The sequence below is a fragment of the Halichoerus grypus genome, chromosome 5 (genome assembly GCF_964656455.1).
Source record: "Halichoerus grypus chromosome 5, mHalGry1.hap1.1, whole genome shotgun sequence".
NCBI classification, from domain to species: Eukaryota; Metazoa; Chordata; class Mammalia; order Carnivora; family Phocidae; genus Halichoerus; species Halichoerus grypus.
The window spans coordinates 54,851,214-54,923,302 of record NC_135716.1 but is presented as its reverse complement, the minus strand read 5'-3'; positions in this window follow the sequence as shown (position 1 = coordinate 54,923,302).

Genomic DNA, 72,089 nt, shown 5'->3' with positions numbered 1-72,089 from the left:
AAAGAAAGAAAGAAAGAAAGAAAGGAAGGAAGGAAGGAAGGAAGGAAGGAAGGAAGGAAGGAAGGAAGGAAGAAGAAAAAGAAAGAAAAAGAAAGAAAGAAAGAAAGAAAGAAAGAAAGAAAGAAAGAAAGAAAAAGAACAACAAGATGTTCAAGGACAGTGCAACAACTTCAAAAAGTGGAACATATGTATAATGGGAATACCAGAAAGAGAAGAAAAAGAGAAGTATTTGAAAAAAAATAACTTCTGGGATTTTCCTAAAATTGATGTCAGACTTCAAACCAAAGATCCAGGAAGCTCAGAAAACATCAAGCAGAATAATTAACAAAACAAAACAAAAACAAATAAAAGCACTCCACTAGGCATATCATTTTCTAACTACAGAAAATCAAGATAAAGACAAAATTTTGAAAGAAGCCAGAGGAGAAAAACACCTTACCTATGGGAGGAACAAAGATACGAATTACATCTATCTTCTCAGAAACTGTGTAACAAGAACAGAGTGGAATGAAATATTTAAAGTGTTAAGAAAAAACAAAACAAAACCTAGAATTCTTTACCCTGGGAAATTATCCTTCAAAAGTGGATGAGAATTTGAGAAAATGTGTTGCCAGTAGACTGGCCATATAAGAAATGTTAACAAGAATTCTTTAGAAAGAAGGACAATGAGTCAGAAGTTTGGATTTCTCTAAAGAAAAGAAGAACATCAAAGGTAAAATAAGTGAAGTTAAAATAATTGTTTTTAATATTTCTTATTCTTGATTGATCTAACAGATAAAAGTTTGTTCAAAATGGTAATAGCAAAAATGTTGAATACAAAAACCACATTTTAAATATAAAGATATGTACAGATTAAAATAAATGGATAGAGAAAAATATTCCATGTTAACACTAATCAACACTATAAACGCTATATTCAGAAGAGATTTATATCCAAAGATGATTTCATTATAAAGATAAACAAATAAAGATCAAAAAGATTTGAATTTATCTTAAGAAATTAAACCAAAAAGGAAGTAGGAAGTGGAAGTTTACCAATATTTAAGCTGAAATTAATATAGAGATATTAGAAAAATATAAAGACATTTAAAATGTTTAATCATCACATGAGCATGATTATGAAAAAAATTAAAATACATAATATTTGAAATAAAATTGAAGACAAAAGCACCCATAAAATGTGATCAAAATAATTATAAGGAGACATACACAACTCTATGGAAATAAGTATGAAGCGTAGAGGAAATACAGAATTTCCTGCTCAATATAAATATCAAAATTAACTATATGTGAAGTGAAAAACATAAATATACCAATTACTATAGGAGAGAAATATGCTTACATAGCTACCAATGAAAAAATAACCAGGACACTGTCATATCACAGTTGGATTCTACTCATTTTCAAATAATCCATTTGAGATTATTAAAAGATAAAGAGTTCTGAAATTCATTTTTTGAATCCAACATAACTTTAAAATCAAACTCAAACGTCATACTCAATGATGGGAGATTGAAAGCTTTTTTCTATGATCAAGAATAAGACAAGGATGCTCAGTTTCGCCACTTCTATTTAACATAGTACTGGAAGTCCTAGCCAGGGCAATTAGGCAAGAATAAAATAATGGCATCTAAATTGGGAAGAAAGAAGTAAAATTATAAAAAAGCCAGATAATGACCAGATAACTCAATGCAAAGTAGCCAAAGGATGAGAACAAGGAATTCATGACCTGCAAATTTAACAAATATACAAAGATACATTCAAACTCACTAGATATATAGGGTAATAAAAAATCAAAATAACAAGGAAGTATCACTTCATTAACATTAGCTTGGCAAATGAAAAATGTGATAACATCTTATGCTGGCTGGAATTTAGGAAACATGATACTCTCATACTTTGATGACAGAAATGTAAATTGTTACAGACACTGAATCTATTAAAACAAAATATAGCATTGACTTGGGAATTACACTCCCATGGAAATCTGCTCCATAAAAATAAACGATTAAAAAAACCCATTCATTAAATAAGTATATACATTGTAGAATTGTGCGTGGTGGTCCAAAATGGAAATAGACTGAATGCCCATTAATAGGAGAATAGTTGAATAATTCATAGTATTTAGTCGATAATTGTACAGCCATTAAAAAGAATTACACTTTCAAAGTTCTTAGAGTCATATATTTTTATGTGAGAATATTATGATGCAAAAACAGTATAACATGTTCTCATTTTTAAAACAAAGGCAAGAAAATCCTGTGTGTGTATATAACTGTATTTTAATATGAATTATACTAGTGGTGAAAAGTATGGAAGGATACACAGTAGGTTTTGACCAGGTTTGGCATGACAGTATGTGTGAGGAAGGGAATGTGGCAGAAAGCAAAGCAGAGAAGGGAAGAAAAGAAATAAGCAATAAATAAATATAAAAATGCCAAGAAGAGATGAACTAACTAAAACAACCTTGAAGTGTTAATAGATCTTTACAGTAGCCCAAGCACGAAATGATGGCGGTGCAAATAAGAGCATTAGTGATGAGAATGGAAAGGCAGTGATTGAGGGCTTCTGTGGCAACCAGATGCTCTCAAGTCATATTATTGCTTGAGTCTTTGAGGGAATTCAACAAATAACAGTACTTTTCTCCTCCATTTAGTTTCTGAACTAATTGAGGAGAAAGAAAGCAGAAAGTCAAGGACTGAACCTCTATTTACTATTTATTAGGAGCAACATGGCAGCAAAAGCAACTGATAGTATCAAAAGCCAAGGAACAACAGTTACAAAAAGAAAAGTATGTGTATGTTTGCGTGTATGTGTATTATAGATAGCGTATGTATGAGTGATAGAAAAAAACAGAGAGAGAGAGAGAGATGCTACAAAGAAACCAAGGAGAATGATAACAGATTTTAAAAATCTAAAAGCTAGGTTTGGTACAAAACTGGTTATTAGACACCTCTATGAATATGGTTTTAGCAGAGTGGTGGGAGGTGTAGAAGAGCTCATTGGGCATAGTTTCAGTGAAAGTGACTGCACATCTTCAGTAAGTGTGTCAACAATATAAGAGAAAAATGGCAGTGGAAAAGACCGCAGTTGGATCTTGACTATGGGTATCAGGAAAGAACATATACAAAGACAAGTCAAAAAGCTAGTATTTGGAATAGATATTTGAAAAATAAGTTAGTTAATTGTTAGTGGAAACCATAGAATTTATTCTGCATACTTGGCTAAAGAAATTTAACTAAGACCTTAACTTTCACCATGAGAAGCCATAATAGCCTTCATGATTGTTACTTTTTGGGTACTTTTGGGAGGATAAAGCAAACATGGAGAAGATAAATGAGAAATTAAATTAGGAGTTTGGGTTGAGTATACATGCACGGGCACGCGCACGCGCGCGCTCACACACACACACACACACACACACACAGATACGCATATCCTGAAACAAGAAGATTGAGAGACAAAGACTTCTAGCTGTAAATATCCTGAAGAAATTAGCCTGAAGCCATAGATTTTAGGATGACTCAGTTGAAAGGTCTCAAAAGAAATCATCTGATACAGTTTTCTTCTCATAGGTAGGGAATGATATGATTGCCATTAGAAAGATAAACAGCTGAAACACATCAAGTTTAATCAAACGGCCCAAGTTCATGCAGCTGTAGACAGCAGATGTTAGGTCCACAGTCATCTTTGTACCTCTGCTACCACACCATGCTGAACTCAATAAAATTTGCATCTTAAACTAGACATTGTCTTCTTTATGTAATCACCTATCTCAGCACTTGTATGATCTCACAACATTTACCAGGAGGATCGCAAAACAGGGACTACCGTCCTCAAGAAACCTCTCTATAGATGGAACACCACTAGCGGAGCTATTTCCCTGAGGTATTGAAAATACAGAAGACCTCTGAATGTTGTAAGGCCGGGACTTTCTGATGAGATGAACTTCCCGAAATTAGCCTTAACTTTGAGGACCCTAGCTTTAAGACTCTCCAACAATCAATTGGATTGCAGACATGTGGATTCATTAATTGGGATACCTCCTTCCTTGGCAGCTCTTTCTGATACATAAAAACTGAATGATCACCATGAAAAGTAGTATAATTTGGAACTCCAAATTCATGGTTTTCATTGCTTCATTTCTATATGTAGCTTATCTGCTCATATTTGCACAGTAGTGTTAATTACTGCTCTGGCGAATTACAATAGGACTCCTGTGGAATTACATTTTTACATCCACATGACTACCAAAACAATTCAGTATGATTCATATTCTAACAATGAGTACCACAGGAATTAATAGCAATTGTGTCACTCACTATAGCATGTTGCCAAACAATTATTACAGGCAGTTGATGAACATTTTAATAAATGCCATCTTACTCTGTACTCAATTAAAACAATAGCACTAATAATTAATATTACCATTATTCATATCAAGTTATGGCAGTGGGTATTATAAGTTCTAGGAAATGACTGGAGAAATAAATGTTCATTTCAATACCATTTACATTTTCTCTGAAGTATTAACATGTAATTTGCATGAAACACATGCATTATTTTCAATGTAGTTGTAACTTAAGAGAGCAGCTTTCTCATCTGCTAAAATGACTGAGAAAAGGAATGATTTTTTTAAAGAAAAACTAAAACTGCACAGATGAAGACAAATGCCTCCTTTTTTACAGCTTGTTTGTTAAGAAAGCATTTAGTATTTGTTTATTCAGTGATATATGCAATTTGTAGTCGGAATGAGCAGTTAATCCACAAAAAACAGATATTAGATAAAATAGATCTATCCACTGTCTGAAATAATTTTTTTATTAAATTACTTAGGTTAAGTGATCTAAGATCCTAGAAATTGTCATCTGGGAGATGTAAACATTAAACTCTTCAGTCATTAGCATATTAACAAAACAAATTACTTTTTATGGGAACTTCTGACTTTAAGGACGGAAGACACAAAACAAGCATGTTTTGATGGTGGGGTAGAAAGAAACAGTATATTTCTATAAACAAATTTGGCATATATTCTACAATCCAAGATATGCTTAGTTTTGTCTAGTCTTACTACTGAAAAGATGCCACAGAATTGAAAGCTTCAAAGATGGACAGACACCTAACTCTGTTGCCTGTAGTGTCTATGAGAAATCTAGATATATTGCATCAGTTTACCCCCTTCAAACTTGGAAGGGAGCCAAGTACTTGCTCTTTCCGAAATATCTCAATTTCCAGGGCGCCTGGATGGCTCAGTTGGTTAAGCGACTGCCTTCGGCTCAGGTCATGATCCTGGAGTCCCGGGATCGAGTCCTGCATTGGGCTACCTGCTCGGCGGGGAGTCTGCTTCTCCCTCTCCCACTCCCCCCTCTTGTGCTCTCTCTCTCTCTCAAATAAATAAATAAAATCTTTAAAAAGAAAAAAAAAAGAAATATCTCAATTTCCTTGCAATAGTCTATCTATAGTAGAGTTTTAAGTAGTTTGAAAATATAATAGTATGCAACATACCACAATATGTAACAGGTTTAGTGTCACAATAAAGTTGGAAAATGTTAATAATATATCCATTACTCCATTATTAAAGCCAAAAATGAATTCACTGGAATTTTAGCCTACCGGAGAAGAAGAAATTAAAACTAGGTATCCTACAAAATATTCCCCTTTTGATTACTGGGTAGGTGCTTCTGTGGAAAGAAAGAAGGCAGGTAACTGGATTCCTTGTAAACATGCTGATAGCTCACCTCCTGGTGCGTAGACTAATAGTATTTGCTAGGATAATCCTGATACAGGAAGCGTTTTTTTTGTTTTTTGTTTTGTTCTGTTTTGTTTTGCAGTGCAACTCTGGTTTAGGATTGTATACAATAAATAAAATATATGATCTATAGATTTATGAGGCATGGCTCTCTAAAGAATATCATGCAAGCTGTACAAATCTCTGGGGTATGAAATGGAGAGGTCTCATAACCTAACTTCCTCCTAATCTCTTTGTGAACTAACCTGAAAACTTCTTTATTTTTCTGTGTAACCTGAAAACTTCCTTAGCAACGCAATCTACATAGAGTCAGAGTCTGAGATCCTTACAGGAACGAGGTACCCAAAGAGCTGCCCAGGATGCTCCACACATCTTCCTGCTTTATCTTGCTTGTGTGCATCCTTACTGAAGTGTAATACTGTGTAAAACACGTGCTTTATGTGAATCCTAACTTTTGTGTTACCTCACCTACATCTAAATGTCTTTTACCAGAGGTCAAAAATTGGGTGCGGGGCAAGGATGAACTGACATGTTTTTTCAAACTGCCCACTAAGTTTCTTGTAACCACTTAGTCTTCAAGGACAACACTGTAAGCCCAAATCCCCCTAAGATTTTTTCTCAATGTTTAGTGTCAATATCACTAACCATTGGTAGTTATTTATAAATTCCTTAAGGTTTTTTTTTTCAAGGTTATATATCTTTTTCTTTTTTCTTCTGGAGAGATTTCTACACTGGTTACTGCTGGGCCACAGAAAATCAAATACCAAAGAATTTAAACAGAATTTTTTTTTTCTTTAACTTTAAAATTTATGGGTTTTTTCCGTGTGTTTTATCAAAGAATGATAACCAATCCTTACTTTTTCTCCACACAAAGCAAATTAATCACTCTCCACTCAAAAGTTTAGCCATCAGTTTATGCTCCATTCAGAAAATATCTTTTCACTTTACAGATTCTCTTTAGTGGTAGAAATTATATGAAAGTATACTCAATGCTTGGATTTTATGTCTATGATTCTCCCCTACCAGTTGTTTGCAACTCTGGCTTGTAAGAATTCCTACAGGAAGCTCTCAACCTACAGTAACCATCCTCATCTCATATTCCTTGTCCAAGGAGACCCTAAAATGCACATTTCCACAGGTGATTGTGATAAGCATACTGCTCTATACACACTTATACATATGCGAACACACATACTCATTAGGAATATTTGTTCTGATAAATATTCTTAACAGATAACAGAATATTTATTCTAAGACAATTCATCTTCACTTTGTAGTATTTGTGATATGGCCAGCTAAGACCAGGAATCCATTTCATAGCCAAAAAAAATCTAATGAGAAAAGCTGTGATCCATAATCCAGGTCTCATTATCACTTTGCTTTAATCAGTTGAGCTGATTGACTCTTAAAAGGAGAAGGGGAGCTATTAGGATATAATAAAATGGCAAAATGTGTAAATCCATTTATAGCCATGTTTTATTTCGCGGACAGAGATCCTGAATTTAGTACATTTATTAGTGGGATAAAAAATATGTCTTGCACTGGATATACAATGAAATGTGACTCTTAAAATCAAGAAAATGTACTTATATCCTCCATTTATTCTTTAACAATATATCTGGCACACCATTATCTTTGGGGGAGTCTTTAGTTATTCAGTATGAAGGCTCATTTTCTGAGCTAAAGGTTGGAGTAATAGTATTTATTTGAAATGTAAATGAAGACTTCCACCAAGGAATGTATGTTTCATTTTGCATTTGTCTCTAATCAGAATGTCCTATGAATAATGTAGTTTGGCACCAATATTCTCATTAAGCAAGTTTCCCATTATTGCATTTTCTGATTATAATCTCCTCGTTAAACTTCCTTTACTATTCCTGCTGATAATCATTTATATGCTTAGGTCTTCAGTATTAATCTGAACACACACACACACACACACACACACACACACACACACATACACACAGAGATAACCTCCTGTAGATGAGAATCAAATTATATTGATGACCAGATGTCCTTTAAATAAAGGGTTGTTATCCATTGTATATCCAAGAAATGGCATGGAGTTGAATTGTCAGACTGGGCTAAAAGAGAAAATGAGTTGCAAACTAGTCTCAATTTATATCCATCTATGAGGCAATTTCACAATTATACTTGATTGACAGAACTGGCCCAGAAAGAAACAGAATGGTAGAAGAAATGGGACTAACTAGAATCATTTTGTGTTGTTGTTACTGTTTCCTTTTTTTTTTCTTTTGCTTTTAGTTTAAGAACCATAGAATTATACAACATTAGAATTTGCAAAAAACTTTGAGAGACCCATATTTTAACTATATAAGATCTCAAAAGATGTGCTTTCCATAACCAGAATACAGATTTTGACTGTACAACTTTTAAAAAAAAATAGGTCTTCAGACTTTTTAGAAGGGAAATTCATATTTTATCTCCTTGAAACCGTGAAAGAAGAGGTGGTTGGGTTAAAGAGTGATGATAATGAAGTGCCGAAAGTAAGCTAGAAAGGCAGTTCTCATTCCTACACACATACTTTCCTTCCTGAGGTTCCTACAAACCGTATCTGAACCATATTTGAGGTCCTAGGAAAGAATTTTTTAATCAGGGAACATTTTCTATTCCTCAACAGAAACAAAGATGCTCACCATGCCCTGTATAAAAATGAATCATACACATGTAGCATGGATATGTTAAAGGCATAGAAAAGATCTAAAATATAGAACAAACTCTAAACAGTGGTTACCTTCAGAGAAGGGATTGAAAAAATGATTTTCATAATGTGGTATAAATATTTCTGTATTATTTAACTACTTTATAATGACTTTATATTTGTGATTATAAAAGCAATACATTATTTTCTTCAAGCTTTTATATGCTTAAAACTCCTATAACTGGACTTTCATCTAAATTAGCACAGATTTCCAAAATTTCCTAACAGATACAATTTTCCACATAAATCATATTAAATCTTTTGTATGCTCTTCTTGAAAATTTTCCAAGTTTTTTATGTTGTGTTTTATTAACATTGTCCAGAATTAGATACGGTCCTTTTGTAAGCATTGCATGAATATTGAATTAATAAGAAGATTATGTATCTCTATGTGAACTTTTATTTTTTATAAGGAAAATGATATATATTTGGGGCAGATTTTCAAAGGAAGGAAGTTGAGAAGATAGTTTTTCCACAGAACTTTTTTGGCTTAACATAAGTTTAAAAAATCACCTGCCAACATTAAGCAGGGGTACGTTTGGGTAATATAAGTGCTATTCCATGATTAGACTATGAAGAGCCTTATGTTTCCAGATTTTTCATTTCTAAAGCAGTTGCTATTGAAAAGCAGTTGCTATTGGTCATACCAAATGTTTGCCTTACTGTTATCCTTCTCTGAAAAGGTTTAAAATCCAATACCATTATAGAAACTAACTATTAATATCCTGTTTCTTTATGAAAAATATTGGAGAATATTCATTGTAAGTCATGTCAAAAACATGCAATGAGCACCTATCATATTCAAGAATCAGGCTTAGGGATATAAAGAGATAAAAAGACATCCCTTCATTAATAAAAATATTCACTACTTACTGAACTCATGTGCTAGGAACTTTGCTAAGCTCTTTCAGTAAATTATTTAATCTTTTTTTAAAGATTTATTTTTTTATTTTAGAGAGAGGGAGAGAGAGAGCCCTGAAGCAGACTCCCCAGTGAGCACAGAGCCCAACACAGGCCTAGATACCAGGACCCTGAGATCATGACCTGAACCAAAATCAAGAGTCAAACACTGAACTGACTGAGCCACCCAGGTGCCCCTGAATTATTTAATCTTTATAATGCTGCTCTAAAATAATGTGTTATGTTGGGGCGTCTGGGTGGCTCAGTTGGTTAAGCGACTGCCTTCGGCTCAGGTCATGATCCTGGAGTCCCGGGATCGAGTCCCGCATCGGGCTCCCTGCTCGGCAGGGAGTCTGCTTCTCCCTCTGACCCTCCCCCCTCTCATGTGCTCTCTCTCATTCTCTCTCAAATAAATAAATAAAATCTTTAAAAAAAAATAAATGAAATAAAATAAAATAATGTGTTATGTTTACAGATGAGGGAGAAAATTTGGGCTTGGTGAGGTTAAATAATTTGCTCACTTAAAATGGGAGAGTTGATATTTGCAATTAGATTTTGCTGACTCCAAAACCCATTTTTAACTTACATTCCACACATAACTTACATATTCTCAGAGGTCTGTTCATTTGGATATAGGAAATGGCATTTTAAGAATATTCACCCAAGTTCTTAAACCACACAGCATGCTCCCATACCCAACACACAGACAAAACAAATAATACAAAATAGAGTATGTTGACGGTCATAGTCATGATACAAGTGTCTTTAAGAGCATAGAGAGGGAGCATTGCTTGGAAAATGAAAGTGGTCTTTACAGAGAGTTAAGACTAAAATAACTGAACCAAATCAGTACCTGGAGAAGCAGGAGAGAGAGAGAAAGAGTTTTCAGGGAAATGAAATGCTATGAACAATTATGTGAAGGCAGGAAATAGATGAGAGCTCTCATCTCTTTAGTAGACATTTCTGAGCAGTGCTGGGTCATGTTTTGGAATTGGCTGCCCATGACTTTTTGATGGTAGGTGGGAAATTTGCCAAGGGTGTAGGAACAAGTAAAATATTAGTGAAGCCAGAAGTTGATTTTGACAGAAAGAGATTTTTATCTTAGTCCCTGTAGGTTGCTATAATAAAACACTACAGACTGGGTAGCTGATAAACATCAAACATTTCTTTCTCACAGTTCTGGAGGCTAGGAAATCCAAAATCACGGTGCCAGAGGATTCGATGTGGTGGCTCATGAGGGCCCACTTCCTGGTTTGTACACAGATGCTTTTCTCTATGTCCTCACAGGTCAGAAGGGGTGATGGATCTCTCAGGAGCTGCCAATACAAAAGCACTAATTCCTTTCATGAGGGCTCCACCTTCATGGTCGAATTTCTTCCCAAAACTCTACCTCCTATACCATTACATTGTGCATGAGGATTTCAACATATGAATTCTGGGGGCATATAAGCATTTGCACCATATCAGATATCAAGATTGAGATTTGCATACAGGAATTTTATTAGGAAGGGTGTACTTAGGAACCACACTGATGTGGAGAACAAACGCAAAAGAAAAATAAATTTCCTTACAATTTTATAGCCCATTGACAAGTACTTAAGACAGGTAGAATGACCCTCCTCAAGGAGCTTAGCTGCTTCAATGTTAATACTTTGCTAGAGGTAAAATGCAACCTTAACTTGACATTAACCGGACCTCCAGGATCCTGAAAAACCCCTCTGGAAACTTTCTCTATCTCTACCCTCCCAAGATACCATGTTAGCAGTCATCCTCCAAGCATATGGCTCACTGATATACATCTGAAAGGTCTCATAACTAACGTTTTACTAGACAGTAGTAAATGAACTTTTCCTATCAACAGCTAGTCCCTTGAAGTCCTGGAAACCTTGCTTCCAAATTCCTTAGAGAATTACACTATCCTGAATCCCCTCCCAACTTGAAAGTATATAATCAGTCACTCCACACAATCCCAGTGCAGTTCTTTCTGCCCATGGGTCCTGTCCCCATGCTTTAATAAAACCATCCTTTTTGCACCAAAGACACCTCAAGAATTCTTTCTTGACTATTCGCTTCTGAACCCCAACATTTTCAAATCACACTGAAGCACTGAGGAAAAAAGGAGAGAAATTGAACTGTGATAGAGTTGCAACTAATACCTCAACCAGTAATATGTTGCACTGAGGTTGGGATGGCCATTTAAAATTGTCCCAAATTGACACAGGATACTGAGGCTGTGAACACCGGCATTGACGAGTCATTTGAGGCAAACTGCCTCTGAGGAAGAGGAAGAAACTTTATGAGACAGCACTTTAAGCTGAGGGTAATGCCAAGAGAGGAACCTAGCTGCGAGCTATCAGCAGTCAACACTCTTGTCATCGGAAGAATGAGTGCCTTGCTCCTGAAGGAGAATCCCAGTGGTGTACCATAGCATTGACTGTAGTTTACCCATGTGCCACGTAGATCCATGTGCTTTGTGTAGTAAGTTTGTCCCATCTGGGAAAGCTCCTCCTGTATTGTGGCTAGTCTTTTCCTGGGGCAAATTATTAAGAAGATGTTTAATCGAAAAGTCTTAGCCCTAATCACTATGCTCTTTGCAAGCTGTAACTAATGAACTTGTCCATTTGTCATTATGCAGAGCAGGGAAATGCCAAGTGATATGTACCAGTAGACCACCTGGGTACCAAACATATTCTTCCTTGACATAGCCAAGATATTCACCTATGCCCATGAATCCATATATATTACTACTTCAGGCCACTTTTCTTTCCATGCAATATTTAAGGTTGGACCCATGCAATGTGGATTGGCCATCAGGAGGATATGTCCCCACCATTGTCTTTCAAAGCACTCTTGAGTTTAGTTGCATTGCAGCAGCAATCCATTTTCAGCTTCAACCCCAGAACCAAGCCAATGCACCCATGTACCAAGATTGTTTTGTTTTCTTTTCTGTCAGCTGGTCATAGGGGACATAATCCCATGATGACATAGGAGTGGTCTGAGAGAGAGGTACCAGTGTAATGATCTTGGTGGATTACATGGGGGTCTAGACAACCTGCTCATAAAGCTTACTTGTACCTATTGACCCTGCTTTTCCCCAGTCCAAAAGGCACCACTTCTATCATATAATGGATTTCTGCTAGATAGCCTGACCTTATGACTTGGTGGGTATGATAACAATCAGCTAACAATGGGCAGCTCTGTCCACATGGTCCTGCTCACGTTATCTATCTCTGGCAAGGTTCAGTAGCACTTTAGAAACCATTTCTCAAATGGAATAAAACTCTCTGATACAGATGGAATGGCCTTGTTCCAGAATTCTAGATCTATAGTATATGTTGAAATTTTTCTACCGGGGCATGCCCTAATGCCACATGGTATTTCTCCCACCCAAAACATCAAATTCTGTGGGTTCTGTTGAGTTATACAGCCAAAGCAGCAGTGCCTGCTAAGAGTTCTTCCCAGCACTGGCCCTCCTCACAGCTGGCAGTCTTCATTATTGTTCAGTAAAACATCAGAGATGTATTCCCACATGTGGAATATGTTGCCTTCAGTACCTGAAGAAAACTTCTAGATACTGAGCTCCTTTGTTAGTGGTGGGGCGTGAAAGATGCAATAATTTTCAGAGAGAAAATCCTGCCATGCATCAGATTTCTGAACCTATGACAAAACTGCATTGATGTGGCAAGACCTGAATCTTCATAGAGTTTTTCTTCCATTGTCTAGAACATATGTGCTTTATCAAATGTAGTTGTTACGTCTTGTCATCTAGCAGGATTAAAATAGTATCTTTGGTATAGTGGACCAAAATGATATTTTGCAGAATATCCAGATGGCCCAAATCTTTTCAAACTATGTTATGACAGAAGGCCAGAAGGTTAATCTAGCTTTGGGACAAAACCATAAAAGTATTTTGTGGTCTATTCCACATGAATATGAGCTACTTCTTGCTCTCCTGCCTGATAGGGATGAAAAACTAAGCTTTTATTAGCTCAATAACTGCATACCATGTGCTTAAAGTCATGTTAATTTTCCCTGGCAGAGATATTTCATTTGGCACAATAGCTAAAAATGAGATTTCTCTTTGTTTGAATTTGTGGTCGCCCACTGACACCTTCTAGGATTCATACAGATCTTGTTTCTCCACAGGCTAAGTGACTAATAGAAGCTCTTCTAATATTACATTCATACTGTAAATAATAACTGGTGTGTCGGTGACCCCACTGTACTCATTGTGAGCTAGACTTGGGCCAGACCTCACTTATTATAAGGTTCATCTATGTATTTCTCTAACAAGAGATCCATTTGGGGTCGATTTGGGGTGCCTAGGTATCAATGTAAACTTTTCCCCATGTATAGCTATTCAAGTAAATAGCCTTTGAGTGAGTGAGGACTGGGGGGAGTATTGCTGTATATACTTACTGTGGTACTGCACGGGCTTTCCTTTAGGCAATCCAGTCTTTCCTGCAGTTAATGGGTTCTAGATTCGAAAGAAACTCAGATTCTGAAACTGGGCAAGGGTTCATGACTTTTATTGAAGTCATTTCTATCCTTGATTTCTTTGATTGAATATATTTTGCAATACCCTCAAGTGGCTTCCCCTCGATTTTGCCTTGATAAATTACATGTTCTAATAACCAACTCATAGCTCTATAAAAGTAAGATCTCTTTGCTAAAGACTAAAAATCTGTGTCCTCCCAAAAATCCGTATGTTGAAACCTAATCCCCAATGTAATGACATTTGGAGGTGTGCCCTTCAGGTTGTCATGAGGGTGGAGCCCTCTGGAATAGGATTCGTGCACTTATCAAAGAAACCTCAGAGAGCTCTCCTGTCCTTTCTGCTACGTGAGGACACAGCAAAAAAGTAGGATCTGCGGACCAGAAACTGGGTCCTCACCAGACACTGAATCTACTGATGCCTTTATCTTGGACTTCCCAGCCTCCAGAACTATAAAAAATTATTTCTATTGTTTATAAGTATCTAGTCTATCTGTAACAAGCCTTGCCTTGGTATAAAGGAGTTGACCTTGTTAAAACAAAATTGCTGTGCTAAGAAGTCAAACATTTTTGAAAATGTGCTACTCTTAAAACTAAGTCTGCTTTTGACCCTTTGTTTTATCTGCCTTCAGACTGAAGGAGTTGAAAAGCTCTTTATATGCTACAAGGAAGCCCACTAACTTTTACATTCTGCCTTAAATTGATGATTAATTATCCCAAGACTTTCTTCAACTTTGCTCCATACTCTCATAACTCCCAACAATAACATCTGATTCCATTGTCCTTATAATTTCTACATTTTTGAAACTTTCAAAGGCCAAAGATCCGCATCAGTCAGTGTACTCTCTTCCACTGGTTTCCAATCCAGTTTACCACCGAATCCTTAAAAAGTTTAATAGCTACACTGCTATAATATCCCAGGGGTTATCAATCTTCTGCTCCAAATTCTACTTAGGGGCCTATTGTTTAGGACCTCTCCTGGCACCAAATGTCATAATTTAGGTTCCCCAGAAGTAGACTCTGAGAGAGATATACAGGGAGGGTGTAAACAAGATTAGGCAAAGTGAGAAGTTGAACTGCAATGCAGTTGCAACAGAGGCTTCAGCCAATCCCAAATGGAGCTTTGAAGTTGGGATAGCCCTTTCCAGATTCCGAGTTGAAGCAAGGAGGCTGATCTTTTACCTTCCTGTCAATCAGCTATTAGGTGTCTCCTGTCCCAGGGAAGGGGCATTACTTTGGCTTGAAGCAGTCTTCTTTAGTCCGTGGGATTTCTGGAGAGGAGCTAAGCTGTCAGCTGTCAGTAATCAAAGTATCTCTGTCTGGAAGGGGATCTGGCTGGCACAGCAGAGCATTTAAAACATAAGCTAACTTACCATTAGAGAACCAAGGACAGAGATGGAGCATGTTTGCTATTTTGACATGAACAGGAAAGAGAAGCCATTTTAAACTGCACAATTTCAGTTAAGGGCAAGGACACAAAGGAATGTATTTCCTTCAGATAACTGCCATGATTTCATCATGGAAAAGAGTGGAGTAATTATATTCCCACCCTCTCTTGCATTGCAGACCGTGGTAGAGGTGGTATGGTTAACAGTGAGACTTAGGAAGTGACCACAGGGAAACGTATTTTACAATTCAGTTGAGCTTTTTCCATGTAGCAGTAAGTCGGGAAGTTATCTTTTTTCTATCAAAAGCTAGAATAATCTTTATAATTTGTAATTTAAGTTTCCAAGTTGTAAGTATCAATAATGTTTCAATTTAGAGAATCATATATTAGTGCTATAACAACAAAATTCATTCATCATTTAAAAAGTATTGAAAAAAAAAGTATTGAAACATCTTTAAGTGCCAGGTAATTTTTAAGGCATTGAAGGAATGGAAATGAATAAAAATCACACCCGCCTTTGGGGAGCTGATAGGTAGAAGAGTCTAGGATTTGATTTTACAAGCTAATAAGTTAGTCTGTTACTCTTTTATGAAGTCTGGCAGAAGATGGAGACAAAGGGACTCTATTATTCACAATACAGCAAATGACATGGGACTCATGCTGGTGTCAGTTCTACCCCCACAAAACCCACAGGGGTGATGTGCAAGTGCCCAGATAGATGGTGAGCACACAGAGAGTTCATACCACAGCAGCAGAACACAACCTGAGGAAACCACTCTTTTACAACAGGCAACATGCAAACCTGCCCTTTGTTCCAGAGGGAAACATTAACTCATCCCTCTAGCTTTCTCTCTGCAAATACAATCCTAAGAAGTGGTCAAATAAAGATCAATCAGGGCCTGGCATTATTGGCAAACCCAGCCAGCCACGAAGGAGCACAAGAGACCCCTGGAGGGGCGCTGCCCACAATAATATAATGGGAAAGCAAAGATGTTAACAAATAATTGCAATCAGCACAATACATCTTATAACACAGCAACTTAAACAGCAAAATGAATAAAACCTTCTACTTATAGCCTAAATTTTTAAACAAATACATAAGAAGACTGAGGAATCCCTGCATTTATTGTATCAGACTTAATTCAAAGAAATGCTCAGATCATTAGGGAATGATATGGCTCCCCAGAAACCTCACCTTTGTGGAACAGTGGATGACACAAAAGGAGGCAAAAAACACCCAGGCTGTTCTTAACAATGTTTGGCTTAGTGTTCCACCAATTCTTTTAGGAAATAAAAATTTAAAAATTAACAGCAAAACCCCACTGCAGTTGTATTTTTATAGGTCTTTAGTATATAAAAATATACATAAATTTTTATAATATACATAATACACTGAGATGTTCAATTTTTTTTTCAAATTATGCCTTCTGTTGTCATCATTAAGATACAAAATTAACATAGTTCCTTTAGAATTATTGGGTCATTACCCAATTGATAATTGTAGTATTAAAATTCAGTTGTGCAGGGAGGGCAGAAGAAGTAAAAATTCACCCTTAAAGAGAGGTATCCATATCAAGGTACGTGGTCAAAGGTACATAGTTATTGCAAAATTTACTAAAAACAGATGAAGGAAATTTGATATAAGGCCATAAGGGAAATAGGACTGACATTTTTGTATATATCCCCAGCCTCTTCTTACTGCTAACCTCTTCCTTACAGCTGAGGACCAACTGCTATCCTCTCTTCTGTCTTCTTTCTCAAAACAGGAAAACATCTGTTATTGATTTCACACTACTTACCTCTCATAGAAGTACTTGCATTTTAAACTTGCATCTGAAATGGTAAAAAGAAAGCCTTGTGCTCTGCTTTAGGAATTTCATGCATCAGCAAAGTATGTGTGATATGACTGGGCAGGAGTAATTGATACAATTCTGCAGAAATCCCATGGAAACCCAGAAATTAAACTTAACTCAGTGGTTGTAAAGCACCTAGAAGTCAGGTTAGCTCAGAGGGGAGAGCATTCATGGTTGCACCGTCTCTAGACACAATATGATCATAATCAGCTACTGTTTTTAATGCTACTTCCTACTTCAAGATATGTCCTAAGAGCTTCTGATCACCTTGGACTATGTTTCAGCGTCACTGCCTCCTTGGCACTTTCAACACAAAGCCTGGAGTGTATCTAGTCTTAGCACGGCTTGTCCCCTATAGGTCATTTTAACATATGCTCTTTTGCTTACTCTTTCTTCCATAAAATGTATCTTATGGTCTAAAGCCTACTCTTTCTTTTTAAGAAAAGGAAAAGGCAAAATAGCTCGGTGTAATTTCATTGGCTTTGGGATAAAGCCGAGACCTGAATTTGCATCCTGATGGAACAATGTGAATTATAGCCAGGTAAACTTGAACAGTAACCTGTTTCTAAAGCTTGATATACCGATCTATTAATTAAAAAAAAAAAATCAGTATTTTGAAAAATAGTAGCAAAGATTATAAATAAGAAAAAGTGACTGTGGCACACAGTAGGTTTTCACTAAATGATAGCTATCTAGAGCCAACTCACTTCTAGGTATATATTGGAAAGAAATAAAAACAGATGTCCATGTAAGACCTTGTACATGGAAGTTTATGGTAGCATTACTCATAATAGTCAAAAATCGGCAATGACCCAAGTGTCTGTCAACCTCTGAAAGGCTAAATAAAATGTGATCTATTCATACACTGGAATATTATTCTGCAATAAAAAGGAATGGAGTAGTGATGCATACTACAATATGGATAAGCCTTCAAGAGGCATGTTTAAAAAAGAAGCCAGTCAAAAACACCACATGTTACATCATTTGATATATATTATTTCCAGAGTAAGCCAATCTATGGAGAATGTTCTAAATGAAAATGTTCTAAAATTGTGATGATGTTAGCACAACTGTGAAGATACTAAAAACCGGGGCGCTTGGGTGGCTCAGTCGTTAAGCGTCTGCCTTCAGCTCAGGTCGTGATCCCAGCGTCCTGGGATCGAGCCCCGCATCGGGCTCCCTGCTCCGCGGGAAGCCTGCTTCTCCTTCTCCCACTCTCCCTGCTTGTGTTCCCTTTCTCACTGTGTCTCTCTCTGTCAAATAAATAAATAAAATCTTTAAAAAAAAAAAAAAGATACTAAAAACCACTGAACTGTACCCTCTAAATGGATGAATTATCTGGAATGTGACTAATATCTCAATAAAGCTGTTAAAAATCCAAAATTGTCTCTTTATACATCAAAAGCCAAGTTTCACATTCAACATACAGATTGTAACTTTGAGCTTGGATATGTGAACATACATTTCGTATAAAGACATTAAGACTTCAGGAGGAAGTCAAGATATTCACATCCTACTCGTGCACGTCTCCTAAGCTAGCTCAGCAGCACAAATCCCTAGTATCTGTTAGTGTATTGTTTTTCTTCTTAATTTGGTTTGGTTTGATTTTGTTTCTGTGCACATTTTGGTATCACCCAATATATTATATCACTAGAAACAATGGATCTAGGCCCTGAGGAAATTTACATATTGCCAAATATTTTTCCTATGCATATATTTTTAGTTATAAATGTATTTACAGAGCAGAAAATCTTTGTTATTCCACGTCTTGATACAAAATTCCAATTTTGCTGTCAACCTGGCTGATCCTATTACCAAGTTTTTTTACTCTGATTTTGTTTCATATTTTTAATTTTCTACCCCCCATTTCAGGTGGCTAGAAATACCAAAGCTAAAGGAATTATTTTAAAGTACCCATTCGCGTGGTTCGATTTACTCTGAGCATACTTACATTTCTCTCGGGCCAGACATATAAAGTCAATGGACGATTTAAAATACAATTACATGTGGAGTGCCTGGGTGGCTCAGTTGGTTAAACATCCAACTTTTGATTTCGCCTCAGGTCATGATCTCAAGGTTGTGAGACTGAGACCCAATTCTGGCTCTGTCCTGGGCATGGAGCCCTCTTAAGAGTCTCTCTTTCCCTCTCCCTCTGCTCCTCCCCCTGCTTCTTGTTATAAAAATATATATATAGTTACATGTATTTCCTTTAAAATTTCCCACCTGTGGAAGAGATGAAAAACATGTCGCATCATATATAATTTCCACAGTTTATACTCAAGAGCTTACATTTACATATATTTATGTGATCCGAGTCTATGAAACTATATTTATCATATACATATATATATTTACATACTTACCCAAAGAAGCAAGAACTACAGCTCATGTTTGCCTCTTGGTTTGTGTTTTTGCTCTAGTATGGTGAGTCTACAAATGGAACCTAATTAAAAGGTGAGCGCCAGGAATTCACAAATTATAGAGAAGAATTACACATTAACTATGATAGGTCTTGAATAAAACTGACTTTTCTTATTATTTCACAATTTTTTGATATTCCTTTTAAAACATTACTTCGATGAAAACATATGTGATTATTAAACCGCCATCTCCAGAGGATTATTCAGTGGGCCCCCTCCTATTTATCTCTGTCTCTTAGTGACGCCAATGTGTTGTTCCACCCTTCTATCTCTTGCCTTTTTTCCTCTATTGCCTACCATACTCTTCTCTCTTATTGCTATTCCTTGAGGAAATTCTTTTGTTGGGAAATTGGCTTAAAAGAATTAATTAAATAATTAGTTACACAATCCACAATAGAGAACTATTATGTTTTTAAATTTCCAGTTAAGCCTTTAGACAAGTTACAACAATACATTCAATGCTGTCTTTGAAAATATATTGACGCCTAGCTGAAGAATTTCTCCTTTTACTACTAACCTCTAACAACTATCAAATCCTCTTGCTCTGAAACACTAACCAGATGTTTGCAGTTTGCCCTCAAGCCAAGACTAGAAGACACATATACTAAAACACAGCAAAGGGGTATTAAGTTTAAACATGTCAGACGAGAGCGTGGTTGATCAAGTCCCTCTTAGCAAGTTCTTTTTTAGCATAAGTAACCTGGGGAAATTTTTGCTAGGTGTATATTCTCAAAGGAGGAGTACTTCATTGCTGTTCCAGCACTTTCAATCCCATTCCTGAATGGCAGGAGCTATTTGAGGGTGGAAGTGACTCTGAAAACTGCAGGGGAAACAATAGGTCAGGGCAGGTCTTGCCTGCAGTTATGTGTGTCTGTAGAAGGCAAAGAAAGGACTGTGTCCTACTTAGTTTTAAAGGCCAGCTAAGACTGGTTGAGGCCTGTGTGTGTGTGTGCACACATAAGTTTTAGAGAAAGTTGGAAAATTAATAGAGCTGAAGAATGAACCAGATTAATGTGCACGAATTCCAATATGGAATTCTGAAACCCCTAACAGAAAAGGGTCATCTCATTCTCTACTTTCTACCACGCTCCCCTCAGAAGGGCAGATTCATACATCATTATTAAAAGCCAAGAAGAACGTTTCACAGAGGCAAATCACCCAATCCTTTTGGAGCAGATGGAAGAATAATTCTATGAATAGAATGAGTAGAGTTAGAAAATAAGGCAATTTCACTAGTTAACTTCAGCCACAGGTCCAAATGAAGGAGGGATAAGGACATCTGTGCCCAAGTCCTGGAAATTCATAGGGCACCCTTCCACCAAACCTTAGGCACCCTCTTTGATCTTGTCATGAACGCTTTTCTCCTTTGAGGCTCCAAAGTTTTACCTGTTTACTTCCTTGCTTAAAGCCGTAACTAGTTACACAAATGTTCTCACTGATTTCTTTCTGCAAGAATGACTCTATTATTGGATATAATTTCCTCACTTAAAAAAAATTGGTTTGTTTTGACTTTTTAAAATGTCTTTAAATGCTCATATATAAAAGAGTTTATTGCTAAATAGTGTGAAAGCAAAGAAAGATTCACAAAAATAACAAACACTAGAAGTCAAAAAAGGATCCAAGGGTACTGGAAAAGAGACTAAAAAAAGGTCTTTGATTTTCTAGTTTGGGGTTCTTTCCCAGGATTGTTGGTTAATTGGCTATTATAAACATCCACATAGGGAAAAAAAAGTGAGGCTTTGGTGCAATTTACGGCAAAGAGAAAAAAGGAAATTCATGAGAAAGATATTACAAAGTACATTAATGAAAATGCTGTCTTCTCATAAAAAGTTTGCCAACCATATATTAATTCTCAGATAAATAGAAATTGGCTAACAAAAATTAAATATATTTGATTTATACATGTAACAAAGTGTGATATTTTTTACTTACAACAAACGCGTATTTGTTATTCATCCCTGTTTCTAAACCTGAGTTCCTAAACCCTTAGAATTTCCTAAATGCTCTTGAGAGCTAAAAAGGTGTCTTTTGTTATGTTAAAAGTTACTTGGGGTCCCCACCTAAGAATGAAGGCTCATTGCCTTGAGAACCAACCAAGTGATTAGAGGGTTGGAATTTTCAATCCCATCCCCCTGACTTCTAGGGAGGAGAGAGGAGCTGGAGATTGAATGAATCACCAGTGGCCTCGGATTTAGTCAATCTTGCCTGTTTAGTGAAGCTCCATAAAAACCCAGTAGGACTGGGACTGGGAGAGCTCCTGGGATTGATTAACACATGGAGATTTGAGGAGTGGCATGCTCCAAGAGGGTATGGAAGCTCCATGCCCTTTCCATAAACCTTGCTCTGTGCATCTCTTCCATATGGCTAATGTAAACTGCCAACTTTGGGTGATAATGATGTATCAGTGTAGGTTAATAAGTAGTAATAAAAGTACCACTGTGGTGCAGGATGTCCATAGTGGGGGAAATTGTACCTTGTGAGGATAGGAGGTGTATGGGAACTCTCTGTACTCATTTTTTGCTATGAACCTAAAACTGCTCTAAAAAAAGTCTATTAAAAAACAGAGAAATGGAGTTGAACATTGTTCAAGCATGTTAAGGTATTTGCATTTTTTTTCAAAGAAGGTAGAGAAACTGATAAATTTCAGATTTTGTAAAGTCAAGTAGGCAAGCTAAAGAAATGCAGTACATGATTTCTAAACTAATGTTAAAAGGAGAAAATGAAGAAATATAGATTAATGCAATTTTAAATGATGGAGATAACCAGGTATATCTTTTTTTAATCAAAGTAGTTAAAGTATTTTACATATATGCCCCATTCTTGTAAGTACACAAAAATGTTAAAAATAAAAGGAGGAAGAAAGCTGTACTAGAAAAATAAAGAAAACCATTGCAGTTTATTTTAACTCATATTAACATACCTTTAAAGTAAAACCACTCTTAGGGAAAAAAACATGTATAATACATAATGATAACAATTTTGAGTTTTTTGCCCCTAATAATATAGCTTAAAATATGTAAAGCAACAGTGACATAATTACAAGCAACATTTTCAACTCTATAATCATACCAAGATAGCTTTATAAACTTATTTCAGTAATTGATAGATAAAGCAGACAAAAATTTAGCAAAGTTATAAAAGAATTCCACTGGACACATCAGGATTAACTCGGGAGGGATAAGCTAGGTGTATGTGTTGATGTTGCTCATATTAAAATTGTGCCCTAAACAGGACATAGACATTACTACACAAAAACCTTCTATAATTCACCTCTCCAATGAAAATATTTATAATGTCAATGAAAACCAATTACCAATTCTTTTTTTTTTTTTTTAATCACAGGACATCTCCATCTAACAATTCATGAATATTTAATAGAAATAAATGATAAATGTTTGGTTTATTATAGTAAAACATTGAGGTACTTATTTTTAATAGATCTCTATGAAATAATAGTTCACCATTTATAACCAGCACTTAGCAATAATTTTAAAGATGGACTAATTAAAAAGGCATTCCTATGATATATAATAGATTCATTATAATTAAAAATACATCCATTCATATGAATAACTATGGAAAATGTCTTACAACCTACTCAAAATTATCCTTCTGAATAAAATTTTATCTGGAAAAATGAGGAAAATCATTGTTTCTTTGTGTAAATCAGAACAATCTGTTTCATTCTCTAATATAAGTGGACACATGATATATCATAAAAGCTTAATATGATCATGCCTACTATTTTAGTAAAAGGAGAAAATAGTTGATATATTACATAAATCATACAGTACTTAACTTGTATAATATATTTAATTTGAGATTACTATTTGTGTTAGTTTTCATGCTTATTCTGTATCCTGTAGAAGACATATAAATCCAAGTGTAGTACATTATAGAATTTTTTTAAAGCAAGTTTGAATCAGAAGTCTTCTTACTAGTTTTGTGTTTTAAAAGGCCTTTAGCTGATTCATGCAGAACTTGTCCTGAAAGGACTGTATTATATTACATCATTTTTTATTTAAAGATTTGATCCTACAACATTGGTGCTTCAAAATATTAAAAATCAAAGAGACTTCTATTCAAAGAATTTATGGAAAACAAATACTGTATTTTTTCCTTGCCTTAAAAGCTTAGAATTATTTGGTTTGCAATAAATCTGAAGCAAGTCAAAACAATAACTGAAATATTTTAAAACTTAAAAGGGGGAAAATAAACAACTTTTCAAAGCAAATTCTCGAAATCTAAGTTATCTTAAATTTGTAGAAAAGTGTTGGTCAAAAACCAAAATTAAGTACTTCAAAGTATTTATTCAAAGTAAAAATTGTGATATTTCCCTTATTAAAAAGAATTTTGTTATCATTCAGCATTCTGAGAAAGACAGTGGAATATTTATCCATTTTGTAAGGCTCAAAAATATAAAATAATTCTCACTTGTATATTTCCTGAATTAGTAGTCTCTCTTAAAGGATATTTCATTCTTGATTTGAAGCCTCATATATGTACCTTATACATATTTTCAAAGTGGCATCAGTGTACTCTTACATAAAACCCAAAATGTTATGCAAGATTGCTTGTTTTAATTTGAATATTATTTGTAATGAAATGAACCAACATTTACTAAGCACTTATGGAAGCACTATACTAGGAATCAAGCACCACTTTTAATCTGGGAGTTAGAAGCCATTAATGAGTAAAATTGTAGCAGTCATAAAATATGCAATCACTGAAAAGACTTGATTCTCACATTCAAGGATTATTCAAGCTACTTAGGAAAACAATGGAATATTGAGAGACAAAGTTAGGTGTCAAAATATTTGCATATTTAAAGTTACATTAAGTAGTTTATTGCTAGTTCTGAGCCTGGGCTGCTAGACAAATTCTGCCCTCCATTATATTCTACCATTTTGCTCCTCTGTATAACTAGGCTGGGTCATTCTACATTTACAGGTCCTATGGCCCATCAGGATTTATGCATTTTCTCCCATTCATAGCCCAGGACCCAGAGTTCTTACCAACTCACACTTAGTTTTAGCTCAGATAAAACAGAAGATTAGGGGTGATAGCACTATGTTTATTTAATTCCAAATTCAAGATCAGTGTATGTTAAGTACAGAGGAGAACAATGAGGTATAAACAATAGGAAAAAACCCGATGTATAGAAGTTTAAATGCCTGCATTCTAAAATGAAGAGAGCTGTCTTTGTGTAAGAGCACCCTAAAACTTTAAAATAACATTGAAGAAAAATTACTTTTAGTAGAAAAACAGTGAGAGAAGATAAAAAAGTATTGGGTTTTTTAGATCTTATCTATTTCATGAGCTATAAAAAGCCTAAGGATATCATAAAACAAAGAAAAGTGTCAATTTCTTTCCAATCTGGTTCTCACGCAGTACTTTAGAGTCAGCGTGGAGTCCTCCCAGTTTCTAAAGTTACAATGATTGTCATTCTCAGCTTATGTTGTTGTGAGCTTCTACCATTTTCTTTGCCTCATTGGTATTTTATTGAGAGGTAGTGAGAAGTGGTAGTGATAACAGCTAGTCAAACACAACTTTAATTGTGTTATAAATCATCATAATGATACTTCAAAAAAGCTCATTAGATCCTAAAATTTATGTGTAGATAAATAAAGAGGTGAAATTCAGATGAATTAATTTCAGCACTAATGCTCATTACTATAACTTCCTTCACTGCTATACCATTGTGTCACTGAGGTAAAAGTAAATATAAATATGGAAAACTAATTTCATATTTTGGAAGGACTTTAGTTTACTAGATGCTAAGTTATATATTTTATTTTTAAATTTTATCTTCTGAAAATTATATAATGTCTATTGGCTTTGAATCATTGATAAAATGTTCAACAACTCGTTTAAAAAATGTTCCAGGAATACCTACTATGTACTTACTGGTGCATGTATTTATTTATAAGCATTTATTACTTGCCTAGTATGTAGCAAGCATTATCCTGGTTATTGAGGATCTAACACTGAACAAGAGAAAGAAAGATTATTTTTGCTTTTTTCAAGTTTATGGTCTATACAGACTCTAAACAAATAATTACACAGGTTTTTGTTTATTTACTATTCATATTCATATTTATATACATATTCTATCCCCAGGAAATATGTAATTGAATTAAATAAAATACATACCAACATTAACTTGTCATGGAGATCAGCATTATACGTGGAATATTTGCTGTGGTGGACACAAAAGATGCACTGCCCAAATCCTCCTTTTCTCAGCAAGGACTGGTTGCCCCAGCCATCAGTCCAGCCTCCTTTTGTCAGCATTTTCATGGTTTGGTGCAGCTACTGAAAACCATGTTATGTAAGGGCGTGTCCTTCCTGTGATGACCCAAATCTAATGACTAATCAAGGCAGGGGGAAGAAAGCCTAGTCCCCACTAGAGCTGAAGGACCATTCTGGTGGGTCGTATATACATCGTAACTCCATGTGAGGTTGGTTAAAGCTTTATTGGTTGTTGTTTGTAGTTGACTCCTCCCTCTAACCAATCCCTCAGCTCTCACCTCTCTCTTTAACAGTTGTCATCTAATAAATAGCCTGCACACCAAACTCCACCTCAATATCTGGTCTGATTTTGAAGAAACCAACCTGTGATATTTGGTGTTGGGAGTCATCCTAGAAAGCAGGTGATAAAGCGGGATTTGAGGAGCTGTATTCCACACTGCCTTTGCTGTCAATGAGAACCCCCACAAGCAGTAGGTCGAGCACAGATAGTTTCCTGGCACAAAATGGTGATCCAATTATTTAAAACTCTCACTGGTAGTGAATTGAGATGATTTACTCATAGAAGGCAATGCACTAACTGTTGTAATTCATCACGCAGTCAAGAAGTTTGCAAGGAAAGAGTAAATTTAAGGATAATGAGTTTGGATGGCTATTACTAAGTACCATTGATAACCTATACAAATATAAGTATGAGATGCTAGTGATTAACAAGCAATTGAAAACCATGTACAAAATCCAGATAAACTTACTAGAAATTTACAAATAAGCTCTCATCTCATGCCTCAAAAAAGAAGGCGGCAGAGAGAAAGGTGAAAATCAGGCCCAGAGCTTAATAATCAGACAATTCCAGACAACTCCAGAGGTTAAATGCCAACCAAGTCAGATCTGTTATGCCAAAGGCAGGACTGTGTTGGAAATAAACAGGACTCTGACAGTTGAGATGGAGACATTTAAGTGAATTCTCATGAAAATAATGAACCCACAGATACTCAGAACCCTTTATGCATGCAACAATGACACATTTCTTCCTCTTAAGAATTAATGCTCCACATTTACCTGAACAAAATTGTAGATGCCTTTTTGAGCAAGACAATATCTGCCTCTCCTCCTCTCCCTCCACTAGCCCTACAACTAGAGTTAAGTCATGACATAAACTAATTTGGTCTAATAAGGAAACAAACAGACAAACAAACAGATATATTGCCCAGCAATAGCAAGACCTAGCCAACATATACCAGCAGGAGCCAGGGAACAACGTATGGGACTAGATTCTTAGGATACTTAATCTAGGAAACTGGAACATAAAACTGGATCAAGGAGCATTTATTCATTTGGGAGCATTTTCCCAAGACATAGATTTAAATGCTCTAGCAATGACCCCATGAAATGTTGAGAACTCACTGCTAGCATGGCTTCCAGGGGCAGGGAAAAAGCAATGGCCCATGATAATTAAAATTAAAATGCCAGAGTTGTGTGGCAGACTGTGAAAAATGGGATTAAAAGGCTCAGTAACGTGAACATGCTGGAGTGAACAAACCGTGTAAAGCAGAAATACTCGCCACAGAGGGCACAGAGGTTATGCCATTACTAAGGTCTTAAGGAATGCACTAGTAGGAAAGGCAGTAGCAATACCGAAAAGTTTGATAGTGGTTCCCCTCTGCAAGGAGAGCTGACAGTAGAAGAGACTTGCTAATAGCAGTGGCAATGATAGGACCCTGAAACAATAGAGGCCAAGCAGCTGAGTTTAAACACTAGAAGCTAGAAGAATGCAATTTCATAATGAGCTTCAGGGTCAGAATGATAGCCAAGGGTGCTTGAACCACAGAGTCACGGAGATTGTTAACAGAATATGGCATCCCTGCAAACAAACTAGATGGGCAGCTCACAAAGGCACTATCCAACTTGTACCATCAGAAGAAATCAAGGATAGGTGGTAGGATCTGGGCACTCATTTCAATAAAGATCATAGTCCTTATTCCAAGTTTCTAGCCTTAGCCACTTTTCAAATTGAGAACCCATTGTCTTAAAAGGAGACCAGGTCCTCAAGAGGAAGGACTCTATAACACTATGACAATTATAAACTATGATTCTCCTAGTCTTTCTTCAAAGGGATCTATGGTAATTTTCTTATATAGTTGTACATTGGGGAAAGGGAAATATTTTGAGGACCACTGTTGGATACAGGGACTAAAACAACATTGATACCTGAAATATAATGCTTTGTTAGAGTGGGACACATGCATGCCAAGTAATAAATCAATTCTTGGCTTACTTTATATATATCCAATGGGTCTTATCCCTGAATGTTTGACTGAGATTGGCATACCTTGTAGTTAAGTAATTGGCACAACCAGCACATTGAGTCCTTGGCCTTTGGAATAAGAGAAAATATAATGAATGTACTGGTCAGAATTCTCCAGAGAAATGCAACCAAGTTCTACACACACACACACACACACACACACACACACACACACACACACAGAGTTATATATACACATATAAAATTATAAGTTATGTTGTAAGTATATGTTACATATGCATGTAAATATATATATATGCTTATATATATCTGAAGATCTTTATATTTTACATATATATGTCTTACATATATATAAAGAGATTTATTATAAGGAATTGGCTCACATGATTATGGAGGTTGAGAAGTTGTAAGATCTGCAATTAGTAAGCTAAAGACCCAGGAGAGCTGATGGTGTAAGTCTAGTCTGACTCTGAAGCCCTGAGAATTAGGAGAGTTGATGGTGTAAACTGCAATACAGAAGAGGCCAGGATTAAGTCCTAGGAAGAGTTGCTTTAATTAGAATCTGAAGGTAAGACAATGTCTCAGCTCAGTTAGGAAGGAGGGGTTTCTTGGGTCAAGGAGATTCAGCCACTTTGTTGTCTGCTGGCTTTCATCTGATTGAATGAGATCCACCACTTTAGTGAGGGCAATCTACCTTACTCAGTCTACTAATTCAAATATTAATCTCATCCAAAATACCCTCACAGACATACCCAGCATAATGTTTGACCAACTATCTGGGCATTCTGTGGCCCAAACAAATTGATACATAAAATAACCATCACAGTGAAGAAGATCAATGGAATCCTCTGAAACTAATCTTCCTACAAGATAGTTAAATAAATAAATAAATAAATAAATAAATAAATAAATAAAAATTGCATTTTAGGAATGATCAAAAGTTGGTGCTATCCTTAAAGATCTAAAAGATACAGGGATACAGACCTAAAAGGTACAGGGATAAAGATCTAAAAGATACAGTCCCTATCACATCTTCATTTAATTTACCAATCTGGTCTTGTAGAAACCAGATGAATTCTAGAAGATTAGAGTAGATGACTACAAACTCATATGTGTAGTAACTTCAGTTTTAACCACTCTAACAGATGTAGTATCCTTATTAAAGTGTATTATTGTTGACTCAGTTACATGAAATATACCCTTTGATTTGATGATTATTTTATAATTTAGTCATACACGAGAAGAAAGTGTGCATTCAGATAAAATGGACAACTTTACAGCCAAGAAGGTGTTGCAAACCCATGACCATGAATCCACTGGCCATTTCCACACCACACCATATAAAACCTGCTGTCCTTGTGGAGGGTTGAAATGGTCTGCTGACTTGCAGTTGAACACTAGGTTGGAGGTAATAAGAGAATCAGGTGTTATCATCTAGGATTCAGGACATGCATTGCATCAAACATCTTTACATGTTACTGTGTTCCCATTAGGAAAAATACATAGGTATGGAAAGTAAGAGGTTAAAACAGAAAAAAATTCCACCTACTATCATTCCCAATGACCCACTAGAGCTCTTTGTCTTTACATCTGCACGACTCAGATTGGAGTTCTTGGTCCCCCTATTAGTCAGGGTTCTCCACAGAAACAGAACTAACATAGCAAGTGATTTTTTATAAGGAATTGGTACATGTGATTATGGAAGCTGGTGAGTACGCAATATGTAGCATAAGCCAGCAGAATGGAGACCCAGGAGAAGTGATGGTGCAGCTCCAGTCCCAAGACCAGTGGACAGAAACCCAAGAATGCCAATGGTACAGATGAGTCTAAGGCATTCTGTGGGAGAATTCTCTCTTGCTCAGGCAGGCTGGTCTTTTCCTTCTATTCAGGCCTTCAACTATGGATGAAGCCACCCATATTTTGGAGGGCAATCTGTTTACTCAAAATTCACTAATTTAACGTTAATCTCATCCAAAAACATCCTCCAAGTTGGCACATAAAATTAGCCATCACAAATCTACCTCTTGTCAACTGGACAGCTATACTCACCTCCTTAAATTATATATAATTTCCAAATACAGACAATGACAAGGTTGTACCTCTTCCTAACGTGACACCTAACTATCCTGTACACAACAGCAAATGCACTAATACTTCTCCTGAAAGAGGAAGCAAAGTCCTTAGATCATGTTTACTCTCATTCATTATCCTTTCAAATATTTCTTCTGTTCCTATCTCTCTTTCTTCTCCTGATATTCCATTGCACATGTTATACCTTTTGTACTTGTCCTACAATTCTTGGATATTCTGTTCTTTTGTTCTTTTTTCTATTTGTATTTGAATTTTGGAAGTTTATATTGATATCTTTTTAAGCTCACTATTTTTTCCCTCAGCCATATCTAGTCCACTGGTGAGCCCGTCAAAGGCATTCTTCACTGCTGGTTACAATGTGGGTTTGTTTTTGTTTTTCTTTTTCTTTTAGCATTTCCTTTCTTAGAGTTTTCATCTCTTTGCTTATATTACCCTTATATTCTTGCATGTTGTCCACTTTTTCCATTAGCTCTTTCAGCATTTTGATCATAGTTGTTTTAAATTCCTAGTTTGATAATTCTAATATCTCTGTCATGTCTAAGTCTGGTTCTGATGCTTGCTCTGTCTCTTCAAATTGTGATTTTTTGTCTTTTAGTATTTCTTTTAATATTTGGTTGAAAGCAGAATGTGATATACTGGGTAAAAGGAACTAGGGTAAATAGGCCTTTAGTGTTTTGTGTTTATCTGACTAGGAACTAGGCTGTATTTACTGTTTAATGTAGCTGTAGGTGTCAGGGGCTTCAATTTCTTCCATTACCCTGTTCTTGTCTCCTTGATGTCTTTGGGTTTCCCTAGAGATTTCTTCTTCAACAAGGTTTGAGACTTGCAGCCTGTAATCACCTGTTGTTATATAGGTGTTCTACTGATGTGGTGGTAAGGTATGGGGGGAAGGGAGGGAACGTTCCATAATCTTATGATTTGGTCTCAGGCCCTTAGTAAGCCTCTATCCCTAGGTCGTGACCTCCCAAGTGCTTCTCAGCCTATTTCCCCACCCTGTTAGGTGAGACTGGAAGGCTAGAGGGAACTGGAGTTTTATATGTACCTTTCCTCAGATCAGTTAGGCTCTAGTTAAACTCAGCTCAGCTAGATTCTGATAAAGTAGTTTCTCTTGAAAGCAGGCATTGTTAAGAAAAATAGAATTATCTGGATGTATTTTTAAAAGGTTAGTTTTCCCCTCCCTCTGTCAGAAGCACTGGTTCTTCTCCAATCTTCACTGTGAGAACCTGTATTTCTTTCATGGAGGTAAACAATTTTCAAAATTTTGGGGGCCCCTTTAAGACTGCCCCTCCTAGGTATTTTTTTTTATCTCTCAAATTTATCCACAATGAGCCTCTAGCAATCTGTCAATTACAGTTTAGATTTCTTACACCAGCATTGGTTCCCATGGAAGTTCTGCTTCTTGGCCATGCCCTGGTGAGCTGTGATTCTCTGTATCCACCTGTCAGTCTCTCCGATTCTGGGGGCAAAAGTTGGCGCTGTGACCTGGATTCTCAGATGGATCTGAGAAGAGATGTTAATTTTCAGTTTGGTCAGCATTTATCTTGCTGTGAGGTTTGGAGTGATGACTACCAAGGCTGATTTTACAGGTTTTTGGTTTTTTTTGTTTTGTTTTTTTTTTTGGGAAATCAAAGGACTGGATTTTGTGTTTGAGGCAGTCTCTACAATGGCTAGTGCCATAGCAGTGTGTTGATCAGGCAAGGTTCCCATATCTCCCCAAAATGTGTCTATGATTACCTATAATGGCAATTGTTTTTTATAGATGCTAAAATGTATTTGATTGAATTTAGCCTTCACTTATGAAGACAACTATTAGAATAAGAATAGGATAATTTCCTAACATGATAAAGGATATCTGTATAAAGTATTAGCACACATTATGTATAATAGTAAAATTGGAAGAGTAATTCCACTGTAATGAGTTCCAAAACAATGATGTCTATTCTTGTGTCCATAATTCAATCCTGTTTTAAAAGTTTAATCCAAAGGAATCAGAAAATAAAATATGAGTTATAAATATTGGCAGGGAGGAAAATAAATTTTCATTAGTTGCATATTCCCTTGGGATGGAAAACAAGAGAAGCAATGTAAAAAAAAAAATTAAAACCCTCATGAGAATTCAGAAAATATGTCTTTTATTAAATAAATATGCAGAATTAAATTGCATTAGAGAGTATTTGCAAAAATCAAGCTGAAAACAATGTCAGGATATTATTTACAACAAAAATAACAATAATAAAACATCTTAGCACAAACTTAATAAAAAAATACTGTAGACAGATTTGAATGCATAGGCGGTTTACTGGAGAGCATCTTTGGGAGCAGCATCTGTGGAAGGGAGGGGAAGCTCTTGGATTGGAAATGGTCTGTCCAATGATTGTCCCACTTTGAGCCAAAATGGCTTGAACTTCATATCCTCCACTTCCATCAGTCACTGGATTGCCTAGGGAGGATTGGATGAGGAAGCTCTATGCAGCTGAGTCAATTCTCAAGGGGCTAACAGCTGAAGGTTATTGTATTCCATGCAGTTACATTCCAAACAAGTGGGAAAACAAGCCCTTCATTGAACGGAGATCATGGGTGGTACATCTCAAATCTACCATACCAGCAAAATATTTCTTCTCTGAATAAAAGTTAATTTTGTTCTTTTTCCAATTATTTCTTTTTTTTTAAGATTTTGTTTATTTATTTGACAGAGAGATACACAGCAAGAGAGGGAACACAAGCAGTGGGAGTGGGAGAGGGAGAAGCAGTCTCCCTGCTGAGCAGGGAGCCCCATGCGGGGCTCAATCCCAGGACCCTGGGACCATGACCTGAGCCAAAGGCAGACACTTAACCATCTGAGCCACGCAGGCACCCTTCCAATCATTTCTAATAAAAATTTTCACACATATAGCAAAACTGAAAGAATTTTATAATTATCCACATTTCCACCACACAAATGTTATCATTGACATTTTATTATACTGCTGTATTACATATGTATCTGCCTATCTCTGTCAATCTGTCATTAGTATGCTCCCACCAAAACATTTCTGATGACTATCATTACCTATGATATCATTACTTGTTTAAAGTTTCATGCAAAATTTACATAAAATGAAATACACAAATCCTGAGTGTGTATTTGCTGAATTTTCACAAATGCATACATGTGTGAAACCCAAACCTCTATAAAAACATAGAGGATTGCTATCAACCCTGAGAGTTCCTTCATTTCTCTTCCCAGTTAATCCTCCCACCCACCAAGAAGAAACCACTACCCTGATATTTTGTGACCATAGTTAAGTCTTTTTTTTTCTGTTCTAGAATTTTGTATAAATGAAATCCTATAGTGTATACTCTTTTGTGTAAGTTCTTTTGCCCTTTAGTATAATTTTGAGTTTCATGGATATTGCATGGTTATCAGTAAGTAGTCTGTTAAGTTTGTGTTACAGATTACAATTCTATTGTATCAAGTTTGTTAATGATTTTCCTGTTGGTAAATATATGGGCCGTTTCCAGTTTTTAGCTTTATGAATAAAGCTGCTAAGAACATTCATGTACAAATCTTTTTCTGAGTGTTTTTTTTTTTTTTCACCATGGATAAATACCTATGAGTGGAAATGTGGGGTCACAGAAGAGGTTTATGCTTGGTTTTATAAGAAACAGCCAGGTGTTTTTTTAAAGTAATTCTGTCATTTTATATTCTGATAAAAATTGAGTTTCATTTTTTTCACATGCCTGTCAACATTTGTAATTGTCAATGTTTTTAATTTTAGACGTTCTGGTACTTGTGTAATGTTATAGTGTTTTAATTTAAATATCCATGATAACTAATGTTGAGGGGCACCTGGGTGGCTCAGTCGGTTGGGCGTCTACCTTCAGCTTGGGTTGTGATCCTGGAGTCCTGGGATCTAGCCCCATGTCGTCGGGCTCACTGCTCAGCGGGGAGCCTGCTTCTCCCTCTTCCTCTGTTCCTCCCCCTGCTTGTGCGCTTTCACGCTCTCTCTCTGTCAAATAAATAAAACTTTAAAAAAAGTAACTAATGTTGAGTACTTTTCTATGTGCTTATTGATTCTTAGCATATTTTCTTTTGTAAGATAATTATTCAAATGTTTACCCAATTTTTATTGGTTTTTGTTTTTACTGTTACATTATAAGAATTATTCATAATTTTGGATACATATTTTGTCAGATACATATTTTGTGAATAATTTCACCAGTCTGTGGTCTGCCCATTTCTTTTCTAAATTGTGGTCTTGGATAAATAGAAGTTTTTAATTTTGATGACTTTCATTATTTTTGTGATTATTAATTTATGCAATGTGTCCAAGAAAATTCCTGTTGTTGGTCAAGTGTTTCATTTTAGTTTTATTGTTTTTTAAAAAGAAAACTTTTTTACACTTAAATCACAAAAATATTCTCCAATGTTTTTCTTTTTTTCTTTTTTTTTTTTTTTAGATAAAAAGCTTTTTGTATAGCAAAAGAAACAGTCAACAAAACCAAAAGACAACCGACAGAATGGGAGAAGATATTTGCAAATGACATATCAGATAAAGGGCTAGTATCCAAAATCTATAAAGAACTTATCAAACTCAACACCCAAAGAACAAATAATCCAATCAAGAAATGGGCAGAAGATGTGAACAGACATTTTTCCAAAGAAGATCTCCAATGTTTTTCTTTAAACAGTTATGGTTTTAGCTCTTACATTTAGATCTATGTTTCAACTATAATATTTATATATAGTGTGAGGAAAGGTTTGATTTTGTTCTATATGTATATGAAAATATTCTAAAATTGTTGTATACCCTTGTATTTCTTCCATTTTATTGTTTTGGCACTTTTGCAAAATCAAATGACTATGTAAGTGTGAGCCTCTTTCTGATCTCTATTTTGTTCTATTATTCTATTCATGACAATTTCATTCTCCTTTGATCACCATTGTTTTATAATAATTCCTCAAGACAGGTAGTCAAATTTTCCAATTTTGTTCTCTTTTACAGACTGCTTTAGATATTCTAGTTATTTGTGATTCAATATACATTTTAGAACCATCTTGACGATTTCTATAAATATACCTGCTAAAATTATCATCAGAATTGTGTTGCATCTGTAGAGCAATTTGAAGAAAAATAACATCTTAAGAATACTGAGCTTTGTAATCCATGAACATGGTGTGTCTCTGCATTGAGTTGGGTTTTCTTTAATTTCTCTCAGCAATGTCTTGTTTCAGTGTAGAAGTCTTACGTGGCTATTTATTTTTATTTTTATTTTTATTCATTTATTTTTGACATAGAAAATTGTATATATTTGAGGTGTACATTATGTTCTGATATAGATATGCATTGTGAAATGATTACCACAACCAAACTAACATATCCATCACCTCCCATAGTTACTTTTTTTTTTTTTTTTCTTTTTCAACTCAGCAATCTCATTTCTGGGTATGCATCCAGAGGAATTAAAATCACTATCTCAAAGAGATATCTGTACTTTCATTTTCATTGCAGCATTATTCACAGTAGCCAAGAGATGCTAAAAATCTGTGTCTCTTGACAGATGAATGGATAAAGAAAATGTGGTAGGTATATGTATGTATGCAATTTACATATAATATATGAATTATATATATAGTATATACATATTGTATTCTATCATGTATGTGTATACATATATATATACACACACACACATAATGGGATTATATTACCTTTAAAAAATAAGGAATTCTTCCCATTTTTGACAACAGAGATGAACCTGGAGGACATTATGCCAAGTATAAGAAGCCAGACATAGAAAGAGAAATATCATATAATCTCACTTATATGTAGTTTCTTAAAAAAGAAGACTCACAGTAACAGAAGGTAGATTGTTTACCAGAGGCTGTGGGTGGGGGAAAAGGTAGATATTGATCAAATAGTATAAACTTTCAGTTATAAGATGAAAAATTCTGAAGACATAATGTATAGCATGATGACTATAGTTAATAATAATGTATTGTACACTGGACATTTGCTAAGGGGGTAGATAACAAGAGTTCTCACTAACAAAATAGGGTTTTTTTTACTGTACACATCAAATTAATATAACACTGTGTATCATCTATACTTTAATTTTAAAAGGTAACTTTTTTTTTTTTTAAAGATTTTATTTATTTATTTGAAGAGAGAAACACAGCGAGAGAGGGAACACAAGCAGGGGGAGTGGGAGAGGGAGAAGCAGGCTTCCCGCTGAGCGGGGAGCCCGATGCGGGGCTCGATCCCAGGACCCTGGGATCACGACCTGAGCCGAAGGCAGACGCTCAACGACTGAGCCACCCAGGCGCCCCAAAAGGTAACTATTTTTAAATATAGTGCTAAATATTTTGTTTTTGATGCCATGATAAAATTCATACATTTATTTTCTAATTTTTTTGCTGCTAGTATAGAAAAATATAATTAACTTTTATACACCATGTGCTCTGCTAACTTACTAAATTCAATTTTGAGTTTTTTTATACTAGTTTTTGTTGTTGTTGTTTTTAAAGATTTATTTATTTATTTGAGAGAGAGGGAAAGTGCATGCAGAAGCACACGTGTGCTAGCTGGGGGGAGGGAGAGAATCTCAAGCAGACTCCCCACTGAGCAGGATCCTGATGCTGGGGCTCAATCTCATGACCCTGAGATCATGACCTGAACTGAAATCAAGAGTTGGACGCTTAACCGACTGCGCCATCCAGGCGCCCCATACTAGGTTTTTATAGATCCTTTAAAATAGTCATTTTTCATAGATTCTTTAGGATTTCTATATACATAATATATTGTTATCTTATTTCATTCATAAATTATTTAGAAGTATATTGTTACTTTCCAAATAGTTATTTTCGCTAGATATCTCATTATTCTTGATTTCTGCCTTAATTCCATATTGGTCAGAGAATATACTCTAATTTCAATCTTTTTAAATTTATTAAGACTTGTTTAATGGCTAGCATATGGCATGTCTTGGTGATCAAACCATGTACATGTGAAAAGTATGTGTGTTCCACAACTATTGCATGTGGGTTTTTTTTTAACTTTTTTTTTTTTTAAGATTTTATTTATTTATTTGACAGAGAGAGACACAGAGAGAGAGGGAACACAAGCATGGGGAGTGGAAGAGGGAGAAGCAGGCTTCCCGTGGAGCAGGGAGCCCAATGCGGGGCTCGATCCCAGGACCCTGGGATCATGACCTGAGCCAAAGGCAGACACTTAACCGACTGAGCCACCCAGGCGCCCCTGCACGTGGTTTTTTAAATAAAATTTCATCAAGGTGGTTGATAGTGTTGATCATATCTTTTACGTCTTTAGTGATATTTGTCAAATGATTGTTAGTTGCCAAGAGTGGGGTGTTAAACTCCCTATATGTAATTGTGGAACTTCCTGTGTTAATAGAAATGTTTTAAATTTCTGTGTTTGATATTCTATCAGTTATTGGTTCATCTGTTTTGCTGCTTAAACATAAGGTACATAAAGATTTATGAATATCATGTCTTTCTGATGAACTGATGCTTTTATCATTCTGAAATGCCCTCTCTACCACTGACAATGCTCTATTTTTTAAAACATAACTTGATCTACTATTTCACATCAAGGCAGAATATAGTTGTATCTTATTTTTTAATCCATTCTAACAGTCTCTGAATTCTGGTTGGACTGTTTACCCCATCAACATTTAGCATAATTATGGATATGGTGGATTTAAGTCCATTATGTTAATAATCTGATTTCTGGTTTTCCATTCCTTTTTTGTGGCTGTTTTTGTTGTCAATTTTGTTCCTTCCTTTGGGTTTTTGTAATATTTTTTGAGGAGGGCAATTATACTTCTTTGCATTATGGGCTGTTCTAGAAATTATATTATATATTTTTAATTTTCACGTTCTATGTAGAATTACTATTGTACCGCTTTGCTTTTACAAAGAGCCACATTATTCTCCCTCATTATGGTCTAAAGAAAGAAAATATTGACAGTGGCGAAGAAGTAGTTTTCAAACTGTTTATGTGTTTTAGAAATGTTCTTTCAAATAGAATCTTATGGGGTTCACTCTAAAAAACAGATTAACTTAGGGCATCTAACGGAAATGCTACCTCAGGCACATCAGGGGAAGCACCTCTGGGGCTCTTTTGAACTATTTGAGATCCACTAATGTAGAGATTTGATTTAGTAATCATAAGAACTCCTTTCAATTCTGAAATTATTTTACATTATCATATGTGTATGTAGAGTCTGACATGGTGATATGCAAGTTTTAGGAATAGGAGAGCGGGCATTTGAAGGTCATGGTTGAGGAGTCATGTAATCCTGCTATCAGTTTCTTCAGAATTATTTCTCTTATCAGTGCCCAGGGGTGATCAGGTCCCACAAATGTGCATACCATGCTTAAGACACCCATGGCTCTCAATTTATTAATTTTTAGTGAGACATCATTGCCATGGAAACTGTAAAACTCAACGTTTAAGTGATTAAAGACATTCTCTCCTATAACAGAGATGAACAAATTGCCAAATTGTAATCTGACACTTTACTACTCTAGAAAGTGTAGAATTAAAGTCAAAGAGATAGAAACATTCTAACAAGAAGTCCTTAAGCTAAGATTGCTTGAGACTCTGTTTCCTAATACAGTGAAAATCTTTTCAAGGGAGTGGAATTTTTGAAATCTGAGTCAGGTTTCCACTCGGTTAGTGCTAAATGCACCCTAACCAATTTCTGCCTTTAATCTTCAGGGTTGTGTCATCTTTAGGTGATAAGTTCTTTTTTTTTTTTTTTTTTCCTGTATCTTCGCATGTGCTGTACTAATTTCCTAGGGCTACTGGAACAAATTATCATAAACTTGGCAACTTAAAGCAACAGCAATTTATTCTCTCACAGTCCTGGAGGCTAGAAGTCCAAAATGAAGGTGTTGGCTGAGTCGTGCTTTGTCTTTGAAGGCTCTAGGGAAGACTCCTTTCTTCCTTTCCCTAGGTTGTGGTGATTGCTGGAAATCCTTGGCATTTGTTGGCCTGAAGCTGCCTCTCTCCAATTTCTGCCTCCTGTTCACATGGTGTTCTTCCCGGAGTGTGCATCTGTGCTTTCAAGTAGCATTCTCCTCTCTATGTCTGGGTCTCACTATCCAAATTTCCCTCTTCTTATAAAGACATCAATTATGTTGAATTTAGGGCCCACCCTAATTCAATATGACCTCATATTAATTTGATTACATCTGCAAATACACTATCTCCATAAAAGATCATATCCCGAGGTTCCAAATGGGCATGAATTTGGGTATGACGCCGTTCAAACCAATACATATGCCCGTTGCATTGTCTAGTCAAACTTTAATGCATGTACATATAATATTTTGCCTTGTTCTACACTCTGATTCAAGGCAACTTTTCGGACACCAATTCACAGGTTATTTTGAGTGTGTACATTCCCCATTTTCCATTATTTCCTTTCCCATGTCCTACCTCATTGTTAACATCCTTCCTCCTCACCCTAACCTCATGTTCTCATGCTTCTTCTTACCTGTCTTGTTTCTCAAATGCAGTTATCTCTACCACATCTGACTTCTAAATTTCCTCATTCTGCCAGTGACATGTTTCTCTTCTCTTTCTGCTCTCAACTTCTTTCTAGAGTGGGATTGATTGATTTTTAATGTTTAATTTAGATTATAACTTGTTTAAAATGTTCAAATGGAGAAGAAGTGTACCAGGCATGAAATAAGGAGAAGGTCCCATAAGAGATCATGTACATATTTCCAGAAGTTCAGATAATCTGAAAAAGCATGTCACAAAATAATTATTGTTTTACTTTTTCTTTTTAGTAATCACATGATATAATTTATTACAAGGTTTTAAATTAATATAAAGATGGATATGATAAGTATCTGTTTATCAAAAGTAAGCATGGATTTAAAAAGATTGAGAAACATTAACAATATATTGTTTCCTTCAAATGTATTTCCCCCTGAAAGGGCTGGTGAATTTTTTGCTTAAAGTGTAAAGTTAACAAATATTAAGAGACAACTGAAATAAAAACATTGGCTATAAAACCTATGATACTCTTGCACAAATGTGTGAAAGTTATCCAAATCAATTAAGTAAACTTAAATGTAACTATCTTCAGGTTCAAATTTGTTTTTCTTTAATATCTATACTGAATAATCTGCTCATAATAATGAAGGACTTCAGCAGTTTGCTGTAAGGGGCTGATGGAATAGCCAAGATTTTCAGCAATTTATAGTCCCTGGTGCACTTGCTATACTACTCAATATGCTCAATATTCTCTACTGCCCATTTCCTATACTACTCAGTCACAGGAACTCTTTTGATTCACTAAGACTGAGCAGTTGTGGCCTCAGATTTTAGTTTTTCTCCTGGTCTTTAACTGGTCTCTGACAAAGAGTCAAAAAACTCTTGGCATTTGTAGTTTGACATTGCTGATTTCAATTCTTTCAGGGTATAGGAAAAGCATAAATTTTAATCAAGTTCTCCTTAGGCGGGGCTAAATCTCTTCACTAATAAAGAGAACCTAAGAACCGTCCAACCTTCACATATGAACATGGCTTTGTTGTTCTCCATTCATCACCTTAAAGACATACTTGTCATTAAACGTATGAAGTAGTTCCATAACATGTTCCCATTATTCTCTATTTAATCTTATAAAATGAATAATATACTTTTATAGCATTTGTAATATGGAAAATTGGCAAAGATCTCAACAGTATCCCTTGGGAAGATCAAATATCTATGCTCTTTATCTATGTTTATTTCACATTAAGAAAATAGATTATCTTCATGGGCTACTACAAATCACTCTGCAATAAGTACCCATCACAATGAGACTCCTGAAGGCAAAGGGAACTCTGTTTACTATCTCTGCTCTCCTCACCTACCCTCTGCCAAATCCCACCCAATTCTAAATAAAAGTGATCCAGAACAGGAATGATGCACTACTGTGGTGAAGATTAATCATTGTTAGAGGTCTTGGGCTTCAGTCAGCGTTGGTAGATTGCTTGCTAGGCTATCTTGGGCAAGTTTCATGGTTTCTTGAAGCCTTAGTCTCTGAAGCTCTGTACCAGGCATGACAGCAATACCATCTCAGGTTTATATTAAAAATAAAAATGAAATATTGCATTCATGTCTTTCAGCACCTTCAAGAAAGATTAGCTATTATTTAATTTTTTTTCTTTTTTTAGAACTCTTCTGCACTTACAAGATATAAAATGCAAACAGTCCATGAGTAAAGATTAGAGACTTACACTTAAGCTAAAGTATGTTATGATACTCACAAAAAATTAAGCATAGTCAAAGATAGCATGTAGCAATAACCACTCAAGAGGATCCACAAAGAATTAAACATTGATTTGATGGCACAAACGTTGTCCACAGTGGATGGCAGTGGTGGTGGTCGTGGTGGTGGTAGGCATGACGATGTGAGCATCCAACCCCAGCGTGTACAATGTATCTGGAGATTTACAATGGAGAATTACATCTCCAAATAAAGTCTTGAGAGATTTCAGTGAGACTCATCAAACTTTCCTGGGATTGAACGTGAAAATAACTCATATCAAGATTTTAGCTAAGCTGGCCCATGGTATTGCCAACTCAACATCCATTTTGTTTGGCCAAGCAGCCTGTGGGGGTCTTAAGCCAACACTGGTCTCCTTTTGCAAGTGCTTGGCCTCTTTGTGCAAGTGCTTGGCCTAGAAAACAGCCCTTGGAGCCACAAGAAAATGTGAGTTACTGATAGGACTTCCCCAACAGTCTCCCCTGCCTCCCAGGGCCTTCTCCTTATGCTGCCCTTTAGATAAAACCCCCTTGCAGATGACCAAACCCTGCTCTTTTTTGTTTTGAATTGACCAATCTGGCCATAGACCAGGAACTTTAAAACACTCCACACACAGACCCTAATAAAGCATGTGCCCCAGTTCCTGCCTCTCTTTCTGCCTGCTCCCTGCCTCGACCTCCCCTTGTGGTCCTGTGAACAGAGCAAGTACCTCTTCCAGGACTTCTGAGTAATAAACTTCTCTATTTTAATTCCTCTTGTGGTCCATTGTTGAACCATTGGATAGTGGCTCCCCACCTAGAGCACCCTGTGTTCCCTTAACAAATGGTAATTTGGGGCACCTGGGTGGCTCGGTTGGTTAAGCATTCGACTGTGATTTTGCCTCAGGTCATGGTCTCAGAGTCATGAGATCGAGCCTTGCATCAGGCTCTGTGCTGAGCATGGCACCTGCTTAAGATTCTTTCTCTCCCTCTCCCTCTGTCCCTTCCCCCCTGGCTCACTGCTTCTTTCTCTTAAGAAAAAAAAAAAGTTAACAAAGTCATAATACCTCAACAAAACCATGACTCCAACTGCATTTGGTTCACTATGAAGGAATAGAAAGAACAAAAACTTGCAGAAAACCTATGCAGCATCAGACCAGCTTGAAAAAATGGCAGACATAGTTTTATAGAGGAGAATCTGACAATTTAAAAAGTGTTTTCTCTTGATTATGTGTGGATTATTTGGTGTTATTTAAATCTCTACATATTTTTCAAATTGAGTGTTCCCATTTTAAAGATATGATAGCCAAGAGATGCAATATATCCTGATTTAACTACAAAAGCCACTTCTGTAATTGAGAGCAACTGCTTTTCCTTTAGTTTCTCTTGGGTATTATATGTAATATTACAATATGAACTATAAAGAAGGTTGAAATGAGGAAGAGCCAAATAACTGCTAGCAAACAACTAAAAGAGAAAATAATAGGGAAAAAGACAAAGATTCTTCAGAGATGACACTATATAAGAAAACAAGTCTCAGAGCTTCTCAGAGAGCATGGTTTTGATTTTTAATGCTTTTGCCATAAAACTGTAACTTCCCCTAAGAAACTATTCTTATCCTATTGATATTAAAGCAATATAATACTTAGCTTGAAATTACTCAGCTGGGTCCTGTACTCATTCTATATCTTGAAAGGGATAAATACTTACTTCCTTTGTTGAATAGAAATAAAAATATGGAATACAATTCAGGCCACAAGGTGCTGTCTTGAAGAGTTTGAAGCATCTGTTTTTTCTTCCATCATTCAATGAAAACATTTTTGCACAGCTATAATTTGTGACATGTACCCTTATATTATATATAACATTTTAACTTTATAATGATTTTTTAAATTTATATTCAAAGGTGCTCTTATGTCATTCAGAATAATAGGAACCCATGTTCAGCTTCCCCTGATCCTGATAAGGTATGGGGGAGGGCAAGTATTCTATAGTTCTATGATTTAGTCTATCTTTGGGTGAGCCTGGACCCCTGGACTGTACCCTTCACTAGTGCATTTCCCTCCCTCCTCCAATCTGCTTAGGTGAGACAGGGTGACTGGAGGGGACTGAAGTTAAGCATTTCCCTCCCTCTCAGGTAGATTAAGCTCTGATAAGACACCAGTAGTTTAGGATCTGGTTAACTAGTTCCTTCTTTTTCTCTTTTTCTTTCTTTCTTTTTTTTTTTTTTTTTAGTTCCTTCTAAAGGTAGGCCTTGTTTAGAAGGACAGAATGTTCTGAAGTCTTTCAAAATGGTTCCTTTTCCCCTGCCCCTGCCAGAGGCAAGAGGGGAATTTTTGTCTGATAATCCCTGTGATCACTAGGACTCCTGGATATAAAACTCAGCATGATTGTGTCCCCTGGAGTTTTTAATTCTCAGAGTTGTCTACACTGAGGATCCAGCAATTGGCCAATATCCTTGAGGTTTTCCTGCCCTGACACTCGTTTCTGTAGAATTTCTGCTCCAGTAAGTTGTGATCCTCTGTATCTGCCTGTCTGTCCCTCCAACTTTGGGGGCTGCAGTTTGCTATGTGACCACATGCCTCTGAGGGATCTTAGAAGGCTTATTGCTTTTTCATTTTGTTTGATTTTTGACTGGTTGTTACAACAGTGTGATGACTTCTAAGATACTTACATGCTGGACCAGAAACTTGAAGTCGAGGCTGGCAGAATTTTGAAGGGCATAATAGAGAAAGCCTAAATTGCCTTAACCAGACTGTTAGTAAAAATCTAGAATTTTAGAACACTATCACTAAGGGTTCAAAAGGACTTGAGGAAAACATTACTGGAAAGTGGCAGAGACAGGATGGCTGTCAGGTAGTCACAGATAGCTTAGAAATGTTGCCCCCTGGGGCACCTGGGTGGCTTGGTCTGTTAAGCATCCGACTCATGATTTCAGCGCAGACCATGATCTCATGGGTCTTGAGATGGAGACCTGCATCGGGCTCCACACTCAGCAAGGAGTCTGCTTGGGATTCTTTCTCTCTCTCTCCCTCTCCCTCTGCCCCTCCCTGCAATCACTGTCTCTATCTCTCACTTTAAAATAAAAAAATATTTTTTAAAAAGAAATATTGTCTCAACTGCGGTCATGTGGAAAATAGCATGTGTAAATGATGCTTAGTTATAGAGTAAAGGAGAATTCCAAGCATCCTGTTTATAGGGATGCTTTTTGGAACCCATGTCAGAACCGTATAGTCAAGTGAAAGTACATACCCTTAGAATATTAGAGCAAAACTATAGATTTTCTGTAGACAAGTTGTCTCCCTTTAGAAATATCTATGGCTTTGTGACTGGGCCTTTGTAGAAACTGATTGCTTGACCATAGACCATAAGATACCATGTAACCTGAACTGCCTGTCATGAACTAGATGTTGTCTAATGCATCAAGTTATAAGACTGGGACACAGCAGCACTTTTTCATCAAATATAAGTGGTATATATGAGATCAGACTCAAACAAATCCTAAATGCACAAGTAAGTTGCATGAGGAAGTAGCCTTCTGTGGCCCCTACTCCTGATATATTGCCTTTTCTCTCACTCAGTCAATACTTATGACTCCATGAGAAGTTCCCTATGACCAGTTTACTGAGGAAATAAAAACTCAAGTCTGTTTGACTGATGGTGCAGGTACCACCTGAGAGTCAATCATTGCAGTACTTCATTCCCACTCTGAGACAACTCTGAATAACAGTGGTAAAGGGAAATCATCAAAGTGGACAGAAGTTCAAGCAGCCCATTAGTTATTAATTTTACCTGGGAAAAGAGATGGATAGTGGTACAAATCTATTTCAATTCATAGACCATGGCCAGTGGTTTGACCAGATGTTTAGGGACTTAGAACAGTAATGGAAAACTGATGGCAAGGAAGTCTGGGAAAGAGTATGAGGCTAGACCTCTCTGAATGAGTATAGCATATTAGGATATTTGTGTCCCATGTAAATGCTCACCAAAAGGTAGCCTAAAAAATTAAAGAATTTAAATAATCAAGGATCCGGATGGGATGACTCAGTCTGTGGATGCCAGCCAGCTTCTTTCTCAAGTTTCTCCTGTCATTGCTCAGTGGGTTCATGAACAAAGTGGCCATCGTGGCAGGAATAGAGAGAGGTTGGGCATAGGCTGAGCAACATGGTCTTTCACACACCAAGGCTGACCTGAATATAGTCACAGCTGTGTACCCAATCTGTCAGCATCAGGGGCCACACTGGGTAACACTCCCCAGGATAATCAGCCAGCCACTTGGGGTCAGGTTAATTCCATTGGACCACTCCCACCATGGAAAAGGCAACACTGTGCTCTTTCAGGAATTGACGTTTACTCTCAATATAGAGTTTTGTTTCTTGCCTTCAATGATTCTGCCGAAACTACCATCCATGGACTAACAGGATGCCAAATCCACCATTATGGCGCTCTAAGAAGTATTGTTATGATCAAGGAATTCATTTCACAACAAATGGAGTATGGCAATGGCCCATGCTCATGGAATTCACTGATCTTACCATGTTCTCCATAAATCTGAGCAGTTGGTTTAATGGAAAGGTGGAATAGCTCTTTAAAATCTCAGATATGTGACAATATCTTATAGCACAAGGATGTAGTATATGCTCTAAATCTGTGTTTAATATATGGTCCCATTTCTCCCATAGTCAGAAACAAAGAGTGGAAATAGGAATGGCTTTTCTTACTCTTACTTCTAATGATCCACTGCAAAACATTTCTTCCTGTGCCCATGAGTTTAGGCTCTGCTGGTCTAAAGGTCTTAGTTCTAATGGGAGAAATACTTCTACCAGGAGACACAATGATTCTATTAAAATGAAAATTTGGGCTGCCACCTGGACACTTTGGTCTTTTAATGTCTCTGAATCAACAGGCAAAGAAAGGAGTTACTGTACTCCCTGGAGTGATTGATCCTGACTATGAAGGGGAAATTGAGTTGCTATTAAACAAGGGGAGTAAATAGGAGTACATCTGGAATACAGGTGATCTCCTGTGTTGTGACTACAGTAAATGGAAAACAATTCAAGCAAGACTATGGCCTGTACCCTTCAAAAATGAAGATGTGGATCACCCCATTAAGCAAAAAAAACATGATCAGCTGGAGTATTTACTGAGGCCAAAGGGAATACAGAGAGGGTAAAGGAAAAAGCAGTTATTAAAACCAGCTATGATCACATGACCAGTTGCAGAAACAAGAACCGATAAAGTAGTTGTAATTATGGTTTTTTATTTTGATTTGGTCTACATATATATTAGCCAACTGTTTTATTTTTCTTTTCTCTTTTCCTTATCATCTAAGATGTGTTAATAAAATAATGTTTATTTTTAAGTATTTAAATGATAGAATATTTTTGTTCAAAGACTTTGTATTTCTTCTGCAGGTAAGTTTAGTGTGTTTTTGGTGTATGTAGGACAGTTGCTTTATGGTTAGTGAAACTAATACTTTGTTACTACCTTTATTTGAAGACTAAGTATGGTTTAAGGATGTGTGTACACATATCTGGGAGACAATAGGTGGATTCTAATGGATTAGTGAAGTGTCAACATGGGTAGGCCAAACTGCATTCCCAAGACTTCCCTTTCTGCTAGGTTTCCAGTTAGGGTAAATTATAGGGGGGGTTTCCTCAGTGAAAATTGAAAAATGTAGGGAGAAAGCAGCTAGTTATAACATACACACACATTCTCAAAGTTATTCCATCAAACATTAAATGTTGCTGTAAGGGAATTTTGCTGATGCAATTACAGTTCCAAATTAGTTGATTTTGAATTAAGCAAAAGGGAGATTAGCCTGGTTGGACCTGAATAAATCCGGTGTGAGCCTTTTAAAAAGGAAATAGGCCCTTCCTGAAATTTAGGGGCTCTGAGTCACAGCTGTGACTGTAATTTCTCTCCCTTGGATTCCCCGGATCTTTCCATCCTGACTGCTTGCTTGTGGACCTTGGGTTAACTTCGCTTGCAACCTGGCTTCCTTACAAATACTTCATGTGGACAGGATAGGAAGGATCAGCTATCCAAGGCATCAGCATGAGAGCAGTGATGCAAAGAAACAGATGCCGTGGAGATTCTTCTCTAGCAAGGGCACTGGCAACAGTGTTCTAGCAGGTGCCAGAGCATGCATGTAGCATCCAGTGCCCTTTTAAATGATGGCGTAGACTGCAGCTTCACGAGTCTAGTAGTGATACCTGGGAGTCTTCAGAGGAATAGCTCTGCTGTGATTATATCTGCACCCGCTTTTTTTTCCCGACCATTTTCTACCTCAGTACTCCAGAACTCCCAAGGTATCTGTGAGCTGCATGATACACTTTCAGCATTTTTCTTTTCTGATTAAAGAAGCCACCAGTTTCTGTTGCTTACGACTACTTTTCACCTAGACTCATCTCCCTGAGATCAGGAACTTAATAAAAAGTTTCTTTTCTGTTTCTCTTCTGTTGCTTTCTAGCATTACCCAAGAAGTGTTTCTTGCATGTATCCCTAAATATATGAATGTGGTTCTCTCAATTGTTGCCATATTCCCAACCAATTTGGCTTAATTGTCTGCTGATCCTTTTTGTTTTGTTTGTTTTGTTCATTCTTTCCTATTTTATTTATTTATTTTTTTAGTAGAGTGGTTAAATGTAGTCTCTAAAATCAAACTAAATGGATTTGAAGACTGGCTATAATTTTACTGGCTTTGTGACCTTAGGCACAGCATTAAAACTCCATATGGCTTTTCATATTAAAAATTGGCATGATTTGGGACGCCTGGGTGGCCCAGTCGGTTAAGCGTCTGCCTTCGGCTCAGGTCATGATCCCAGGGTCCTGGGATAGAGTCCCGCATCAGGCTCCTTGCTTAGCAGGGAAACTGCTTCTCCCTCTGCCTGCCGCTTCCCCTGCTTGTGTGCTCTCTCTCTCTCTTTCTCTGATAAATAAATAAAAATCTTAAAAAAAAAAAAATTGGCATGATTCTAGGATCTAACACAAAGGGTAACCAGTAATTAAATTTTAATCAGATAATATAAATAAATGAATTATTTGTTATTTTTGTTGCTGTTTTTATAATCATTTAGAGCACCTGCTAGTTTTTTTTTTGTATTTTTATATTTTCATAATAAAACTTTATAAGGGAAATTTTATCATGTAGTTATACTAAACCAAAATGTCTAATAAGCTATAATTATCCATAAAGTAAATTTTGTTTATGTGGTATTTTTAGATACTAAAAAATAAACTAATTTGTGTAAAATCTGTAAATAAAAGACTACTTCCATCCCTTCCTTGGGTGGGATTTTTTTTTTCTTTTCCGATTTGAGAGCAGCGTGGGATCACAATACCGAGACACTCAGTAGAGGATTTAATGACATCATTATGTAAGTTTGTCTTCACTACTATTTGCAGTAGTTGTTCACAGGTTTAAATATTAAATTTATCCACAAAGCATTTTGATGGGGAGCAATAAAATAATCCATGCAAACAAATATAACATTTGCAGAAAGCCTAAAATTAAATATGGCTACCGCTTAAAAAAATGTAATGCAGAAGCATAAAATACGTATGAAATTATGTAAATAGGGTGGAAAAAGTTTTCCAACTAAACTTGACTACTAGTTTTCTGAAGACTTGCCAAACTCCAAATAAAAGCTGCATTGAGTAGAATGTTTAGACATCTGGATACTTTTTCTTTAAATTCCAGGAAAATATTCCACATTTAGTTTGAAATGTGGCTACCTAAGTCGCTATTTCCACTACAGTCAAAATAGTTATTCTTTGTAATTTCCTGTTTGTCATATTACTTCTTTTCAACCAGCTGATGATCAAAGATACTCACAATATTTTTTTAAACTGTTTTTCCTGCCTAATTTTCTAGTTAGTGTTTTAACAGGCTTGCATTGGCAAGCCAACTTTTCCTTTGACCTATTCAGGCTTTCAATCTTTAGACTTCACTCCACTGCCAGAGCTATGCAATTTATTAAAATTAAATTGAACACTGCAAAAAATATTAACAAAGTTCAGCAGTTCACCAAATTTAATGTTGAAAATTATTTTTCCAGTCATGTTCATGTTGCAGGAAATTCTTTGAATACTGAATCTATCTTGGGCAATTTCAATCTATAACAAAACCAGGAAGTAGGCCTTATACTATTATGTGACTTTCTTCTTCAAAATCCTGTATGTTAACCTCTGGAAAACTAAATGTGTTTAGTTTAGTTCTGTTACATAAACCACATTTGGTGTCCTTATTATTTCACTAAGAATCTCCCAGTCTGAGCCCTAGCTCAGTCAACGTTTACTTAATCACATATTAATAAAATGCAGACAGTTAGGGCGGTATTCGAGACATGGCTTTACACAGTTAATCCAACTTCTGAATAAAGAAATTGGAATTCACACAAGTTAAACATATGTTCAGTGGAAAATAATGTGTCTTCACAATGTGTTCAATCTACTTCAATGTTATTTCTCACTTACTTCTCAATGGCAATCAACATGTGCACAAAAACAACATGGCAGACATAAAAGAATGCTCCAACTGAAAATAGAAATATTTTTTGCTCACCTTTAGAAACTATTCAAGATGTGAATTTACAAGTTACCTATGTCTGCTGGCACATAAAGGATGTGCTTATCCTTTATTATATCACTTAGTGCTTTCTGAGTATAGTCTCCTTGGGAAATCTTAAGCCCCATACATTGCTTTTTGTCACAATATGTCATCACATGCCATCATCAAAGAATTGAGCTGTTTTCTTTTTATTTTTGTTTATGAATACATAAAAACCACAATTCTTTGAGATGTTTATCATTGTGGCAGAGAACTAGTCCTACATTTAATAAGAAATATGTATATCTATAAATACCCAGACCAATTCTGTGGATACTCGTGAAATAGGAATGTATTCCTTGCTCCTTATATGATATCTCTTTTAATTTTATTTAAATTACGTTGTTTTCCTTAATTTGTTCATTATTCTAGTATTTGTAGAAAGATGTTTTGTATTTTAATGTGTCATGGTAATAGTACCAGTTTGGCTGATTGGTTTATAGGTTTAAGTACAAATAAATAAAATACACACTTTACCCTTAGAAAAAAAAAATTACTTTGTTTTCCATATATAGGAAGAAAATAATTAGAACAAAGAATTTTCATAGACTGTTAACAATCAAAGGATGATGTTTAATATAGATAGAACTTAGTACTAAATATGTATATATAAGAAACTCTTTAATGAATATTTCATCAGAAGCTTATTATTACCATAATCTGTGAAAATTAAGCTTACATAGGTAATCATTAACATAAGAACTCACCTGAAAATTGGAGATTTTTAAACTAATAATCTGAATGCTAGTAAAAACTAATGTCTATTTAAGTAGGTACCTCCTTGTAAAAAAATAATAGTGGACTAGATTTTGTATAATGTTTTAGAGTGTTACTTAAATTTAATCATTCTGAAGTCAACAGAATGACCACTGTTGCCCAACTTTGATGTGTATTTCTGTCTTCTCTGTGTTACAATTACTCATACATGTGATTGTATCCCATTTAGGGTATCTTTGTATTCCACTCTGTCAACTTAAGTTTGAATAAAACCAAAATTTAAAAAGCAAATATGTTTTCTTTGCATAATTCCAATACCAAAATATAGAGGGACGTGTAAAGTAACTAATGGACTGGTTCTAAAATATCTTATTTATGATACCAGCCAATGAAAAGACTTCAGAAGAAGTATAAGAGAGGAAGGACTTTAAAATGGAGGCACAGGGGCACTTGGGTTGTTCAGTCAGTTGGGCGTCTGACTCTTAGTTTCAGCTCAGGTCATGATTTCAGGGTCATGAGATTGAGCCCCACATCTGGCTCCATGCTCAGTGTAGAGTCTGCTTGAGACTCTATCTCTCTCTCTCTCTCTGTCCCTCCCCTCCTCTCAAATAAGTAAATAAATCTTAAATCAACCAATCAATCAATCAATCAATAAAATGTAGGCCCAAGTGTATAATGACTGTTCTCAGCATAATACATTTACCTTAGATTAGGACACTTTACAGAAGAGATAGCAATTTTCCATGATTTTTTTTAAATGATAAAACATTTAAGTATTAATTTCATGGGCTGAAGATGGAATATAGTTAGAAAAGACAGAATAGTTTTATGTTTGTTCAGTGTTAGAATCTTCTAAATTGGAGGTTGGAAAAGAGATGATTATAAAACCAGATAAGTTGTTCACCTAAACCAGGAGGTCTTTATTCAGTTTGTTGTTAGTTTTATGAATTTCTATTACCATAATAGAAATTAACATTTCTCTTTCATAAACTACATTTTTTCTGGAGACTTGATTTGGGGCTAAGATGTATTTATCTTGTAACAGAATAATGGTAGAGTTAAAACTACTTAGACAATACAGGTACATTATTTTTTAATTATTTTTGAGGATATTGGTGAGCTGCCAAGTCAACTAGAACTTGATGGGCTAAGATCTTGGAAAATAAAAATGTAGAAAGAGGAGAACCTATAGATCAGAAGCCAATTTTCTCCTGGCATAATTGCTAATTATTGGCATTACGCTAGACCCCAAGAAGTGAAACAAAAGCCTACAAATAAGAGTCATAGAAGGTTTTAACAAAAGCAGAAAACTTGGCAACTATATAGGGCTGGTATAGAAGAAAATAGAGCCAGGGCCATTAAAGCAGCCAAAACATGTTGATTGAAAAATGAAGTTCAAAGAAGTGAACTCTATATTCAACAATTTTGCTTCTTAGCATTAGACAAATTCTTAAACTGCAACATAAAAAGAGGTTAAAATTTGAAGTAAAAATCCTCTGAAGAGCAGGGTAAAACTTTGTACAATCTCAAGAAAAGAGAAAAAAATAATTAGTTCAGGAGCTGCTAAAAGGGAAGATCCTTAGTAAGCAAAACACCGACTCATTTGGGATTCCTGAAGAGTTGTGTTCTAAGAGCCAGAGTAAACCAGAGATGAGTGAAACCTTATAAAAAGTCTAATCCAACTTTTAATCAGATGATTAATCACTGAATTAAGGTAATTTCCACCTAACTTTATCAGCCCATCAGAGGAAAGAATAAACCCTCTCTGGAGGAAGATCACATCATATAAACAGAGTTAGAATTAGCAGTCATTTAATTTAAAATAGCTATAATAAATATGTTCAAAAATAGATGAAAAATTTCACCAAAAATTAAAACTTATAAAAAAATGAATGGGGCATCTATAAATTTAAAAATGAAATTATAAAATTATGAAAGAGTTGGCAGAAGATTGGACATAGCAGAAGAGAAAATTAGTGAACTGAAAGATAAGTGGAATGAAAGTATCCAGGTCAATGCTCAGAGAGCACAAAGAAAAGAAAATACATGAAAGTATAAGAAATAATATGTGTCTTTGGAGCCCTAGAAGACAAGGAAAGAGAAACTAAAGCAGAAACTATATTTGAATATATACTAGTGGATAATTTGCAAAACAATGAAAAATATGCAGCCATATGTTCAAAAATCTGTGTGAACCTAAAAACAAAACCAAAGAATACATTTAAAAAGCAGATAGAGCCTCATAAAATGAATTTGGAAGTTTTCTTTCCATTTCTATTTTTTGGAACAGTTTCAGAAGGTATTAATTCTTTTTTAAATGTTTGGTAGAATTCCCCTGGGAAGCCATCTGGCCCTGGGCTTTTGTTTATTGGGAGATTTTTGATAACTGCTTCAATTTCCTTAGTGATTATAGGTCTGTTCAGGTTTTCTATTTCTTCCTGGTTCAGTTTTGGTAGTTGATACATCTCTAGGAATGCATCCATTTCTTCCAGATTATCTAATTTGCTGGCATATAGTTGCTCATAATATGTTCTTATAATTGTTTGTATTTCTTTGGTGTTGGTTGTGATCTCTCCTCTTTCATTCATGATTTTATTTATTTGGGTCATTTCTCTTTTCTTTTTGATAAGTCTGGCCAGGGGTTTATCAATCTTGTTAATTCTTTCAAAGAACCAGCTCCCAGTTTCATTGATCTGTTCTACTGTTCTTTTGGTTTCTATTTCATTGATTTCTGCTCTGATATTTATTATTTCTCTTCTCCTGCTACAAATGTAGGGATCCAAAGGGTTACATGCACCCGATGTTTATAGCAGCAATGTCCACAATAGCTAAACTATGGAAAAAGCCAAGATGTCCATCGACAGATGAATGGATAAAGAAGGTGTGGTATATATATATATATATATATATATATATATATATATATATATACACACACACACACACAATGGAATATTATGCAGCCACCAAAAGGAATGAAATCTTGCCATTTGCAACGACGTGGATGGAACTGGAGGGTATTATGCTGAGCGAAATAAGTCAATCAGAGAAAGACACGTATCAGATGATCTCACTGATATGAGGAATTCTTAATCTCAGGAAACAAACTGAGGGTTGTTGGAGTGGTGGGGGGTGGGAGGGATGGGGAGGCTGGGTGATAGACATTGGGGAGGGTATGTGCTATGGTGAGTGCTGTGAATTGTGTAAGACTGTTGAATCACAGACCTGTACCGCTGAAACAAATAATACAATATATGTTAAAAAAAAAAAAAAAAAGAAGAAGAAGAAGATAGCAGGAGGGGAAGAATGAAGGGGGGGAAATCAGAGGGGGAGACGAACCATGAGAGACTATGGACTCTGAGAAACAAACAGAGTTCTAGAGGGGAGGGGCATGGGGGGAATGGGTTAGCCTAGTGATGGGTATTAAAGAGGGCAGGTTCTTCCTGGAGCACTGGGTGCTATATGCAAACAATGAATCATGGAACACTACATCAAAAACTAATGCTATAATGTACGGTGATTAACATAACATAATAAAAATAAATAAATAAATAGCAGATAGAGGGATAAAATTGCATCACTTTTAAAGCAGCAGCAGTAAGACAAGTAGCTCTCCTCTGAAGACTAATAATGTAAAATAGTAAACAGGATCATGTTGCCTTTTAACTGCTGAAAGAAAATAACTGACAACCTAGAATTATATGCTCAGCAAGAGTTTCTCTCCAAATTGAAGAAGAAATTAAAAAGAGGTCCATAATGGCAAAACTTAGAGGCAAACTATATCAAAAAGAATAATGAAGGAGTGCCTGGGTGGCTCAGTCCGTTGGGTGTCTGCCTTCAGCTCAGGTCATGAACTCGGGTCCTGGGATCGAGCCCCACATCAGGCTCCTGGCTCATTGGAGAGTCTGCTTCTCTCTCTCCCTCTGCACCTCCCCTTCCACTGCTCCTTCTCTCACACTCTCTTTCTCAAATAAATGAGATCTTAAAAAAAAAATGAGGTGCTAACAATCTTAGAAACAGGAAAATGTTGAAAGGAATAAAGGGCAATGGAGATGATAAAACGTGGATCAATTTAAATGAATGTTGAATATATTAAATAATAATAAAACAATAATGTCTTTAGGGTATAAAATGTAGAGTTAAAATAAATGGCATGCTAATATAAAAGAGAGAAAAAAGACATGCAGTTAAAATGGTCTAAATATTAACATTGCTTGTAAAGTAGTAGACTATAATATGGTAAGGATGCATTTGGTAATCTCCAAAGAAATGTAGAAGAAAGGTAAGAGAAAGGATAATTTACAAGTTAATAGAAGTGGAAAATAGGGGGGCACCTGGGTGGCTCAGTGGGTTAAGTGGCTGCCTTTTGCTCAGGTCACAATCCTAGGACCCTAGGATCAAGCCCCACATCAGACTCCATGCTCAGCAGGGAGCCTGCTTCTCCTTCTCCCTCTGCTACCTACCCCCCAACTCATGTTCTCACTCACTCTACTCTCTGTCTCTCTCTCTCTCTCAAATAAATAAATAAATAAGTGGAAAATAGGCTAATACAAATATTTGGGGGGAAAGGGGAGATAAGTAGAAAACAAATGATGTAATTTTATATATTTATTTAAAACTATATATAAAATTATTTATATTAAATATAAATGAACTAAATGTTCCAATTAAGATATCAGCATAATGGTTAAAAATAAATGCTTGTTGCAACAGATACATTTTAAATATAAGGACACAAAAAAAATGAAAATAAAAAGTAAAAGACATGTATGAAAACACTAATCAAAGGAATCTAGTGTAGTTTAATCCATATTAGACAATATAGACTTAAGGACATGATGCATAATGCCTGATACCTGCTGGAACAGGTAATAAATCATTGCATTTAGGAAAATATAGCTGGTCTTCTAGTCATCAAATCAAATTGGTCAGAATTGAACAACACTAAAAATAACTGGTTAAACTTTGACAGAATCTAATCAGCTTCTGAGTGAAGGTGGTGGTAGATGTGTAGAACATAGTATTTAAGAATTGATAGACCAGAAAAACTAAGAAATTTAGAATGATATTCTCATGTTTCTAGTTTCCTAGATCTATGACATGAATTTTCTAAATAACAAGATGGCATAAATTGTTAACCCTGTGCAGAAAGTATTTAAGGACACAAATTGTGAAATTAGACCCAGATTTAGAGTCCAGACCACTGCTTGTCTTTGTGGCCTTGGCAAATGAGTTATCCACTGGAAGCTGCAGATAATTTCAGGGAGTCTAGAAGGGAGTTCTGGCCTCTGGGTGGGTATGCCCCATTAAGTGCCTAAAACTTTACCCTCACGGGGACAGGTGATGCTAGAGACCATGCTAAAGGGATCTTTAAAGCAAGGTGATCATGGCAGGGTCTTCCGGGTTTAAGGTGCCACTGTTCATTTACAATATGTCAAGTTTTAGTATTTAATATTTATCATATTTATCATCTCCCTTTCATTTCTTATAGCCTGAGGACAATTTATGACCCTTTGTAAATGATTACACTGACACTAACAAGGAGCAGATAAAGGTAGAGATGAATTTCTGAGATGCTAAGAAAATGATTTTCAGTTCTTTAGATTTGCTTCATGCCCTGCTGTCATATCATCATTCTAAAAATTTGATTTGATTGTTTAATGGGAAATAATTTCAGAAGTGGTATTAATAGCAAAGTCATACATACCTATTTGATTCCTGTACTATTATTACAAGGATTCTCACATGCCCTTTACCAGACATTGATGCTCACATAGAGTTTCTCTTAAATTAACCCAAGATGAAGACAAGTTTAAAATTCTGGGCGTTTTTACACTAAAGAAATATAACACTAACATAAGAAAACATACAAAGAAATATTTTATTCAAATCTAAATGAAATGGTAGGATTATTTTGTCAGTGTCTTTATTTTATCAAAATTTGATTACACAGTCAACACTTGATAATCTGTGGGCAGCTTTTTATTATTTTAATTAATCTGAGCTACAGTTTGTCCTCACTTTCTTTCTTTTTGATATTGTTATCAAATTTCATTGAAATCCCCTGTTAACTTTCCCCAACTTTTATTCATGACCATTTTTAGCCTTGCACTAAAGAAATGTTATTTATTGCACACTTTGAAAACCCAAGTACATAATTATCTTCCCCCCCACTGTCCTCCTCAAACCTCATCAAGGATAGATGTAAAAACAAATGAGGATCTTAGGGAGAAGTCACATTAAGTCTTACTCTTTTGGGAAAGTGACAATGGAGATACAAAGAAAGGGACAAATAAATAGTGTCAGGAAATTACATAACTTTTCCCATCTTTCCCATTCAATCTTCCAAAGTGTGGTTTATCATAGCGTCTAGTAGAGAATCAGTGCGTAGTAGGTATCCAATATTTTTGTTCTGATCTATACCTATATCATCTATACCTAACTCTACCTATAACTATATCTGTCTCTATGTCTATATCTGAAACCAAACTCCCAATAGTGTGGCAGTCTTTGCTAGTTTTCATTGCTATTGCTTTAGTTCTTTCCATCAAATTTCAAAAAATTTGTTCCACTCTAGCAGCTAGTGAACTGAACTGGAGAGATGAGATGACAGTGAAATGCAGAACACAAAAAAGGTGTGCCTGATTGCAATGACAAGGTGGCCTTAGTAGTTTATGATTTAGTGAAATGTCACCTGTGTCTCAAGAATACAGATTATATCTGTTTTGTGATATAGGCATTGGGCCACTCTAAAAGCAATGGAGGAAAATAACCACTAGAATTTTATTCTCATAAACATCATCAAAACTACTATATGACTGGGTCTTATCCTTTATCTCTATCCATCTCTCTCTTTCTGCAAATATATATCCATTTGTATATGTTTATGCTTATGTATTTATATGTATATATATGTGCATATGTATATATGAGAGAGAGAGAGTAATAAGCACATTAAGAATTAAAAGGGTGAGGCCAATTAAAAGGACCATAGATAATTTACATAAACTCTTCATTTTTTGAAGCTTATGAAACACTTTCAGGAAGATATGGATTCATAATTATCAAAACTTGACAAAGAAGGGGGCTGGGCTTTGGTAAATAAAGTTCACTAAATTAAAAAAAATCAACACTAATTTAATATAAACAAGATAAATTTCAGAAACCTCAGAATGAATTTAATAAAAGCAAAATAAATTGTGTAAATATTGTATTCTTTCACTCATAAACAATGAACTCTAATCAACTGAATATATATATGTTGTTATGTCTTAATACTTCAATTCTAAATGAAGAAAATTAAATTTTTTCATATGCTAAAGACTACTTTTCTTTAAGTAACTTCAAAAAAATAGGTTGAGCTACCGACGGAACCATACCATCACTGATTTAAAGAAAAAAAAAAAAAGAAAAAGATGTCCATGTTAAAATCAGGTAATACATAAGCAATGGGCCAAGAAAAAAAAAGAATTGATTCCAGCAAACTATTTCATTCACTTGCCTCTGGAAGTAGTACCTTTTCTTCTCTGTGTGCAAGCATTTTTGTGTGTTTTAAATGAATTTGTGATTACACAAACAAAATATGTTGTAGAAAGCAATTGAAGCAAATGGAACTTATATTATTTTTTGTTATTATAGCTGCAGTCTAATAAACTAACTTCATCTAGTCTCTAGGAAACCACTTAGCACCATAGAAGAGGTTACTTGTACGTAAGACCCATTGCTCATAAAGAGTTAATCTAGTCCCTGTGGTGAAGCACTTTACTGTCAGAAAGCTCTTTCTCTTCACTCCTGTTCACCATAGGAACAGGCCAATTGATAATAATATACATCTCTGAAACTGCTGTGATGAATAAACATCTCTCCAAATTACTCAAATTAATTTCAGCAGGTTGCAACATTTTCTAGTATGGATTTTTTTTAAGTCCATCTTTGTTCAAATGAGTTTTTCACAGACAAAACAGTTTCTCAGACCTGCATGCCAAAACATGGGCAAACGTACAAAGCTATGGCATTTAAACATCATAAAATGGGCCATTAAGCATGCACAAATATTTTGGCTAGTAGTCTTTAGTTTCAGTCCTCAATACTAAACATTCCTATTTCCATCTGAACCCTCTATGCACAAGTGCCATAATTAAATACCACTGACTTGCTCTTCCTATTGACCTCTGATGCATGTAAACAGGCTCTCAGGAAGGAAGGTGGTTTTTTTGTAATTCTGAGGGCCTTTATTGTTCTTATTAGTTTGTTGTTTTTGTTTTTGTTTTACCGTTTTTTCAATGTCCCAAAACTTTCCTGAAATACTATCTTATGTTTATATAGATATTCTTCTCTAAGAAACTCAAAGTATTAAGAACATAACATCTCAGCCACCCTAAGTGTGAAGGTGGAAACACAACTTTTCCTTTCACAGAAGACAAGCCTGATGGAAATTTAATACCAAGGGTTTTGTTACCTGCACTCTCACCAATTGAATTAAAGGTTTGCATAATAATCAGAATTGAGGCAGAAAAAAATAGTGTATTTTTTTAAAAGGGCTCCATGACTGTGTTTTAATAGTACAAAAAAATACCCCAGGTTATTCTGAAGTTCTATGCTCATAACATAAAGTTCATTTTATTCATAGCTTTAAACAAATGAAGATATGTCTAAGAATCTTAAGATGTGAATAATAGAAAATGCTGCACTCTGCTTTCTCCATTTCTCAAGGTTTTGCGTTTTCATGGAAACTTGGATATTTGTGTTCTTCTAATGTGTTTGTGGGGAGGTTAAAATCCTTGTGGATGTTAGAGATTGGCATTTTAAAGGGAACTATAATAATGTCTTAAAACTGTTCCTGTGATTGCTTAACTGTGGACGGTCTGTGAGCAATCGTATATTTTAGAATGCAAAGTTGCCATGTAGTTTCAGGGTAAGAGAACATTTAGTAATCTTTCTTTACAATTGCATTAAATGTGATTTGATGCTAACAGCATCAGTACCTAGGAACACATATGCAGCCATATTGCTCTTAGGTTCTGTGACAGTGATATAAATGTGACATTTGCAATAAAGGTAAAGGCAATATTCTACAGAATAGTCATTTATTTTCTTCTTCATTTGATCAAAAAATGTTTATTAAGTGCCTTCTAGACTTAGAGAATATTCTAGGGGCTGGATACATAAATAGTGAACAAGACAGATGAGATCCTTGAAACTGAAGGTACATTCTATGTGGCTATAGTGTCAGAAATATGGATCTGCATAAAGAAAAGAAGAGTATAAGAGGAGATATAAGCGAAGTTAAAATAAAAATTTTTAGGGCTCCTGGGTGGCTCAGTCATTAAGCGTCTGCCTTCGGCTCAGGTCATGATCCCAGGGTCCTGGGATCGAGCCCCGCATCAGGCTCCCTGCTTGGCAGGAAGCCTGCTTCTTCCCCTCCTACTCCCCCTGCTTGTGTTCCTGCTCCTCTGTCTCTTTCTCTGTCAAACAAATAAAATCTTTAAAAAATAAATAAATAAGAAATAAAATAATAAAATAAAAATTTTTATTTTTCTTGTTCCTTATTAATCTAACAAATAACAATTTGTTCAAAATGAGAATCACAAAACTGTTATTAACTATGTATGCTTATGTATGTTCTATATGTGTATATATATATGTTTATGTATGTTCACGTGCAATTGAAATTAATGGCAGTAAAAATACATAAGGCAAGGAGAAATAATTAGAACTATTTTGTTATTATAAAGTACTCACATTACCTGTGAGTGGTATAGTGTTATTTGAAATGAACTTGGATTTGTTGTGAGTATTGCAAACTCTAGGTCAACTGCTACAAAGAGTAAAAAAAGAAATATAACTACATGCTAAAGAAGGAGAGAAAAAGCAATCATATAAAATGCTTAAATAAAATCATAAAAAGTAGAAAAACAAAGAACTGGGGCAATAAATAGAGAAGAATAATATGATAAATATTAATCCAAATATATAAAAATCACTTTGAATATCAATGATTAAAATGTACAAATTAAAAGACAAGGATTGTCAGTGGATCAAAGAACAAGAACCAAACTATGTCTATGAGAAACCCACTTTAAATATAAAGACATATAGATTAAAAGTAAATGTATAAAGAAAGATATACCATGCTAATAGTAATCAAAAGAAATGAGTAGTATCTATATTAATTTTGGAAAGAGCAGACTTCAGAGTAAAAATGATATCAAGGATGAAGAACAGCATTACATGATGATAAAGGGGTCAATTATCCTAGAAGACATATGATCCTTAGTGTGCATGTGCCCAACAACAGAGCATCAAAATATGTGAGGCAAAACTGATAGAACTGTAAGAAGAAATAGATGAATCTGCTATTACAGTTGGAGACTTCAGCATCCCTCTACCAGAAATGTACAGACCAGCAGACAGAAAATCAGTAAGGATACAGTTGAACTCAACAATACCATCAATCAACTTGATCTAATGGATATCTATAGACTACTTTATCCAACAATGGCAGAATACATATTCTTCCTAAGCTAACATGAAATATTCACCAAGATAGATTACATTCTTTATAAACTTTAACAATATTAGAAGAACATAAATCATACAATGTATACTCTCAGAAATAAATAACAGAAAGATAGCTGGAAAATTCCCAAATAGTTGGAGATTAAAAACCAAACTTCAAATACCACATGGATCAAAGAGAAATTTCAAGAAAAATTTAAAAATATTTTGAACTAAGTGAAAATGAAAACACAACTTATCAAAATTTGTGGGACATACAAAAGCAGTGCTTAGAGGAAAATTAATAGTATTGAATGCATATATCTGAAAAAAAGAAAGGTCTAAATCGGTAACCTAATATTCCACCATAGGAAGCTAGAAAAGGGGAGGGGGAGGCAAATTAAATCCAAAGTAAGGAGAAGAAAAGAATAATAAAAATTACAGCAGAAATCAATGAAATTGAAAACAGGAAATCGATAGAGAAAACCAACTAAACAAAAGGCTGGTTCTTTGAAAAGATGAATAAAACTGATAAGCCTCTAGAGAGGCTAAGAAGAAAAGAGCAAGAATATATATTATTAATATCAGGAATGACAGAGGGGACATCACTACAGATCCCATGGACATTAAAAGGATGATAAAGGGATACTGTGAACAACTCTATGTTCACAAAGTTCATAACCTAGGTGAATTAGACTGATTCCTTGAAAGGCACAATCTACCAAATCTCACAGGACAAGAAATAGGCAATCTAAATAAGTCTGTATCTATGAACAAATGTATAAAGAACTCCTAAAAATCAACAATAAGAAAATAAACAACCCAATTAGAAGATAAGCCAAAACCTTAACCAACACCTCACAAAAGAAGATTTATAGATGACAAATAAGCATATGAAAAGATACTCCATGTCATATGTCATCAGGGGTATGCAAATTAAAACAACAATGAGATAGCACTACATATCCATTAGAATGGCAAAAATCCAGAACACTGATAGTACCATGTCCTGGTGAGGAAGTAGAACAAGAACTCTCATTCACTGCGGATGTAAATGAAAAATAGTACGGCCATTTTGGAGCATAGTTTGCCAATTTCTTACAAAACTCAATACACTTTTATCATACAATCCAGCATTCATGCCCCTTGGTATTTACCCAAAGGAGTTGGAAACTTATGTCCACATAAAAACCGACACACAGATGTTATAGCAGGAGTATTCATAATTGCCAAAACTGGAATCAGCCAAAAATATGTCCTTCATTAGGTAAATGTATAAATAAACTGTGGTACATCCAGACAAGGAAATATTCAGTGCAATAAAGTCATGAAGAGACAAGGAAGAAACTTAAATGGATATTGCTAAATAAAGGAAGCAAATCTGAAAAAGCTACATATTGTATGTTTCCGACTATATGGCATTTTAGAAAAGGAAAAATCACATAGAGACAAGGAAAAAGATCAATAGTCTTTTTAGGTATTGAGGGGGAAGGAGAGATGGATACACGGAGCACAGGCAGTTTTTAGTGAGTGAAACTGTTCTGTATGAAACTATAATGATGGAAACATATCATTATACATTTGTCAAAACTCATAGGATGAACTACCCCAAGAATTAACTCTGCTATAAACTATGAACTTTAGATGATTATGATGCATCAATATAGGTTCATCAATTTTAACAATCATACTTCTCTGGTGGGGGAATGTTAATAATGAGAGCGGCTATGCATGTGTGGAGGCAGAGAATATATGAGAAATCTCTTATTTTCTGTTCAATATTGCTGTGATCTTAAAACTGCTATAAAATATAAGGTCTATTTTAAAATAGAACACAAAGAAAGGATCTTATACAAAGAACAGAAACTCAACTATACATACTAAGAAACCCCCCCAAAATTAGGGAAAAAGTATTGGAAACAGAAGTCAAACATACAATAAAATGCTTTTGCTGGAGAAAATCTGCAGTATTAAGGGGCTCACCCTTTTCCATGCAAATGGGACCCTGGTACAATATTTGTGCTGAGATCATGGAATCACTGTAGGTTTGGCATCCTTCAGAAAGTGCTTCCTTCACTGCAGACAAGCAGATCTTTGCTACCTCGTAGGCAAATAGGACAAATTGCAGTGATCTTAGCAGACAGTACCATTCTAGTATTCATCAGCAACACCTCATGATGGCAAAGAGCAATGGCAGGAATAACAGTTGAAGAATGCAATAAACCAGAACCCTATGCTTCTAGCCACAGTCAGATAGTCCTTCTGGCTGAAATTTGTGTGTGCCTCTGGTTGCTTGGACAAAACAAGGTACAAGAATTCCACAAGAATAATGTGGAAGGAAGAGAGTGAAACCATCAATGTGACCAGTGTACACTTGAACAGCTGAATTTGCAGACTCCAAGAAGATATAATCCTTCTTGATTAAAAGTCCATATTACATTGGTAGAATCAGTCCATTGCTTTTTGTTTTGCTTTGTCACTGAGTTTAGATGTGTGAGATTTTAAGTCTGTTTTGAATACATACAAAAGTAATTGCCAGGGGCTTCTGGGTGGCTCAGTCCATTAAGCGTCCAACTCTTGATTTCGGCTCAGATCATGATCTCAAGATTATGGGATCGAGTGGGAAGTCTGCTTGAGATTCCCTCCCTCTCCCTTGCCCTTGCCCCAGGTTATACACACTCCCTCTCTCTCTCTCTCTCTCTCTCTCCCTCTCTCAAATAAATAAATCTTAAAAAAAATAACGCAGGAAAGTAATTGCCAGTAGGCTGAGCCACTAATCATATATTTACCTTTAATACAGAAAGCAAAAATTAAATAAATAAAATCCAGAAAACAAAACAAAAAAAATATCAAGGAGACACTTAAAATGGAAACAGAACAAAAATATAGAAAATATTAGAAGATATAGAAGTCATAGAAGTGATAACAACCCAATCCAAATGTATGGTAATAAGTGAAATCAGTCAAAATCTAAATATATACTGATTTAAGCACCTAAAATAAAATAAAAAGACAAAAAATGACAATGGTAAGAGATATGTCAAACAAAGGTAAACAAAATTAAAGCAAGGTGTAAGGGATAGTAAAATTTCAGGTCAAAAGAATTAATAAAACAAGAAGGTTATTTTCTATTGATGAACATTTAATGCATGTAATTTATATAGAATATGATAGCATTGAACTTATATGTGCTAAATACCACTGCATCACTATTATAAAATAGGGAAATACTAGGAGAAAATATATAAGTAAAATTTTTATGGTAGAATTTTAATATCATGTACTCACTTTCTAGTAGACTGAATGGACAAAATATAATTAAAGACAGAAATGAATGATGTAATTGTTAAGGTATAACACATATATATCAAACATTTTATCTGCAAAACCTATATAAGTGATCATAAACTTTTACAAAACCAATCATATGCTAGACCATAGAGAAAACTTCAATTAATTTCAAAAGTTATAAATGGCAAGGGTTACCTTTTCTGCAAACACAACAAAATACGACACAACAAAACAAAAAGATTTATTTAACCTCTAGGTGTTTTCAAGCAGCAGGGGTACCCTTGGCTGGTTAACATATGCAGCTCATTTGGGAGACTAGCTCAAAAGGCTTTAAACTGAAAAAGTAATTATTGCATACATGCGTTTACTAAATACCTGAAAGTCAAACCCTTATGAAAAATTTCTACACTTTTCTTTTTATGTGTCTGTCCTTACCAAACGTGTTACTACCCATCCTTAATGTATTTTTAATGCTTGCTTTCTAGCATAATATCTATTCCCTTCCATCCCAGATAATTTAACGTATACCCATATTGTCAGGATGGTTTTATATCTGTTATCTATATGTCCCAGTCTAGATTTAGTCACCAAGTGTACTGATTGCCCTTTTCTATCAGGCACAGTGCTAAATAGTTTGTTAAAGAAATGAATAAAACATGGGCCAATCCAAGAGGTGCAGAATGCCATGTACAATATCTTCCTGAAATATTTTAACAGAAGCATATGCCCTGAGTCTTGTGGGACTTGGGAGGTTGTCTGAGTATTGTGAACCAGTGGTCACGGACTTGAGGAGGCAAGAAAAATGCCAACCAAGAGACAATGGATGGATTGAGGGTCACAAAGTAAGAAGAAATAATGTAGCTTGGGAAAAGAAGCTAGGCACAGAGGGGACTGTATGTTCAAAAGCAGGGAGTCTAGGTGGCTTTATACCATTACTACATTCAAACATAGGATGCCTCCAGGAGAACAGCAATGGACAGAATTTGACTGAAACTCTTCGGGAACATTCCTGATAACACTCTGCCCTAGCATACTTTGGATATAAAGTAGCAACCTAATACATCCTTTTGTTAAATAGTAATAATTGCAAATATCATTCAGTCTTTATCATGATTCCAAGTTCAATTTTGGCTTTTTATTTTGCCCTTTTGCAACTGCACATTCAAATTTCTGTGTTCACCCATTTGTGTGGTTATTCATTTACTCATTCATTTAGTAAACAATTGGTGAAGCATTTCCCGTGGAACAAGAATTGAGCTAGGCTTTTGATTTTTTGAAGGTGAATACAAACTGACACTTCTCCAGCATTCTGTTTCTGTTTTTAGTCTAGTCATTTATTGTCTGAAGGCTTCCCAAAGAGTTGCAAACACTGCATGGTTAGTAGCAAATGAAGTAACTTCTATACAATTAATTAAGAAAACAAATCCCAAATAAAACATTATTAGGGCAGGTGAGAGGGGAAAAACCAGCTGAATTTTCTGTGTTTCTTGCTAGTTTAGGTATCACTAGTCTAGGCCTAAATTGCCATATCAATAAAGTCTTTCTTTTCTTCATATTAGTTATTACATATCATTATTGCCCAATGACTCTGTTTACTCACATTATTTAAGCAACAGAATGCATTTAGATTAAAAAAGAATTTTTCCTGTTGCTTCTGAGGCAATACATTCAAACATTTGCCACCTCTGACTGCACCTAGTGAAGTGAATGTAGCAGATATAGGGTATTATCTGAGTAAAGGCTTCTTGCATCTGGAGAAGCATAGAGCAGAACCGCAAACACTGATAGCTTCTTCAGAAAACAGCCTTCAACATATTGAGAAGACAAAAGACGGGGTGGGGCTCAGGAAAAGCTTTATGTTCAACAGGACATATGAGGAAGTTGGTGCCAATATCATCAAAAATGAAGCAATACACATAGTGAGAATTGGATTTCACGTTCCCCAAATTAACCGAGTTATTTGAACATAGACTACCACAATGCTTTTCACAATCATTATCTTTGGATATGTATTTAGCTTTTGAGACAATTAGAATGATCTCTCATCTCCAAATATCCCGTGTCTTCTAATGTTCTAAAAAAAAAAAAAAAAAGCAGCCACTCTTCTGTGTCTTACTCAGAGAAGGCTTGCTGTACGATTAATTGGAGCTGCAGTATACTAAGATTGCTTCACCAGATGACTTACCACCTCCTGCTTTTTATTTGGAGTGTGCTTAAACTCTGTCCATGGCATAAGGCCTTGCAAATTGTAAACCTACCCAAAAGAAAATATTGGAGCCCAATTTATAACTACACCTTAAAGAATACCGTTGTTTATCTCTTCTCCTTTTCCCCCAGGCTTTTCATAAGTATTTTAAAGATTCAAATTCTGAATATTCTTCCAAAGGATTTAGGATTATTTGAGGCTATCTAATAGGGGGTATTCAAGCAAGATACATATATATATACATATATATATATACATTTTACCATGGATGATGTATCATATAGGGGCCAAGTGTGCTACCTCTCCTGGGAAAGGATACTTTTCTGTAGCATTTAGCCAGTGTGCTACATATCTGGCAAAAATGCAGCTAAAAAGTCTTACTCTCAAGGGGAGGAGAGAGAGAGAGTCATTCCCAATCAAGCATCGTTAAATTTTCTGCCTTGGGATTGTCAAGATCATGCTATAATGAACAATTACACATGGCAAATCACCTTTACCATACTCTGTATCTTAGAGTTTTATAGTTCCTAAGTCATCATTTGTTGTTGTTGTTGTTGTTACACTGTCAAATGTCCATTTATGATTAAGATGGCATTAGCAATGCATTCAGAAGTTGCAGATAATTAAGTACGATGGAGATGGACATTGGAAGTGGAAAATATCTAAGCCAAGATCTTGGTCTGGGTATTGTAGAAATGGCTTGATCTGAGTATGTAGAGCCAATATTCACTGAACTGTCATATTAGCGTCCCACGCTGATTACCATTTCCGAAAAACTTAATCCCGTCAGAAATCTTAAGGTGGAGGGGAGCTTAATTGTCTCCTGAAAGTCTGGTACCTTTCACCTGCACAAAACACAGCCATGATGATTTTCTTTTAAACCAGCAAGAGGGACAGAGGAAGAAAATCAGCCAGAAATATTTGTCGGCAAGATTCCTTAATGTCCATTTCAAAAGTCACAGATTACGGTTTAAAATGGAAGTCCCCTTTTGAACAAAGAAGGAAAGGTTACGAGAAAATACAGTTTGCCATTACTGGTGTACCAAGCCAGCCCCGATTGCCTCTGTCCTGTAGCTCCCCCACATGCACCACTTGGATATTGCCTAAATCTCTGGAAATGAAAGAGAGGAGCTTCTGTCAGCGTGCTCCCGGCTGCTGCTGAGAACCCAGCTTGCCGAGCATCACACCCAACCTGTTTTTCTCATTGCACGTACTTTATGGACTGCTTGTCAGGTGGTCTCTGTGTGGTTTGCTCAGCTAATCCTGGAAACATGTAAAAGTCATACAAATTATAATTTAAGAAAAAGAAATAAAGTCAATTGACCATTGATTGTTCTTTCCTCTTATCCCAGAACCTGGTAAGAGCATCCAAGTGTAATGATTGTGAACTCAAAGAATTTCTGTCTCACTGCACTTTATCTTTGCTGGTAATGAAGTTAGTGGTTTCAACTTTAGTCTCTCTTTCTCTCTTTCCAAAGGCCACCTCCATGAAAGACAAATAGTAATTATACAGTTTTAGCCCAATAGTCTGCCTTCTTTCCGTCCTTATCCCTTAGTAAATGAGGGAAAGCATTAAGGAAACAGCAGCAGTCTATTTATAGAGCAAAATCTATAATTTCACTTGAAAAAGTGTCAATATAAAGAATAAAGAGGACCTGAGTCTTATGAATATAATCATTTCCTGATTATCTGTTGCTAATAACAGAGTAGTGTTTATATTTCATGTCCTAGTTTTTCCCAGTTGGTGATTAACTAACCTCCTATACCTGCACCCTTCTCTGTTTGGGTAGCAGAATAATATTAACTTGTTTGAGATGTCCTGCTCCTAGATTGTTAAGGGACACGGGAAGTTTCCTCCAGTATTCTGTGCTGGCCACCGGCACGGATGGCTTGAGAAGCCTCTGCTTTTATATAGATTTCTCCAGCCCCTTTTCTTCTGTATGTCACTATTCATTCCTAAGCATATTTATCTACATTTTAATTGTAATTTAAAATTCCACCTTAAAAGACATACATTTATACTATAGTAATTTTGAAGGCAAGCTGTTATTTCATTGGGTTGTCACTCTTTCCAGAAATCAAACCCTCCCTGTCACATATAAATAGATTGCTTGATATACATGCAATATCCTGTTGGTGTCATGCACTCTTTTCTTTAATCTGACTGACATGGCACATAATAAAATGCTCACTTCAATATATGTCTGTTGCATTTTGCCTAATTCTGGGCTTAGTTTAATATTAGTCATGAATATTTCCTCCAACTAGACAGGAATTTGAATATATATAAGGCACAGTTTATGTTCATACTAAAGCACAAGCTTCAACCTTATTTTTTATTGCTGACTCTGTTTGTGATGAATTAAGTCATCTCAAGGAAAGACCTGAAAGCAACAGGGACCAGAACTGTTATCTTTATCCACGAGTCAGGTGGAGGGTGAGGGGGTGAAATTCAGCTGCTGTGCTTTACTTTCCCTGAGCGTCAGAGCCGAGAGTCGGAGGGGGCCGCTCAGTGGGAGGAAAATAACAACGGATGAAACCATATTATGTCTCTGGATTCCTTTTAGGCTAAGGAGCCACAATAGTCTCTAATGCCCCGGTAATGTCATATTTATTTCATATTCCTCTCTATCATAAGTAGGGACGAGTTCATCATCATTTCTTATCTGTATTTTACATATCTTTAAATTTAATTCATGAAAGAAGAAAAGTCATTACGGCGATACATATGTGAGTGTGTAGAAGTGTACATATGTCCCCACACCCAAAACATGCACACATGCACATTTGTGTATGCAGATGCGGTGGTGCCAATATGATTTTATCAATTCAGGTTCTAATAACTCGAGAACATTTTCCTCCCGGATTAAAATAATTGTAAAATATTTTGAAATTTTACTTGACCCTTGCAAATTTATCAAGAAAAATAATTTGTGCTCCTTTTCTCTGTTACCTTCTATTTCTTAATAGTGTATCATGTGTTAACAGCTATGATAGTGGGTTGATATTCCTTATTTGTTTGCACCCTATAATGTCCTCTGTTTCAAGATGGCAATGCCCCAATGCCATATTTAGTATGAGAATCCACAGGTCAGTTGGCTTGTATATGGGGCTGTGATATTCCTACCTAGGAAGAGTCTCTAAATAGAAAGATATCTAAGTAGAAAGCTATCCAGCAAAAATCCCATTATAAAGTGACTTTCCATCATAAGGATTTAAAAATCTTACAGGGCAAAACATGTTCCTCATGAGCACCGTAATGTATATTAAGTATACCTCTGCAAATAACAAAGAGAGGTTTCAAACAGTGCTGCCCACCCCCTCTAAAATTAGAATGGATTTTTTTTGTTTGTGTCGTTCTATCTGATACTTGTATGGGTCTGTGCACGTATCTGTCTTGCTTTTGGACACCTCTCCTTAACAGTTTTGCTGTTGGGTATTTTTTCACGGGGCTCTATGAGACATTTTATTTCATATTCCATCTTGGAAACAAAAATTTATACCATTTCTACAAAGAAAGAGAGCACACATTGTTTATATGATGGGCAGCGTGGACTCCCAATGGATGGAGACAATAGATGAAATGAACTACTGGCTAAAACAGATTAGATGCCAAACTCAGTTAGTCCTTGCCTAATTCTATAAAAGTATGTCAGTTAGGGACTTACTTGACCTAAGGAAAAAACAAATCTCGAAACAATATCCGAGCTGATTACTTATTCAAACTGATTATGCTGCCGCCACTGCTCTGTTGGAACAAAATACAGTCATGTAAATTTAGCCCATTCCCTTGGCCAGCCTGCATAGAGAAACTGCCATTACAAGGTATTTTATTCAATGACACCGGCAACATAGAGCGGATTAATTATAAAACAGAACAGTGAAACAGAAATTATATCCTAGTTACAGCCACTTCTGTAAGAATTTTGCATTGTTCTCATTGAGCGCTCCTGCTAAGCTGGAAGAGCTTCGTGACACGATTGTTCTGAAAATCTTGGGACCGTCTGTAGCTATTAGCTTCATACCGTGCGTTTTATAAGATAATTACTTCTGGCACCTAAACGCTAGGAGAGGGGACGGCACTAAAAAGTCAAATATTGGGGAGAAAATGGAAAACAGACATCCAGGAGTCTGAGGAACTAGGTCCCGGTGCAAGAAACATTGACCACGCGTGCTGGAATCGCTGCTCCGTGGGTAGACGCGATCACGCTCAAGTCAGATGATCCAATGGGGATGAGAGCCGAGTTTAGAATTGGAAACGGTCCTTCACTGAATGATCCTGGGTCAAGTACGGTATGCCCACTAACGTGAGTATGGACTATAATATAGCAACTTGTATTTTGAAAAGCCAGGCACAGTCTTAGGTAAACCTATTGTTCCCCAAAGGCCGTTCACAGTTACTGTTAACACACTTCCCTGCTTTCAGCAGAGCCTTCAGGAGCGGTGACAGTGCTTGCAAATGTGATGCTCCTGACAAGTCTGTCTGCTTCTAAAGCATGTCAAGAAAGCTGAACACTATTAATAATACTAATGGAGAGATTACCTTTAGCTCTGATTTTTTTTTTTTTTCTCCTTCGAAAATAAAAGTGGGAGGTTTGTTTTAACACCCTGCCCTTTTCATAAAGGTTGTGGGAAGCAATTGAGCCTCTCTGCAGAAGCCTTCCTTTTCACGTTTCCGCTTAATTAAAACACTGCATTTACTTGGTTACAAGTGAACTCTTCGCAAGGATATTTTGAAGCTGTAAAACACAATAGTAATAAAATTAGCAGTAACCCTTTGTCAGAAGAAGAGCATATTTGTTAGACTCTATGGACAAAGGGACAATTATATACTTTTAAAGTGCCCATTAAAGAGGCAACACTGTGCCAGGGATTCCTTATTACAGATGTCTCTTTGGCCGGGATACCATAAAGGCTGTAGAGTAGCCAATTAGATAGAATTAATGTACAAATTTCTGCAGAAAAATATGTAAGCAAAATATTTAAAACCATTCAGGAGTGGGAAAAAAAAATCAAATTGCTAAGACAAAATAAATAAGCTGGAGCTTTGATACGCCACTGTGTACCTCTGCTAAGCTGATAGGTTGTGTTCAACGTAAACATGTTACGTACATGACAAAAAAAGACACTACTCAAGCGAAGGTTCTTTTTTAAAAATGAGTTCCCAAAGTGCTCCATACCCATTTCAATTAAGTCTTGAAGATGGAAATGTTTTTCATACTTTCATGAAATGTGGTATTACACAGAATACATATTTCAAGAATTTCATAATTCTTTGGCAGACCCACCTCCCTGAGCACTTACAGTAAAGCTCACATTCCCCACTGCACAAGAGCCATTTTATGCTCTTTCTCTCTTTTCTTCTTTTTAAAGCTAAAAGTTAAGCA